Source organism: Lepisma saccharinum, chromosome 1 (assembly GCF_977018435.1).
Source record: "Lepisma saccharinum chromosome 1, izLepSacc3.1, whole genome shotgun sequence".
NCBI lineage: Eukaryota > Metazoa > Arthropoda > Insecta > Zygentoma > Lepismatidae > Lepisma > Lepisma saccharinum.
Genome location: NC_139229.1, coordinates 139,818,499 through 139,886,596, shown reverse-complemented (window position 1 = coordinate 139,886,596; position 68,098 = coordinate 139,818,499). Strand labels below are relative to the sequence as shown.

General features: G+C 37.6%; 2 protein-coding genes across 3 annotated transcripts in view; both read left to right on the top strand.

Annotated features, from left to right (window-relative positions):
• The first annotated feature begins 8,883 nt into the window (after positions 1 to 8,883).
• Positions 8,884 to 36,377, top strand: LOC145989136 (uncharacterized). Its single transcript, XM_083124429.1, has 3 exons — positions 8,884 to 9,074; positions 30,582 to 30,682; positions 35,686 to 36,377. Exons 2-3 carry the CDS (start codon positions 30,595 to 30,597, stop codon positions 36,135 to 36,137), a joined length of 540 nt encoding a protein of 179 aa, XP_082980555.1. The 5' UTR covers positions 8,884 to 9,074; positions 30,582 to 30,594; the 3' UTR covers positions 36,138 to 36,377.
• Positions 36,378 to 45,771: 9,394 nt separating this feature from the next.
• LOC145989122 (glycine receptor subunit alpha-2-like) overlaps positions 45,772 to 68,098 on the top strand; it is a 55,168-nt gene continuing 32,841 nt past the window's right edge. For both annotated transcript variants that reach the window (XM_083124423.1, XM_083124419.1), the window contains exons 1-2: positions 45,772 to 45,834; positions 67,412 to 67,509. In XM_083124423.1, the coding sequence (XP_082980549.1) occupies positions 45,824 to 45,834; positions 67,412 to 67,509 (109 nt within the window). In that variant the 5' untranslated portion in view covers positions 45,772 to 45,823. The remainder of the gene's footprint in view (positions 45,835 to 67,411; positions 67,510 to 68,098) is intronic.

Sequence of the window (68,098 nt, the reverse complement as noted above, 5' to 3'; positions counted from 1 at the left end):
ACTACGTGGAAGAGAGGCTGACATTTGTGTGTTGAGAAAGGTAAGAATGTAATAACTAAGGGAGAATTCACACCGAAGCGACAAGCGACACGTATCGCTAGAGTATTTCACCAGTCGAACGCAGGCTTGTGCGGCTTGTCATGTCGCTACGGTGAAACGTTGCTGCTGATTTGCTCGTTTCCAACGACACGTGTCGCCTGTCGCTTGTCGCTACGGTGTGAATTCTCCCTAAGGTATACTGTTTATCTGGCTTCTCATATAAAATCACGCAGTAACCAGTCACATATAGCTTCATCGTCTGCAACCTGCAGCACACAGTAATTGTGTGGGTTGCATACCTTCCAGGTTATTTTATCAGCAAGTGCAGAAAGTATTGGACTTTCAGATAAAATTTTAAGAACTAATAGCTCAGTCAAGTACTTAATGACTAATTAATTTACTTATCTCCCTGTTCGTCTGCCAGCATAAGGAGGGGGGAGAAACCTATCGCAGTCTCAGATATTTAAAGCCTTAATTTTTAAAGATAACATTTGGTTGGTTAAATATCTACCTGCAATTGTGGGAATGAAACATGTAATAGCTGTATGTTTTCCTATCCGTCATAAACAAACAATCGACGGTCGACTGTGGACTTCTATCGGCATATCCCACGAAAATCACAAATATTAAAAAATGACCTTTAATTTCATTCTTCTGTTAGCTCCAGTCATAAATAAGAACCAGACGACACTTATGGACTAGTCAGAATTACTGCAGCAACGGATCTTAGAGACCTACAAACTGCTATGGTAATGAGGTATTTCTTATCGTAATCGGTTTATTTGTCTGTCATTGGATATCATATAACCCATAATCAAATATAATTTATTTTTTATTTGTAAAATTACTGATCATGTCCCGCGTTGCTGGTAAATGCCTTTGTGGGCACAACTCAAATTCTTACTTAAGAGAGCGTTTCCGTTTGGAAGCAGGAGAATGTCAGGAAAACTAATTACACATTTCAGAAAGTCTATTCAAAGAAGTTACTTGCGTGAAATATAACTAAAGAGAAAAATGGTTCAGTGTCCTCTTTGTTCTATTTAGACATGCAAGTGAAGGTGAAGTATTACCTCCCATCTGCTTGTTAACAAATCAGTTGTACTGGAAGTACTCAACTCTTTTGTTTCTTCTCTGGTACAGTATGTAAAATATACACACCTACAAGGGCGTCCACAGAGGGGGACCGGAGTGGCGCTTGCCACCCTGAAATATCTGAGAAAACTTCCTATAATTCGAATGGTGAAATTGTAGTGCGAAAACATGGACTAGGGGTGCAGTTGAACACTGCACATTAAGTGGTCCCTCAGGGCCTCCCTGATGGCGCAGTGGTAACGTTGTTGCCTTGTAATCAAGTGGTCCCAGGTTCGATACCCGGTGGAGGCACATGGCACAGTGGTTCGGATCCCACTTTAAACTGTAGGTCCAGTTCCGATTAGCCTTTCTGTGCATCGAGTGGACTTAAAACAACAATTCAATCAATCAATCAAATTAAGTGGTCTCTGATATTTAAATAGTGGGCTCGTCTGAACTTGGCTACAAGGCAAGGTATTTCCAATTCAATTCTAATTTTATGATTTATAGAATGATAATAATAATAAAAGATATCGTTTTATGACTGAAGGACAAAATATGAAATCTTTCTCTGACGCCCAATACTCGAAGTGGAAATTCCTAGTTGGGGGATGCTTTGCTCAGTTTGGGGATAGGCTGGGAATGCTTTTATGGATTAACATGAAGAAAATACAGTGAGTGGACGGTTGCCTATTCAATTTATCCCGGTGGGTTATGTTTTACTAGAACTTCCTTAACTGTGGAGATAGCATCACTACTTTCCGCCCACTTTAAAGCACTGTTGTCCCCTGAGAAAAATTTCTGCGGGGGCTCTTGCGCACACTTATATATATATATATATATATATATATATATATATATATATATATATATATACATACATATACATATATATACATATACATATAGAGAGAGGGGGGGGGGATTGTTAAAAAATAGAACCCACATAACACTACAGAGAGTGTGACCAATAATGACGGCACAAGTACAGCTCCGTAAGATGAGAAGGATCGCAGCAAACTCACGAACTAAAATTAACAGTCATTTGTTTTCTCCTCTCGCAATCCTTCGCTCGTGCCTGTGAACCCTGTGTCGGCACCTTGATTACCACATGTGCTGTGTTTACTTATACATATTGTTACCCTGGATAAAGATGAAGGCAATGAGCTTTAGACAGGACAGCACATTTGGCAACGCAACTATTCAAGAGGCTGATTCATTCACTCTCCCGCCGCTCCCGTAGATATGAAAACTGGACGACAGCATCAAAGGGTTTTCCCCTTCGTGGTCCAGCTATATCTCTGTTATGTCCTAATATTTATGACATAAACAGAAATAATTATCTCAAGATTGGAACTTCATAATTAATATATTAAAACTTGTAACAAGGTGGATTACATGATTAAAACTTAAACATCCCTAAGACAGATTAACAAGATGTATAATCGTTGCTATGCACAGACTATATACATTGGCCATAACTGCTAGTTCACCATATACAATAATATATTTTATAATATATATCAATCTTCTCCCCTTCCAGAGAAAAACTTATGAGGGGTAAAACACTCTTGTCCTTTTTACTCTCTGAGATTTCCTTCTTCCCATCGAACTACGTCCTAGACCAAAACTATTCCCTTGCTTCGAAGATGAACTGGTTCCTGGATCAATATTAATTCCTCCCTTCGAAGATGAACTGGTTCCTGGACCAAGTCTGCTCGCTTCCTTCGAATATGAGCTACTCTCTTGCTTCGGAGACGATCTCTGAGCATTGTGTTCTTCACTGTCGCTTAGTTCCTCCCGATGCATTTCATTTTTAATTGGAGGATATAAATATGCATGATACGCACTATCGTCATATTCCTTGGGTATTTCTGACTGATTTGAATCTCCTCCTGTTTCATGAAGAATCTTTAAAAATGAATAGTGTACATTTCTGCATCTGCCACTTTCTACATCTCTTACTTTATAAACAGCAAAACTGCATCTTTCAATAATTTCTCCTTTCCGATATATCTTTCTTTCAGGGCAGTAATAATATACTTTACTTCCAATTGAAAATTTCTCACATTCATAATGAACATTTTTAGTGTCATCTTTAATGATTATATTACTTGCAGTGTTGTAACAAAACATTAATGAACTTGGAGATGTTCCAGTTGATGGCAATGAAGTGTTGTTATGCCAGTGTATTACTGTACGCAGTAGTGATTCTACTTCAGTATTTAATTTTCTAACATCCCCTTTTGGAAAATCTCCTATGAGGGTTAGATACCTTTTCACGGTATTGACTGTTCTTTCAGCCAACCCGTTTCCCGAAGGTTTATATGGGCAGGAATGCTTTAGTTCAATGCCCAACCTTTGGCAGAACATCTTAAATTGTTCACTTGCAAAGGGTTGTCCATTATCTGAGACTAACTCTTTTGGAGAACCAAGTATGTAAAATTGGCTTTTTAAATGTCTAATTGCTTCCTGAGCCGTTAAATTAGAACATTGCCAAACATTCAAAAATTTCGTGTGCGCATCAACACACAACAGGAATAAATAACCATTGAAATAGAAATGATCGACATGTACACGTTCCATGGGTTGTGATGTCGGTGTCCATGATGTAAATTGTTGTTTTGCTGGAGCTCTTGCATTCGTCTGACAAGCATCACATTTTGCAACAAAACTTTCAATGTCAGAAGTCATTTTAGGCCACCAAACTAAATCTCTGCAAATCAGTTTTAATCTCACTACGCCACTGTGAAGGCCATGAATTTGAGTCAGAAACTTGCATCGCAGTGTCTCTGGCAATACAATTCTATTTCCCCACATCAACAATCCATCTTCTGTTGACAGTTCCAGACGTTTCTTCCATAAAGCTACTGCTTCCTCATTGATTTGTGGATCAATTCCTCTTGGCCAGCCATTCTTAACGTAAATTGTTATTTTAGACAACAAACTATCGCTTTTTGTATGGTCCTTGATCTCAGATATGCGTAATGGTTGTAACTTTTGTTCTAGATCTGCATACGCTGTCAAAACCAAATCTGATTGCAATTCTTCAGGTAGTGGTAATCTTGACAAAGCATCTGCTATTGGAACCTTCTTAGAATACACTATTTCGTAATTCAGAGATGCCATGAATATTTTCCATCTCTGCCAACGTGCATTGTGTTGCATTGGCACTGGTGTATTCGAATCGAGCAATGATTTCGCAGTCGTTGAATCAGTGTATATTGTAAATTTTTGACCTGCCAGATATAAGTAAAAATGTTTCACAGACGAAACAATGGCTAATGCCTCTCTTTCTCCCTGACAGTAATTCTTCTGAGCAGGTGAAAGTGTAGCTGAAAAACACGCCACTGTTCGATGTTCACCATTTATCTTGTGCCCTAATCGTCCTCCAACACCGTAGCAAGAACTATCCGTTTCTAGGATTATTTCTTTTGAAGGATCGAAAGGAATTATAGCAGGTGTCTGAACAATCTTATCTTTAACAGCCTTAAATTCCGATACACATTGATTAGACCACAACCATTTTTCGCCTTTCCTCAGAAGTCGATATAGGTGTGGTATTGTAGATGACAAGTTGTGTAGAAAACGGCTTTGAAATGCAACCATCCCTAAAAAACTTTGTAGTTGAACCTTATCCTTTGGCTCTGGACTTTCTAAAATAGCACGCACATGCTTTTCAGTTGGTGTGATTCCATTTGCCGTGAAACGTCTTCCTAAGTAAATCACTTCTTGCACTAGGAATTCAGATTTACTTAAATTGACTTTAACATTATAATCTTTAAAGCGTTCCAGAACTTGTTTTGTTCTTAGGAAACATTCTTGTAGGCTATCTCCAGAAATGATAACATCATCAATAAATGCTGCAACTCTTTCCAATCCTTTTAAAATTGAATCAATTACCTGTTGGAAAAGCTGAGACGAAACATTTGTACCAAATGGTAAACGTTGCATTCTGTACAAGTGAGAATCATAATTTAAACATAATATGTTTTGTGAGTCTGGATGCAAACTAACTTGTAAAAATGCTGAACGTAAATCAAGCCTGGTGTAGTACTTTCCTATTTTAACTTTTTGTAAAATATCAGGAAAATCTGGTAGAGGATACACTAAACCATCGGTTTGAAAATTGACCGTTTTCGAGTAATCTACACAGATACGTATAGAATTATTTGATTTCTTAACTGGCACAATAGGACTAGCCCATTCTGAATGTTCTATAGGAGCTATAATATTCTGCTTACACATATTATCTATTTCTTGTTTTATTTGATCTCGTAATGAATACGCTATTCTGTACGCTTTCCTGAACACAGGCCTAGCATTCTTCTGTAAAGGTATTGACACCTTGAAATCTTTAATGGGTGTACTAATATCCTCATTAAACAATTCTGCAAAAGATGTCAGTAATTGTGAACGACAGTTTTCAATGCTCATTTGTTTTATATTACTTGAATTATGTACGTCGGCTTTACGTTTGTTCATAATCATGGCTTTGCTATTTTGCCCTTGCACATTTGATGTTCGTGAACATTCACCTATATCATCAATCCTTTGCTGATGTACCTTTGGAGTATCCATTATGCTTGAAAGCTGATTTTTCGAACAAGCATCTGGTAGCGAATCTTTTGATTCTAGACCTAAGCATGCATGTGTAGAATCTTCCTTTTGAACATAATCAGTTTCATGTAACTCATTTAGAAGTTTGCTGCGCCAATCACCAAATAATATGTTCATTCCAACTCTACCAATTAATATATTTGTATTAATCTTATCGCCAACAACAAAAGGCATCATGTACATTTTGCCATGATAGTAAAGTTTTAAGTTTAATTGGCCTAATAAACACAATCTTTCACCTGATATCGACGTATATGAATTTAATAACGGACTCAGTGTGAAGTTGCCAATAAGATTAGTTAACAAATCTTTTGAAATGAAATTAGCAAAACTACCAGAATCGACAATAGCTTCTAACGATTGGTCTTGTATTATAATATCAATGTACAAAGGTAAACGTTCATTTCTCAATGAAATCTGATCAGATGCGTGTTGCAAATTAGAAATAGATTCGTTTGCTTTTTTATTGTACATTTGTTGCGTGTTTGTAGTTAAAAAAGTATATGCACTATCTTCTTGCACAGAGAATAAGCTATGTTGAGAATTGCATTCTCCATAAACATTACCTTTGGTATCCAAATTACTGTTCCTCATTTCACAATTTCCTTTATACATACTAGATAAATTGACTGCAGGTTCCTTCCATTGTTTATTTCTTTCGAAACATGCAGCCAAAAAATGTCCTTTCTTCTTACAGAAACTGCAAATAGCATTGAATGCAGGACAGTTCTCTTTGAATGTACAACCTAACCTTGCACAACGCTTACATTTTATATCATTTGCCTGATTTTGCCGTGATACAAATTTTTGGCTAAATGCAGTATGGGGTTTAGTTTGTGGCATGTCTTTGTATGCATTATTTGTTCCGAATCTTGATTCTCTTGTAGCTTGTTGATTCTTTGAAAAATGAGCTTTAGCAAACGAATTGTTTGTACCGAATCTACGTGAGCCTTGTATTTGCTTATTTTCACCTACCAAAAATGCATTTTGATTGACTTTATTTTTATTTGTGCGTATTATCTCATGTTGGAGTACTACATCACAAACCTTTTCGAATGTGTTGGGCATGTCTGACAGTAATCTATCTTTTAGTATACTATCGGGTAGTCCAAACACGAGTTTTTCTCTAAGACGAGTGTCTAATTCATCTGTTGTAAACTCACAAGTTATTGCAGCAACTTTTAAACGATTTATGTACGATGTAGCTGTCTCACCTTGCTCTTGCTTTATTTGCATAAAAGCAAATCGTTGAATCCATTTATTAACTTGTGGTGCATATATTTTTCGTAATGTATCAAAAAGTTCCTCCAAGGTGCAATCTTGTGGATCCTTTGGACTTAATCTGTGTTCCAGCTCTTGATATGGTAAACTACCGATTACAGAAATAAGAGTGAACACTCGTTTCCTTTCTTGTATATCGTTAGCCTCAATAAAAGCCTTGAATCTTTTAATATACGAATTTATATCCTGGCTTGGGTTATAAGCCTCAAATGCAGGTATAAAACTTATGTGTTTTTCCATACTGGCTCACTTGGACTTAATTACTATAATTCTACTTACAGTAGTAATTATTTATCTTCATCCCATCCTCGTCGCCATTTTGTTATGTCCTAATATTTATGACATAAACAGAAATAGTTATCTCAAGATTGGAACTTCATAATTAATATATTAAAACTTGTAACAAGGTGGATTACATGATTAAAACTTAAACATCCCTAAGACAGATTAACAAGATGTATAATCGTTGCTATGCACAGACTATATACATTGGCCATAACTGCTAGTTCACCATATACAATAATATATTTTATAATATATATCAATCTCTCTAATAGTCGGAGCCAACGATAGATGTCTACCAGGTGCGATTGCCAACTAAAGCACACAAATGGACAGAGACCATCGAGAAGATGGACATTACATAAAGCTAGCAATTAGTATTTTTCTATCGCAGCAAAATTTCAATTGGTCGATGATATTGTAACACATCCTTGGCGTTTGATTATTTACTGGAGATGACATATCAGATGAAAACAGGCTAATTGAAACAATGTATATTTAATTCATGTCACGGAAAATTACTTGACTAATTCATATATGATAGTTTCCCAAATTTTGACAGGCTATATTCACTTTATATGTCTCTTACGACTATGAATTCAACCAATGTATATAGTTTTTTAGCTTTGGCTGTATCTCAATTACCAACTGTGACACGGATGGACGGACGGACATGATCTTTTCATAAATGTTCCTTATTCAACTTTTCCTAATAATTAGCCTAAAATTTGTCATCCACATTAACTTACGTATGTGTATGTATGTGTGTCTAAGGTTACCTATTATCAGGCAGTTGCATATTAGATTTGCTGTATTGTTTCAATCTTTATTGAAACAATTTCTCTTCTGGTTGTACACGTATGTGCGTTTATATGAGCCTAACCAGAGAAAAACAGAACTAACTAACGGAATTAAATCTAAAGTACAAAGCTTCTTAGCTATCTTTAATTAATTCGTTTTCCTGCTACTATGTGTAGATTAGGAGGATGAATGGTGATAAGGTGATAATGGCGAAGGGATAATCACATAGACACATGAACAGCACAGAACACAGGCCCACAGATGAGTCTAGATACCAGAGCTGCGTTAGCCTGCAAAATTCAGTCCAGGGTGTACTACATTTTATTTTATTTTTGTTATTTAGCGTCGCTTTTCTGCCATTTTTGGCTAATCACGACGATGAGGAGGGGTGATGTGATGAAACTGATGAAGGGACACTCACAAAGAACACCCATGTTCAGGCCTGGATTCGAACCTGGGATCCCTGGCGTCGTAGCGCTCTGTGCTAACAACTCTGCCACGAAGATCGGCAGGATGTACTATCTGTAATAGAGGTTGACATTGCGAAAAGGTCACCACTTACACTCTTAAATCTTAGATAGAAAGCAGGGTAATGTCAAGTGAGTTTTGCTTCATCCCATTTTACCCGAGTCTAAATAAACACTTAGGATCTAGATATCAATGCCCTTTTTAGGAGAAAAGAGGGACGAGTGTCCTCTGCTGCGCATGCGCAAAGCACCGGAGGCTGCTTGGCCTCTCTCAGCTATAAACCGGTCGGTTCCTGCGGACAGGCAGCTGTTTCCCTGCGACCTGGGAGAAAATAGGCGACGAACTGCGGAGTCTCTGATCAGAAGGTGCGTGCGCGAGTCGTAACGAGCCGCGGAGGAGAGGAAACGCATCTTTAATCTGCCGAACTTTCTCTGAAATTGAGTTAAAGACAGAACTACAGTTTTGACTTTTTGTCGGCGTAATCACACGCTCGGTTCTACGTTAGGTTGAAGGTAAGTCGAATGATTTAAAACTTTGAAAACTCCTTCCATCTCTCTCTCTCTCTCTCTCTCTCTCTCTCTCTCTCTCTCTCTCTCTCACACACACACACACACACACACACACACACACACACACACACACACACATACACATGGGCACATGTAAATACATATACACACTTAAATATCTACATATGCCTGCCTCAGAATCTTGGGCAAGGCAATGTAATTGTGTTTATCCCTTCATCTCTGTTATCGGTACAACATTCACGCTGGCTTTCGTGGTGCAGTAGTTAGAGTATTAGTAAATTTCGGAGAGACGTTTTGAATGTTCTCCTTTCTTTCTTCTCTTGGGCAGAAAATGTGGCGACAAATAACAAAATACAATACTTTGTAACATGCACGCTGTAATCAAAGGTTTCCATGTTCGTTTTAGGGTCAAGACCTATCTCGGTGGTACTGACCTTACTTTAAACTGTAGGTCTAATCCTAGTTAAGTTGTCTTCGTGTAAAACGAACTTTAAACACTTTAACATAGACAAACCTTTTCAATATTGCAACTAGACTAAACAGGTAGCAGTGAAAAATATTTATAACCATCTGTGAATGCATTTTTATTTCTCCACAAAAGTTTACTTGAATTTTTATTTCTGTACGTACATCATCATAGTGGAAAAGAAGGAAATGTTTTGTTGCTTCATTTATGAACAAATAGGTTTATTGTGGCTTGATCTACAATATGAAGTTGAATCTGAACTACTTAAAAGTGTCTTCCCTGGGAACTGAAACTGCGACCTGTTGATTTAAATTAGCATCGTTTCTACGATATTCTAAAACGACGTAATTATGGTTAAATAAGGTACAACTTGCAAACAGCCTAGAGGGTAACACTAACAGTGATGAATTAAATTATTTATGTCGATAAAGCTATATGTAATAGTTTAATGCTTTTGGGATTATGTCACAATCAGCCTATGTGCAGAACGTAGAACTTTAATACAGGCCAGGGTCTCTTCAATAGCGTAGTGTTTAAGGTGCTATTGGACATTTGACCTATCTCAGCAAGAACGTTTTCGATAATTTCTTTGTTTATGAAAAACTGCTACGATATTCTGGAAAGTTGCATGTGTAGTGAATTCCTTCTGGAGCATTCACGTGAATCTTCGTATGGTTTGCTTTCTCTGTTGTATAGATATGTGTGACAGTTTCGTTGCAACATAAGCAGTTCTTAGGAACGGGAGATATTTTCGAGAAAGAGAACAAAGGTCCTGTAGCACCTTAACCCCATGCAACTCCGGGAAGGGGAGGGGGGAGGGGTATTGCTTTCGATTTTTCGTGGAGAGGCATCACACCGGGTCGATCTCACTCCAGTCCCGATTATTCTGTATGCACGTAAAGTGCACTCAAAAACAAATTATGCAGAAGTTATCTTTAAGCACACAAGATTTGCAAACGAACTTCTTTTTTGCTGGAGAAAATTTGACGGAAACACATCTGCATCATTTACAGGGAAAGATGTAGAAACCGAAGGGGAGAGTAGATGGTGCAGCACTGTACGTACTGTGCACACTGTGTTCAGTGGTGTGTCCAGGAGTTTCGTAAGGGAGATGGGACCAAAGGGGAAGGGGGAATTATTTTTGTCATCTTTTCCTGCATCAGACATATTTTAAGGAAGAGATGAAGAAAAGTGTTTTATGTGATATCTTCAGTGAAGATATCACATAAAACACTTTTTGTCCCATGTATAATTCCTCAGATTAAAATTGGAGAAATGAACCCAGCCGGCAGCTTCAATATGTCAACATTGTTCAATAGATCTTTGCAAATGAAAAGTAAGAAGTTCTGCACTCAAGTTTATAGGAAGACAAGTAATCTGCAAATGGAGTTGCTTGAGAGCAAAGAAGCGAGAGTAGCTGTCGTTAGGACATTTTATATAAAAAAAAAGTTCGAAAGTTTTTCTGTGAAAGGTGTAAATGAATCGTTTCATTTGCTAAGTGATCTTCTAACCTCGGCATGTTTGTGATTCAAGTTAGGGAGAAACGTACTTCCTGTCATGCAACGACAACTGAAGTAACTTTTTGACACAATGGGAGTCTTATTTGGGGACCTAATTGCGAGTAACTCGATTTCGAGATCGATCATTTCTCTACGGAACTTAGAAATCTGCAATTTTCAAAATTATATTCTTAGAAAATAGACACGAATATATTATCACTGGTTTCCATTTACGGTGTGAATATAATGTATTGGTTATTATAAAAGCTTTATGAGTGACGCTTGAGGGGGAATAGGGGGCGACCGCCATACAATCAATAAGGGTTCCCTTAGGCGTACTCTGGCAAAAGAGTCCTTTAGTTAATAAGGTTTTTCTTTTCTGTTGAGCATCCGTCACATCGATTTTAAGGAAATCAAATGCGAAGTAACTCACCACGAGCGAAAGCTGAATTTAAGTGTGCCTAACCGAGCACGGCACTCGTAGTGGGTTTACTTCTCGTTCGATGTTCTTAAAATTACTTTCTCTGATGCTGGTCTGTGCTGCGCCGAGCCGTGCCGTGTCAACCTTCCTAACAGGTTTCATGCCTTATCGCCTGACTAGGCAAGACAGTCTCGGTTATAATTTTTTTGCCTCAAATTCGAACTCTTATACAGTATATATATGTAACTGCTCTTCCATTCTGCACTTCTCTGCTCACTTATTACCTGGCGACATTCCTAGCGGTGATGTAAAAGGAATAGCAAAAAAATATTATTTTTCTAATTAAGAGTAATTGCTAGAGCCGCTAATAGCCGAGCTTCGTGGTGCAGTAGTTAGCATGGCGCGCTACGATGACAGGGGTCTCAGGTTCAAATCCCGGGTAAGACATGGATTTGTATTTGTCCTTAATGAGAAAACTGACAATTGATTAAATGTGATAATTTTAAAAACGGAGAGAAAAAAGGAGAAAGATGGGTGGGGGTCTCTAAATAGATAAAAAGAGTGGTTAGTACATAGTGTGTTCTTTGTGAGTGCCCCTTCATCAATTTCATCATGTCATATAGTCATCTCATCACTCATCCTCATCTTCGCGGTTAGCCAAAAGTGGCAGAAAAGAGGGGTAAAATAAACTAAATCAATCATTCAATTGAGCAGCCTACATTTCAAATCTGTTTCGTCATTTCCGTCTGTTTAAATTTTAACAAGGGAAGAAAATTCCAGAAGATTTATGTCTAATGAATTTTATATAATTTGATGTTTATGTAAATTTTGTAATATTAACTGCAGTGCGTCATTTCACTAGTCGTTAATCTCGTCGCTGTAGTAGCCAGAGATAAAAGAAAACGAAAAAAGACAACACCATGTTATCGAAGGTAAAGCATACCGTTTCGTGAAAATTTCCATTTTAAGCCTTGGCTCGAACCCAGGAACTTCCGTGACGAGAGAAAACTTGCCTCGAGTTATGTAAAGTACTCACTAATATGGCCTCCCAAACTCATGATAAAATTTCATACAGAAACCTAAAATTGGCTACCATTTTCCAATAGCCGCAATACAGTCTGGATTTTAAGGGAAGTAGTTGCCTTAATAAGGTAGGCAAGTACAACATTTTGTAAATTCTGTTTTTTAAAATGTTCTTAAAATTTGACCTAAGTATACTGCGTGAATTACTTAATGTATCTTTTCTGCGAGTCCAATGGCCAGTTTATATCTCCTTCTATGTTAGTTAGTGCTATGATCATTAGATGTCGCAAGTGGATAAGAAATAAGATACTTCCAGTACGTACAGTCAGAAATAAGTTGTCACTGTTATTACGTATTGAAAAACATGTTGAAATTCATGTAATTCATATCCTATCCAGAAAACAACTTTGGATTGTGTTATGCTCTGGGTTTTTACCATTATCTTCTGTGTCTGCGCCTAAAGGAATATTAATTATAGGAATTTTAGGACGTGTTTTGATGATAAATAGTGAATTTTCTCGATTACATTATCAATATTTATTAAATGTAGGTCGGTCACGTTAAGCTTACCATATTGTTGCATGTGTATGAATGTTAGATATGAAAATTCTTACATCTGCATGTTTATTATCGTTAATTGATTTTATATGTGCTTAAAGTTTATACGTTGTTATATAACATAAAATGGGACTGCGTAAATCATTTTCAGTAATTTTACCCTTTTTCTCTTTACCTTGAATCATGTTTACACTACTTAAATCTATCGATTCCCAATTCTAGGTGTGTTATTATGTTATCAGTTAAATGCAAAACATAGTAATTAAGTATGAGAGAATGTGAACTGTCTCTATCTTTCATTTGTTTCATTTTCGTCATCATTAGTAGCTTTGAAAGTATGGTAGACTATATATCTTAAATAAATTAGTTCCATAAACTTTATGAAGTTGAGGTGTGCAAATAAACACATGAAAAGCAACTAAAATATTAACCTAATTGGGTAGATGCATCTTCCGAATGCTTTAATGTCCCGAACATTTCAATGCAACAGCGAAAAAATTATCACACTGAACACGTTTAATTTGCCGTCATGTTCACATCAGTTCTATTGTTCTGTATCATTCTAGCTATCAAGCCATAGATTCCTTTTATTTACGTGCTATCTTTCTCGTCCTTCACCACAAAGAAAGCACACATATTTCTTTCTTTACGTTATCTTTTTGTATGAGTCCAATATCTGTCAAGATCCCTGAAGCTATTGACGGTTGAAATCTTTCCCTGTAGCATTAAAAAAATTGATCGTGAAAAGATGATTCGTCAGAAAGAATCCACATCATTTGAACTGAGGTCAAAATAGAACGAATTTAATAAAATATTTTTCTTTCCTGAACCCTGAAAATGAAGAATCTATCATTCCAAAGAGGTTGGTTGAATTTTCTTTCTTGTCTAAAGCTTGAAAGAATATTTTCGTTAGATCGTTAGGTGCGGTTAAAAGGATGTACGGAAAGCATTTTCTGTAGATTCTCAATATATTACCGTGAGTGAGACTATAATTACTGTATCACACATAACTTAAAATCCAACGTCATAAACTATTATGGCAATGTAATATAGATTCTATTATTGAAGAGACACTACAAATGTTTTCTAGGACCTTCTATCCTCACATTAGCTATCCTACATGCAGCCTTCGGTATTCAGGGCCCCGGAAAATATGTTCCCTGCTCTCCATCCACTCTCGATTGTTCTTGATTCCAGTAGTGGAGTATTTATCAGTTGACTTGAACTGTAACACCAGCTTTGTACTTTTCCCTCGATATGCAGAAAATATTCGATCGTGCATGGTTGAACAGACATATGATCTGTAAGACGAGTTAAATGGTTCAGTGCCTATAAACGAATGATGCAATTGAGGCAAATAGTATGATAGATTCGCCCACATTTGCATAATTATCACACACTTTATATGTAGTAAACATTTTGTGCTGCTCTCTTCTATGGTAGAGGATAAACCGAGTACAGTGACTGCAATATATAATTCAATCCCCAGAGGGTAAGTGTGGGGGGGAAGGTGTGGGGGGTCCTCAGCCCAAGATGAAGTGATTTTTTTAAAAAAAAAATAGCACACATTTTCTCCACATATGGTTAAACTTGACAAGCGGCTAACAACTTGGATTGTTCTGCACATAGAAAAGCAGAAAATCAGTGAAATATATCACGATATTGTGTGAGTTATGTAGGTTTGCAGTTAATACCATGATATTATTGCACTTTCCCAGTGGTCGGAAGTAGCGCGCTACTTGTAGTGTCGCTACTGTAGTTAGCTACAAAATTTGTAGCGGTAGCTGTAGCGGCGCTACATTTTGGAAATTGTAGCTGTAGCGAAGCTACAAAATTCCTGTAGTTGTAGAGAAAGTTTCGCTACAGCTACATTTCTTCTCAGAATTTTGAGGAAAATTTGGATGTGGCAACAGCGTCAAAGAAAAATTCGACAAAACGCTTACTTTTGCAGGAGGTTCATAAAGATGGAAGTACGAATATCTAGATTATAAATATATTTATATCGCAGATTATAGATATCTGCGTAATTTATATCATTAGTATAGAATATATCTAATATTCAGATAACTAAACTGAACTGGCATATATGAATATATTCTGGCTAACAGCTACGTTTTTTGAGCTGCATCGCTATCTTGGGGAGAAACATGCCTCTCTTGCTGCACCCCTGGTGGAAAATGCCTCGTTTGCGGCAGCCCAGGAACAAATCCTGTGGATATCCCTGGTGTAAAAGACAGGTAAATGTACAAAAGCGAGCGATCAGTGGATGGACAATGACAAAGCAATAGTGCCAGCGTTGAATGGCTCAGTACGTTAACAGCATTAATCATTGTTAGTACATAGGATCTCACCAGCAAGAAATTATTGTTACAAGAATGATAGACATCCACTTTCTGGAATTACAATTATTTTCAATATAATATTTGTTCACAAATGTAAAAATTGCGATACGTTTAGAACACTCGGGTTTACACATAAGTTTCCTCAATATATTTTATGATATTGTAAAAAGTATGTACAAGTTATTGACTTTTCTGCAGAAACGATAATTTTCTTTAGTTAATATACAGTTTCCAAATGTATGTATTTCTTCTACTTTTACGTCGCTTTTCTGTAACTTTTACTAAACTAATGGTTTATATTGTTTTTCTGTTATCTAGTCACTTTCTGCAACTTCTGGCTAATTGTGGGAATGAGGAAGAATGATGAATGATGATAAGCAGTGTGGGGAATGGAGGAGCAGAAGGATCCATCCTCCCAACTAGGCGTCTTTGGTAGTTTTTGTTTTGAGTCCACTTTATGCACAGATAAGCTAATTGAGACCGGATCCGAATCACTAGTGCGTTGCCAGGTATCGAACCTGGGGCTCTTTGGTTACAAGGTGACAAACTTTCCACTGTGTCTTCAGGGAAGCATTCTCAACAGTATACTTACGTAAAGCATCACTCAACCTGTTGCTCATTTAGCTATACCAAAAAAGCATCCCCCATCTATCTGCAATGTTAGAGCAAACATCTAACGAATTACGGGAATTATGATAATAATTAACGATCTATTTTCCAGTAACTACAATTATCATACTAGGGGCTTCTTTTGAATATCCATGTGGTGGTTTCAAGTTTCTTTCTTATGCAGAAGTAGCGCAAAAGTAGCGAAGTAGCGAGTAGCGCACATGAGTAGCGTAGCGAGCTACTTTTTAGTAAATGTAGTTGTAGCTGTAGCGAAGCTACTTTTAAAATGTAGCGTTCTGATCACCGCACTTTCCTATTCGATATACTTAACGTGCAACTTAAACTTACGTGAGAAACAACTTGAATTATATTCCTTGCATCGTACGGGTTTAATCAGTGCAATTTTATAAATTCCCTACAAGGAGGGTGTGGAAGTTTGAACTTAACCATACTCAATACCATGACATTATTACAATAAAGAGTTTAACCCTCCCCCTTTCACCTTCTTCCAGGTACCTGGTATCCAACTTGGAAGGTGGCACACACATTTATTACGTTTTTAACATAGAAATATTTACAGGGAGGTAAGTGCAACAAATTCCATAGAGAGAAGGGAGAGGTTGGCCCAAGATGTATAATAGGATCAATTTTTCACCACTGTATAAATGATATTCGGCCTTCCCGATGACGCAGTGGTAACGTCAACATCTTGCAACCAAGTCGTCCCAGATTTGATGCCCGGTGGAGGCACGTAATATTTCGCATTCCACTTTAAACTGTAGGTCCAGTCCCGATTAGCCTTGCTGTGCATAAAGTGGACTTAAAACCAAGAAACTAAAATAATTGTGAGAAAATGATAAAGATCCGACAATCCTTCACCATTCTTGTACGTGCAATAGTTTTAAAAGATAAATCAGAATGGAATGTCTCTTCTCTACAGAATCTTTTATTTCTTGTTCTTTAAAAATAATTGGAATTCAATATAAAATACCCTTCTGTTTCAGCATGCATGTCCTGCCTTTTTTCTTTACAAACTCTCTTCAGTTGCTTTTTGGAAAACATTCGAGTCTCCCTGATATCTATACTCCACTGACCGAATCAACGAATATTGTTGTTATTCTCGTCGACTAGAAAATTGAAAACTTGAAGTTATGCATGAATTAATCAATCCAAATGTCAAAAAATTAAGAAATTGAAGGGCCCTGGCATTTTTCTCTAAACTACATGCATATTCCGCATAAACTTATCCGAGGTGAAAGTACACTTACAGCAACATTTTTTAAAAGAGATAAATCTGATTCGATAACAAAACCACCAGGATTAACGAAATAAAAAATATATAATGAATGTACAAGAAGATCCGTGAATGAGCAAGAAAATCATGAGTGGAATGCATGCCAGAAAAATTTACGAGTGAAAGAAAAATCAACAAGATTCTAACAAAAAAGAAGAAACTAACACGTACGTGATGAATGAAAACAGACATTCTTAGCATAAAGAATCCTTTCACTTTACCGCACTTTTACCATATCTCCATCTCCTCTGTACGTCTAGAATAACACGTTTTTTCGTTCTATTTATATCAAACGCATATACTCAGGTTTGTTTGTTAGTTTAAAAGATGAAATATACGAATCAGAAATTTAGTCCTGACAGAATTGAACAAGCACAAATTGGACAAATAGACTGCATCAGGAATTTTCAGATCACTTATAATAGAGAAAATTGCACTCAGAAATATATAGAGAATGAGAGACATAGAGACAGGGGGAGAGAAGTAAAGATAGGGAAAGATACCAAAGACAGAAGCAGAGTAGAGGGAGAGGAATAGAGAGAGAGAGAAAGAAAGGAAAGAAAAGAGTGAGATAGAATGATGTAAAGGAAGATAAAAAGAGGAAAATAAAGAAACGTTTATTCGACTTTTGTTAATTAGCATCGTTTTTCACCCACTTTCGGATAATCGAGACGATGAGTGATGATATGATAAAATTGATGAAAGGACACACATAGAACCACGCCAAGGCTGGGATTCGAACCCGGGACCTCTGGCGTGGTAGGACGCGCTCAATCACGGAGGTCGGCAAAAAAGAAAGACGAAGATAGAGAAGAGAAAGAGATAGAGGAACATAGGAGTAATGAGAAAGAGAAATAAATAAAAGAAGAGAGAGAGATAATGATGTAAAGTAAGAAAAACAGAGGAAGAAGGAAACATAGGAATAAAGAGAGAGAAAGAGAAAAAGAAAGGAAAGAAAAGAGATAGAGAAAATAATGTAAAGAAACAGAAAATCAGGGAAAGAAAGAAAGATAAGCGATAGAGAAACATGGAAATAAAGAGAGAGATATAAAGGAAGAGAAAGCTAGAGAGTAGTAGCCATTATCGTCCAACCAGAACTCACTTGAAAATATTTTGTTCACCCCTGAACTACAGCGCCTTGAATACGTAGTGTGGAAAACCCCACTGTTCTGGGCTCTCTGGCGGGTTCTACTCAGATATGATACCGCTGGAGGCGCTGGTGTCGGTCCCGCTGCATGGCATTCGTCTGCTTATAATGGAAGTAAATGGACTTTTCGCTGCAACGTCTGATTCCTTTACATGAAGCATTTCTATGAATGTGATAATTGCTATGATATTTGGTACAGTGGTTGCGAATATATTAATGAACATTCTAGACAGTCGAGCACGTCCTGTTCTCGTTAGTTTCATTAATAATACGGGAGAAAATATACGCGTGAAATGCTCTTTGTAACTAAATTTTTGCGTATGTATTAGGTTCACTATTATGATTATTATCATCATCATCATTTCTTTTAAAGATATACACACTGAAGCATTTGTATTTTTGATATTTACTGTCTATTTTCTTCCGCTTGAAACTAATCGCTGCGATGATGATAATGATGATTGCATGAAACGACAAGAGGAAACCCACAAAACTTCCTTAGTGCCATCGACATGAGTGTATGGAAACTTTCAGACCAATGGAACAAACGACACGGGATGTGACACATCCAGACTGTAAAACAGCATTCATTGCGCATGAAGGTCCAAACAGCAAACGACACGTCAGGGGCGATTCCTCCATGTAGGAAGTGAGGAACATCCTACAGTTCATTTATACTTATTTCCAGTTCTCTACTTTTTAGGAGTTTCATAATAATGCGCGTCATAAAATTATGAACGCAATGTACGTACAATTGACTAGGTTAGCTACTGTCAAGAGTTGACTGCTGTCGCTCGCTCCAGCCGCAGCCCAAAAACGATGGATACACATACACAGGCTTTGTTGCCCCACCTGAGGAACCTCACTTGAAGCACTGCAAACAGATGGGTGAGGAGTGGAAGGGACAGGGGGAGGTTGCGTTTTTAAAGACCCAGCGAGGAAGCACCAAGAGTTTCCTCAATCAGTGATGCTAACCCCAGCAAAATGGTACTAAACCTTGCACAGTTTGATCTTTATTGACACCTGGCACCCTGCTTTTGGCATATTGGTAAAATCTAGCACCATCGGCAAAGTAAGCATCTGGGAGAGGGGAATCTAATTGAAAGAAATATGTTTTCAGGAAATAAAAGGAAATTATGTCCACATCTTATTTCTACTTCACCAGCGGACATATTTCAAATAAAAGAATGGGTGCCTACACAACGACAAGCTTTTAACAACCATGTGACGATCCATCCTCTATCTTTTCTTTATCCTGCCCGATTTTGTTCGTGAGGAAAGTGTATGGCAGGAAATTGGTAGAAGGTTGGGGGAAAACAAACAATTTCCTGGAACTGTACACAATTTTGTGGGAAAATTAACAATATTACATAACTGTAGTGAATAATAAGTTATAGGGACGTGAAGTTTTCGTTTTAACAATAACACCGAAAAGTTGAGGAAATCAAAATGAAGTGTTAAAAATGTATTTGTATACGTTAAGGAGGAAAGTTTTCGGAGTTTCGGAATCGCGGAATAACGCGAACGGCGAATTATGCCATTTTTCAGAATAACACGGAATGTTGCACTTTAACGCGAAAAACGCCGCGAAATATGCAATGTAAACTGGGGATAACAATTCTTCTGTTCAAAAAGAACTACCTGAAGCACTATTAGATCTGTCATTTTTAGTCTAGCTGGTGATAGTTCGATTCAAAAGAGATTGTCACGCTTCATTTATTGCAGTTTGGTTCAGACATGACTGATAGTGTTTAACCTCGTCCAGAAATAGAATTCGCTGGGGATGTCCTCCAAGAAGGGATGTTTCATAGTTGTGTTGCAGGGGAGGGGTTAGGGGGCTGTATGTATGTGTGTGTGTGCACAAAACGGTATTTTGAGGTCGCAGATTTTTCGGCATTTTTAGGGAAATGTGTTGTATATGACTTTGTTCAAAAATTTGGATGATATAATTCAATAAACATTTCATATCTAGCGGCTGATGAGATTAAATAGTTTTCCAAATGGAAAAAAAATGGTCATTTCTCACAAAGGGAAGCCTTAAATATATATTTTCTTGTCTTTAAAACTAAAATTTGTCTCAATTTTCCAGAACTAAAGCAATGTGAAAATCTTAAGCATAGAAGGAATAGTAAAAATTCATGTAAAAATGACACCGATTTTAAATTAATAACACAGAAACCGCGAAAAATAACACCGAATTGCAGTAAAAAATAACTTCGAAATTTAGGGGAAAATAGAACGAAAACTTCACGTCTCTAAGAATTAACACATGTTCAAACTCACATAGTAGATGCATAATTTGACTTAAAACTACAGTTATCCGAAGAAATAATTAATAATAAATCCTAGCACAATTTAGAAGCATTTATAGCATAATTTCAGAGTTCGGGGAGCACTTTTTATTATCATCAATTCACACAACAACAGGGAGAGAGACAAAATCGAAATTCTTGCAAAGTCTAAAATATCGTCAATGTTATTTTCGTAGGTTTTTATAGATTTACATTAAAATATTTCATAGTTCCTTATCCTACCCTGTGCATAGCTCTGCAGCTAACATTCTAAATGCTATGGATAGTACAAGAGATACGTGTGACATTAATTGAACGCATTTTTCAAACCTTCCTCGGTTTACCATAACTTCTTCCGACACCCTAAAAAAGACACGAGTCTCCCACGGAGACACGTTCATATGTCGTATTCGCGTGCTACTTCTTACTTCGGTCGGAAAGCTCCTTAAAAGAAGGGTGTAGAGACCGAAGCGACGAGTCACAGGGGGAGTTCCCAACTAAGTGACAAGCGACATGGTGCCTTCAGGCTATTAGCGAGCGTTTGCTGCTGATTGTGCAAACAACAGATCTAGGCGACACGATAAGCTACACGTGTCGCTTTGTCGCTTGCGTGTCGCTCAAACTGGGTTATTTCCTCAATAGCTTGTATCGTGTTGCCGTGGTTTGTTGTTCGCGCATGCGCGATGCAATGATTGCCTTGCTTTAGGGAGATTGCGCACCAAAGCGACAAGCGGCACCCGACACTTATCGCTTGATTTCACCAACCGAACACTGGCCTATGCTGCCCGGCATGCCGCTACGATGTGAAATGTTGCTCTTGATTGGCTCGTTTCCAAGTGACATGTGTCGCGTGTCGCTTCGGTATGAAAGTTGCCTTGGACAGAAGGACCCGTGTCGCTTTGGTGTGAAATCCCAGTATCGCTTGTCGCGTGTTGCTTTGGTCTAAAATCTCCTTGAGGAAACGGTGCAGTCAGATCTTGTGTTCCTACGGTTCGAAAGGCTGCATTAATTGCGGACTGCTCGCTTCCAAGCGACACTTGTGGTTTGTCGCCTCGGTATGAAATATCTCTCAGGATACTATTTATATTCTAAGAACATAGAAAAATAAACTCTAGTACACAATCCAACACCTGACGTCCGGAATTACATTGCGATGTTTCTTCTTGTGTTACGCATGCTATTTATTTATTAATTTTATTTTACTTTTCTTTCCAAATTAATGCCATTTCGTGAATGCAAGTCACTCCACAAATATAACTGTTTCCATCAATTCACGTACCGCATTTCAAGACAAACAAATCTACACAATATATTCCAAAAAACTAACTAAGCCGCATTACTTTCATAAGAAAATTAGCAGCGTTACTGATCGCACTGCCATCTATGTTGTCATCCGTCTCGGGAACCAGTTTCTTGGGTCGTTTTCGACACTACGTGTTCAAGGCTCTGTACCTGAACCAACCCTAAACAAAAATTTCTGGCGACGCCAATCGTTTTAATAAGGCATGTTGAACAGAATATACAGTATGTACCAATTAGAAAGGGTCGTTGTCTAGAATGTAATATGGAATTGAAATAAATGCAAACAGATGTGATATTGTTCGACATCAAATACAGAGGATCAGAAAGTCGAGGAGGAGCGTAAATTGGAGGGCTTGAGTATGTGAAGCTGGCTAAGATTCGCCAAGTGCTGGGGTGTCACCGGAAAGAAAGGAAGATATTTGCATCTTTGCACAGGAATTAAGTGGTACGTCACTGTCACAACAAATTGTCCCTTTACCATCTCTAGATATATCATCGAACTTTATCTTTCCCATCACGTTCCAGAAATAACTTAAACAGATCAGTTAGGAATGTTAGGAGAGAAGATAAATTGCGTCTTCGGCTTCCTTTTTAACATTCTGCTCGCTTCCTTTATGCGACCTCTTAGAATGATGTGAAAGAAAACAGGATCGTGTTTCAGGGTTGAGAAAATTGTGTGGAGCGTTGTTCACAGACCGACATTAGTGCTGCATATCGATATTGCGTAGGTGGCCGGAAATCAATATTGAGTAGGAAGCATAGTTTTTCTTTTCTTTCTTGTCTTCTTTTCTTACATTGGGCCTATATATATAGTTCCCGGAAGCATCAATTCCCCCTGTATGTTTTTACAGGACCAGTGTTTGGTTAAATTGAAGACCTCTACCACTGGATTGTGGATATTTTTTTTTACAAAAGTAGTCTATTTTTTTTAGTTTTTGTTCCTCCCTCCCCCTCCTCCCCCTCTCTCTCTCTCAACACACACACACACACACACACACACACACACACACGTACGCTCTGCTCACTGCAATATGCGAAGGCATTTAGAAAATAGTGGTGGTAGGCGGCCTCATATTCACGATGTCGGCCATTTATGGAGATGATGTGATCAGCACCATTCTCCAGTCACCTTTACCCCCTCCTACCAGGGTTGGCCTCATTAGATATTGGGTGAACCCTATAGAGCCGCTTCAAGCATGGACATTGCTGGAAAAATTCCCACGTGAATTCTCTCATCCCAGGGATCGAACCCGGCTCTGCAGTGTGGCAGTAGACATCTTAACGACTGGACCATCGCGTCTCTCCCCTCCTCTCTCTCTCTCTCTCTCTCTCTCTGTGCGTGTGTGTGTGTGTGTATGCGTGTAATATGTATAGAGCTATGTGTCAATTATTCTCCTCTCTATCACTGTTTTTTATCTTCACCCTCCCTGCCTCTGTACTTTTGTGTTTTTTCTCCCTCTATTTCTTCTGTATATATATATATATATATATATATATATATGTGTGTGTGTGTGTGTGTGTGTGTGTGTGTGTGTGTGTGGGTGTGTGTGGGTGTGTGTGTGTGTGTGTGTGTGTGTGTGTGTGTGTGTGTGTGTGTGTGTGTGTGTGTGTGTGTGTGTGTGCATATACATATATCCATCTATCTGTCTATCTACAGTTTTAAGTCCATGTTTCTTATCACTGTATTTCTTTCCTATATCTGTCTTGCAATTTTCTGAATGGTAGTGACAATGGTTCTACATTAGAATGCAATGTTAATTGGGCACATGCCACAACGACGAATGGCGAGGATTTATCTACAACTTTACATTGTAAACTTACCTCGGAGGTGTTCATAAGATTTTAAAAAATGAGCAGGAAAGTTTCGAAAATAATCAAATTCTACAACCCAATTTTGATTCTAATTGTACAATATTATCAACTCTCGTCCTAGGGGACTAAAAGAGACGTTTCAAATGCCATAATCCACGCTTCTGGATTCGCCAAGAGATCCCATTGCCCCCTTTGAAAAAAGGGGGTATTTCCTTCTGGCGATGCTTTTGAAACGCCACCATCTCCCCAGAGCGTTCGAATGCGTCGCACTTCGTTTACTAACTTCAATAAAAGAAAAACCCTCCAAGTCTCGGTCCGAATTCGGAGAAGCAATAGTTAATTTTTCGCTTCGGTGCCCGGAAGTAGGAAATCCCATAATGGCAAAGAAAAGCAGCTCTTGGTCACAGTTCATAGCCGAGTCGCGGCACGAGCGAAATAAAAGTACACATCACACGCCCACGTGGACGATATCCGTTGACAGAATAAGGAAAAAACGATAAAAGTGAAGACTCTCGCATTATATGAAAGGCGCAATAACGCGTAGATGAGAAAACGTTTCTAATGGAGTGTTTATTGCACCAGACGACCATGGTAAAATGTCCGTATACACGAACCTCACCTTCTCATCTCGTGCAAGGGGAAAAGAACAACTCTATGAAACTTGTTATTCTCATCCAGTGGAGAAAATAAAATTAAAAAATGGTTTATCGCCGAATAACAGATGGCTATCTAAACTTAAATGTAAACCAAAGTTGAATTAATTTTTATGATGCTTCTAACACGTTCCAAGCGTTAGAACACAAAATAATTCGTCTACATAACTAATTACGTATTAAATATAAGCATGTATAGAGTATGTGGTTCATGATGTACATTAAACGCCTTATTTAATGTGAATGCTCTAACATTGGCGCAGTGCTCCAAATAGAAATTCCTAGGTAGGGTAGGGTGATGCTTGTTCCAGTTTGAGGATAAATGGGAAGGGGGTCGGTTGCTTGTATGGTTGAATATGGAAACAACGACTGGTTGATATTGCCGGCCCCCCTGTGGCGGAGTGGTTAGCACATCGCGCTACGACACCAGGGGTCCCAGGTTCGAACCCAGCCTAGGCATGGACGTTTGTGAGTGTCCATTCATCAATTTCATCATATCATCACTCATCCACATCAGCCAAAAGTGGCACAAAAAGCGAAGTAAAATAAAGCAAATCAATCAAACGGACTGGCTGATATTGGTAATACCTCCGCGTTCTCCCACTTCGAGGACTGCATTTTCTTTATAATTATACCACCATATTAATAATACTTATTACTCTAACTAACTGTAATGCCCGTCTAGAATTGCTATATTTTTCTTTATTAACACGTGCTGAACGGAATAAAAACCAGCTTTTATTCACTGACCACAATAATAAAGATGAGAGAAAAAATGAAAATGCAATTTTGCTCGATACAAGTTACCTACGCATTTATGAACATACAAGATCAGTTTCTTTCATGACTGGTCGGATATAGTTTTTACACTCTGCAGTCCTTTCTTTTCCCATTATTATTTTCCAATAACACTGTACTTTGATACTAGGAACATCCCTCCCTCCGAAAACTGCTTCAGATTTCCAAACGCAGCATTATTTCAAATCAATTCTGGTTTAAAACACACATTAATTATATTGTGCTGGCATCACATTTAATATGGGTCACAAGCTGCTTTTGGTTTGGCTAATTAAAGCCGAGGTTCACACTATCGGGGAAAAGCTATTGATCGACCAATGAGAGATTTTTATCGTAAACATATTAAATAATTCCAGGATATAGACAACGGTGAGATGTAATAAAGAGGTCCCTGGGTTCGATACCCGAAGAAGGTACGTTATGGTTCGGATCCATCTTTAAACTGTAGGTCCGGATTGATAAGCCTAACTTTGAATAAAGTGGACTTAAAACAAAAAAATATAAAATCTCATAAACTATGGACAGGAGACTGAAAAATGAGAACCCACAATAAACTTCACGAAAGTTGATTGATTGATTGATTTGGTTCATTTTACTTCTCTTTAGCCACTTTTGGCTAATCGAGATTTGTTTAAGTTCTTAAAATTCTGCAGAATATGGAACCTTCGCAACAAAGGAGAAATTGAGATTTCATTCTCCATCTTGAAGCCTTTTAAGAAACAAAACAAATTATTAATTTATACAAAATCGGAAATTACGTTACATCTAGAATAAATATACAAATACGTCGTCTGTAATAAAATCGCATGATATAATGTAACTCGGGGGTTCCAAAACCTTTTCGTTTCACGGCGCCCTTAGTGTTACAAGATTTTTCCGCGGCAGCAAAGTCAGAATATAGGCCTATCTAACACTTGCAACACTCTATTAGCGTGGTTAGGTTGCTCGCCTTAAGTTAAAAATAATAAACATATATTTTATATTTCGAAACATTTTATATGTAAAAGGTAATAATCTAAATAAGCACATATTTGGAATTGAATGTCAGTGAAAATATTAGAACATTTGTTGCCCCCTGTAAGTCACCTACGGCGCCCCATGGCGCCGCAGCGCACACTTTGGGAATTAACTACTGATGTAACTGAAATGTGAAAGAAAAAAAGGCCAAAGATTTGTTGCACTCGGTATTCATTTCCTGGATTGGGCCGGGGGAGACTTTTCACGTTAATGCTCTTAATACATGTGTAAATTTGCGCATCCGCTCTTGCATGTTCCGTTTTCAAGGTTGAAAAAATCCATTTCCAACCTCAAATGTCAACATTCTGGATGTCAGTGCGTTCAACATTTACTCCCACGTGCAGGGAAATAGAAATTTAGTGAGGTTCTGTGAGAGCGGGTGGCAGGCACATTTGCGAGTTTTATTAATTAGCAAAGTGTCAACACGAAATTGTAATCTTTCAGATCATGACAGCTTGTTAATTTAAAAAGGGAGTCTAATCTACGCACATACGTGAATGTGCGTTTTCACACAGATCAGTAAATATTTCAAATATATTAGAGACGCAACGGTATGGTTTTCAAGACTAGCATCAAACTTAGAAACCATCTTTAAATTTGAAAGGATAAATTATCTTGTTACTCTCTTACTGAATGGATTATTTGTGCGTATCATCGTCTGGCTTGACTTGACGCACTGACTACACGTCGTTCAAAGGGCTTGTACCTCAAATGGATGTTACACCACGGAGTTTACTTTAATAATTGCTTAGTTCACGAACTAATGCTATTTGATATATTGTGGTTTTGGAATTTCTTTAAAAATATATCCTCCACACTAAAGTTTGAGTATAGTTTTATGTTCATTTTTATGCACAGATAGGCTAATTGGGACTGGGCCTACAGTTTAAGGTGGAATCCAAACCACTATATGCCTCCACCGGGTCCTCCACACTAAAGATCTTATGTTAACCCATAATACGGAATAGCGATCCTCGACTACACTACGTCACCGAGGTCAAGAACCAGTTCCCCTCTGATCCAGTGTTGCTTATTGGCTTCAGATGTGATGATCTCATATGTGACCATGCTATTTTGTACTTACTGGAAACAAGACCAAGATTCGGTAGTCTATACTGATCCACTGTGCTCCCCCACAAAGTTCTTAATCAAATCAAATTCACAGGAGACAGAGGAAATAGGAATGAAACTGAACTTTAAATAACAATTTAACGGCAGTTGCTTAATTGGAGTATATATTAAGAAAGTTACAATTGGAATATCTGGTATATCTCCGCTAGTGTGGTAACACTGTCGCCTGGTATTCAATCGGAGACAGGTTCGATCACCGGTAGAGGATCACCCCACAGTGGTTCACATCCCACTTTAAACCTTAGGTCCAGTCCCGATTAGCTTATCTGAGAAAAAAGTGAACATAAAACAAACTTTTGTAACTTGCCTTTAAAAATTAAACAAGAACAATATTTCATACTGAAGAATCTAAAGTAAGTCCGGCGTTTCTAAAATGTTCAACTTCCAGATGATCGTTAAAATCTTTTAAATATATTCTTCATATATTTATAATGTTTGCGAAGAGGCCTTTTCTATTGGCATGTGGTTCATAATCAGTTTAGCAGTAAATATGAACATATTAATTATTTGTATCAAATACGGATGTTTATGAGGATTCATGCTGAGAGCATCAAAATTTGGAATAACAATTCTAAAGCCTTCTTCCAGATTCACATTCTGGCATGAAGGTCAAATTTTGCAGCTGACAAAGTGTAACCCATTGTGTCTTCTGATTAGAATAAGCTTTCAATTTTCCACTTTCACGTCGCCTTTATTAAATCATCTAGTAACGGAAACAACAGAATTAAAGTTTATTGACTTCTTGAAAATTCCATCACCGTCATAAAATCTATTATTTCAATTATTATGTTAAATACTCCCTCTGTCCCATAATTATTGTCCGGTACATTTTTGTTTGTTGTGTCATAATAATTGTCCGATATTCAAACTGTGACATTGGTGTATACAGAAGAACATGAAACACGGGAATGAGTCATACAACTTTATTACTCAAGGATCAATACAAATTGTGCTTTGCATCTGCCTCTTCGTCTGTCATTCCTGTACTACCATTTTGGCATGCCGGACTATAATTATGGGATAGAGGGAGTAGTTAGTTGTTTCACAAGCAAGGACTTTCTGCACGCTGTATGCACATTGTACGATATAATGAAATTTTGAACATAAACAGACACATTTAGCAAGTTACATCTAGAAAACAAAAGGGAAGCTGATGAATGTGCTTTCTATGTGAAGCAAGTACTTCCATTTTGACTGTGGACTGTGGAACACGCTTCAGTTCCTTTCACAGATGTCAGTGCTGCAGAAGCTTGAAAACCAATGCAGAAACCTCAGCATTCCGTGCCTGGACTTCATCTTCTTTTGAACCGAGAGAAGAAACGTCTCTTCTGCTGAATAAATGACAACAAACGAATCTCGGCCCCATTAGCTTTCCAAAGGCACTTCGGCTCAGAGGCAGATAATGCTATTCGGCCCGTCCACTTTTCATTCTTCGACAAGAGCTTGTGTCCACGATAGAGCGCCCACGAAATGGATGCAGTGGCCATTAAAATGCGGGTCCCTTGCACACATCGCGGTTCTCTCCCTTCTTCGGCCGATTTCACAAGCATTTCGGCGAAAAGAGTCCCTTTGACAAATCGCCTACACCATGGGCGATTTCCCAATGCTGAAGCGCAAGAGAAAAAAGTGCTTGTAAAGCAGAGGAATGTAAACAGAGAGATAAAAGAAGGCATTGTTTCCATAAGGGTCAATATCAAGCTTTTTCTAGGAGAAAAAGTCAAACGTAAGTTGAAGTCGCAGTTAACGCGATGATGTTGCTGATCACGATATTAACAACAATAGTAATGAATAAGTTAGAAACTAAGGAACACAAATATACTTGAAATTGACATTGGGTACGTAAAATGAATTTGTTTTTCATAGACTTAATACAACCTTTGTCATAAAAGTTCTAGGACTGGCACTGTAAGAAATAAAATATTCAACTAAGTAACTCATGGTCCTTTTACCTTCTGGGTAAAGTAGTCCCTTCTGCAATTGATACACTGCTGCCAACGTTTCTGGAAGTTTTGGAAGCAACCATGAAAGGTTTATACTGGTGTGCTTTTGGGCCCATCCGTCGAGGCCTACTGGATAACTGGAATGTCCTTATGCCGCCTTCATTTCACCGTTTCGTTCAGTCCAAGAAACAAGAAGAAATCGCAGGTGACATATGAAGAAAATATGGAGTGGAATGGCCGTCATTTGGTGTTTAGCAAGAAATTCCTTGACCGTCAGAGTAGAGAGAGGGAGGGAGGGAGGGAGAGAGAGAGAGAGAGAGAGAGAGAGAGAGAGTATGGGTGCGTGTTTGTGTGTGTGTGTGTGTGTGTGTGTGTGTGTGTGTGTGTAATCTTGCATTTGTTATGCAATAAGAACCATTGTACAGATAGCTAGAAGCCAGGTTGGCGGATGTGCCATCTAAACACATGGCTTCCTGAGAAGGACTGATCACCGTGGAACTGCTGGAGAAGGTTTCATGCTTCAGTGGTTGTTTCCTATAACTTAACACAAAACTTAATGTTTACTAGTTGTTAAATTTATACGTGTATCTTTGCGACGACCTACGACAAATGCATCCGCCGCTGAGACAAACAGCATGTTGCTATGTGCCACTTTGCTACCGAGCACAATTTTGGGGGACAGTTTCAATGGCCATGTATTTGTTGCAGAGCACATAACCCATAGCTTATGAGAATCTACCGGAATCTTCGTTTATCTGTGCCAAAACACTGCAAGTATTTTCTGTGTCATTGTCCGCATAGTGTGAGCTTGTTCATTTGTTGTTTCATCTATAGGTACTTGTACTTTGAAAGAAAGTGCACAGCACACATATTATAGCCATTTATATGAATCGGTAATAATAGACGAGACTTTATACAATTTAGAGTAAATTTTTAAACATGTGAAACGTATCATAACGTCTTACTTAACTGTTTCAATTTTGCAACATATTTTGAACATACGTATACCCAGCACATATAAAATATTTTCAACATTTCAGCATCTTATTAGGTGCACTAAAACATATTTCTTACAACGTTCTGATATCCATGTATCTTATGCCATATGAAAAAAGTATGTTCTCTCCATATAATTCTAATAACCTTGATTCTCTCTAAAGGTAATCAACTTTCATTTGTTTTTCAGGCCCAGCTACAGGATGCGACTGCAGGGAGCCTCCTTTTGGAACTACCTCGCTGTAGTTGCAGGGGCACAGGCTGTGATTTCAACGGCAGGAAGCACAGCAGGTGATTACAATTGAATAATTAACATATTGCTAAATTCAAACCATGCAAAGTTCCTGAATATTCGGGTCTTTATAGTCAGCCATCAAAAAATTTCAATTTTCCATCGTGACTGAAAGTTTATTTTCTCTTAATCCGAATTTGACAAACACCCTGTCTCCAAAGTCATCGTTTATTTCAATACAAACATATGCATCATTATTTTTTCGTGGATACGAGAATAACACCTTTCTTGACCCCCGATTAAACTTCCATTCGACTTCGGATCCATCAAATCCAAGCGTTACGAATGTAACGCTAATATCCCAATTAAGCTAAGTAATCGCATCAGGGCAACAGCAGACCTCATCAGTCTAAATTTCGCACCACCACTCAATGATGGAGTATGTTTTGACATGGGCGGAGGTCATGTAGAGACATTAGAAATTTTACTTACATTAGATTGCAAGAGACACCTTTATCTTCATGTGAATGTAGTATATATATATATATATATCGAATTACACAATAAATTATTTTTTCGATTATGACCTTTCTAAATTGAATTAGGTGTCACCTTTAGGAACACCCAAGCACGAGATATTTTAATAGTCAATAGGCGTTTATACGTCGTCTCCTGAAAATATGACCAATAGATAATTTGTATATGTATTGATTATTAACGTAGCCTAATACATGTATCTATATGTTTAAAAAACAATTTTATTAATGTACTTCACAAAACAAAACAAAACAAAATAATTTTCCTATCACTTCTCAAGAAATTAGGTGTTGATTTATTTGATTCTATTTTGTTTTCCAAACTGCAAAATAACACATATGATTTGGTGATATTTTCTTCATTACACAACATAATTGTGAAACAAGTAATGGTAATAATGCTATAACCTTACAAAAATCAGCAAATCATAGCATAGCCTACATTTGCGCAATAGCTATAGTATTGTTTAATGAGAGACATGGGGATAATTTGGTTATAATTGTTCGATATAGTGTAACTTTTATGATGACCCTCATCATTATATTAGAGTGGTTTTAATGAGAATTTCAATTGTTACTGTTGACTAAAGTTGCATATTTCGAGTTCATTCTATTTTCGGACCGTGAATAACTTTTTTGTTGGATAGCATTTGCTTTCAATGCCTGGTGATGACACAAATGTACTGAATGGGTTCCTTTCCACGACATTTTAAAGTTAATTAAATTATCTTCTGAACAGTGAGTAGGTTGAACAGACACAATTAGATTCTTCAAAGAATGTGTGCTAGAATATTGTTAACTTTACAAACTGATATACTTCGTGAACACGTTCGTCTTTGCAAATAAGATCTTCAGAATAAACAATGTCTGAAATCTTCCTTAAAGTAAGTGTACATTAGTGAAAATCGAAGGATGTGCTCTACTTCGAAATCGATCAAAAGCTGAATAATTTCTCACTAACTAGACATATTGTTATCGTGTAGACAGTCAACTGTTCCGAGGTGTAGATTGATATTCATTCTGGTGACATTGTGCCTGCAGCTGCTGTATCCCTGCATCCCAACAGCAAATGAAAATTTAATTACCACAAAAAACGTGACGTAAAGCGTGACGCTTGCTCTCCTTTTTAATACTGCATGGTCTGATTGAATGATACCAACGACAATGACCGGACGGAAAACCTGTATTTTTTGCCTTGGTGTGGAAAGGAAAAATACTGCAGTGCATTTACCTGTTAAGGAAAACAGCACATTTGAGAGGCAACAAATCACATTCACGAAAGTAAAATTGCCAGTGGCAAGAACTTGTAAAAGAAAATAATAATAATAATAAACTTATCCAATTTTACTTATGAACTAAGACTACTAAGGATCCCGGGTTCGAATTTCGTCCTGAGCATGGGTGTTCTTTGTGAGTGTCCCGTCATCAATATTTTTATCACAGCATGACTCATCCTCATCTTGACGAATAGTCAAAAGTGACAGAAGAGCGAAGGAAAATAAACCAAATCAATCAGTTAATGAACTAAGAATACAAGAAAAGTATTCTGTATTGTTAGTTTGATATTTTGTTAAATCAGCATATTGATATTCGTTTGTATAACGGGAAAATGTCCAATTCATTATAAGTACTTACAGTGGCGTACATTTAGAATGGGTTTTAGCTCTTAAGATCCTGAAATGTACTTGAATAGAAAAATATAGTTATTATAACTTGTTGATTTAAACTTTATATAGTGCACCTATTAAAAAATGTAGAAATGAAATCGTTTGTACTCCATTAATTACTTTAACAATGCTACGAATAGGCCTGAACATTTTCCTTAACCAAAGATAACCCAAATAACCCAGTGTTTCCAAAAGCATTTGCAAGTAAGCAGCTTACTTAATTATTTTCAGTGACTGAAGTTCCGCTCCAGGTCATGTTAAATATCACTATTCTTACGTCAGCAGCAAATTCAGTCGCTCGACGATCGAAATGTATGTTTTGTGTACAAGTATGGCACGGTCTATACACAGGCTTTTGAAGGAAATTTCTAGGACAAGAAATGGACCATTTGAAGTCAATGAGGAGTTCATGAGAATCGTTTTACATTCACTAGTGCACATAGGCGCCGATTTGTGGGGCGGGGAGGGGGGGTAAGGCACTTTGTGCCCCCTACGACTCACGCAGAAGAACACATTTTACATATATTTACACATATAAAGTATTGTTTATGCCAACCTTGTCCCCCAAAAAATGTGCCTTGCCCACCAAAATTTATCTTAAGTTGGCGCCTCTACCACTGCACTCTCTTTAATTGTGCCAACGAATATCATTGTTACATAATCCTAATATATAATATTTCACTCGACAGATACATTTCATGCTATTACATTTTATTTTAGCTGTTCAATATCTAGTAGTCTATTTTGGTTAACATAACTAACTAACTAACTAACTCTCTAGCCTTCTTAAACCCGAATGTTCATGGCTGCAGCAACACAGGCCTTCCATCTGTTCCTATCTTGAGCAAGATCTATATACTCTTTTCCATCCCTACCGATTTCCTTTAGGTCCATCTCAACGTCTTTGCCTTCCTACAGGTCTCTTACCATCAGGTTTCCCAACAAGAATCCTGTAAACTCTTCTTTCTTCTCCCATTCGTGCCACATGGCCTGCCCACCTAAGTCTTCTTGATTTAATTATTCTAGTAATATCTGGACATGAATGCAAATTATGTACTTAGTTCTAAATTATGTAACCTTCTCCACTCACCTGTCTCCTCATCCCTTTTAGGTCCAAAGATTTTCCTAAGGATCTTATTTTCAAATACTCTCAATTTATGTTCCTCTTTCAATGTAAGGGACCAAGTTTCACACCCATATAATACTACAGGCAAAATTACTGTTTTGTATATTTTAACTTTTAGTTTCTTAGATATTAAACGAGAAGACAAAAGTTTATGAAGAGAGAAGTAACATGCATTTCCTGAATTAAGCCTACTTTTTATTTCCTCTTTAATATAATTTTCATTTGTTAATATTACTCCTAATATTTGAATTTTGGTTAACTTGATATTACTAAATATCTTATAGGGCCACCGTAATGTGGTAGCCGAGCAAATAAGGTTTTCTCCAATTTTTCCATTATTTTTCATGTCAGTTATCCTTTCTATTTATTCAAATTCCGCATCACCGCTATCTTTGAATTGCTATGCCAACACGTTTCACGATATGAAACTTCATAAGCCACCTTTAGATGTTAGTGGTTGAGACAATATTGTTTAAAATGTGCAAATCTCAAATGCGTATAATTGTCAGTAGGTCTATAGGCTTCCCGACATCAGTATGTCTATTTTGTGATTATAAACACATAAACCTACTCAAATGGTGATGTTAGATGAAGAGTGGAAATATTTAATCATTCTTACTTCTCAATATAGTTTCTATGAGAAAAATTTAAGTTCTCCAGAGCAATCGTTATTAGCTATTATTTGTTGAAAAATTACTTCAATATTTTCAGAAGAGGAAATATAAAGTATCGTTAAAAATATCGTATGTAAAGATACATAAGCTTAAAAATAAGTTGCAATGTTTTGGAATAGCTCTTACAATTAACTATTACTTCAGCCTTAAGCGAGATTCATGGGTGATCATTGTTCGTAATGTGAGTTTTGTTTCAAGTCGTGAAACAAAACGATCACAAATCAGAGAATGGCACCACAAATACAAAATCATTCCGTGCAAGCGCACAGAATGTAAGGAGTATGTGAGTATCTGCAATGTAGGCTGATAATTATATAATTGTCCAGCTGGAGGCCTGTAAACCCAAGTAGTTTTTACACTGTCTGATATTTATTTTCACAATATTTGTCTATCTTTACATTCGTGGTATCATATCTTGTGTAAATTGTAAGAATTAAGTTATGTTCATGGATCACAGCCCTGCATTTTTGGGGGAAAAAATCGGATGATTTCAAATCAATAGGTGATTCTGGAAGTATTTTGAATCCTGATCACGGAAATCACATCCATATTTTCCCATCAAGTCAGGATTTTTCATAATTTCACAATCAAAATTATCATATTTGCCATTACATTACATCTATTACCTAACGCATCAAAATAAATTTATGCAAGGGAAATTTAGGTTGTTTCCAAATCAATAAGTGATTCTGAAAATATTTTGATAGCTGATCATGCACGCACATGATATCCATTTTCCCCATCACGTCAAGATTTTTCACAATTTCACAATCAAAATTCTCATATTCGCCATTCCGCAATAAAATAAATACGTAAGCAAGAAAGAGGATTGAAATGTTGCGATGTAAAATAAATTGGTAAAGAAAGGCAACATTTCGTGCTCTATTATTCGTGTTATAATTTAGAAGGTAGTTCCGATGGATTTGAGAACCCGTCCACCAAAAAATAAACTTATTTACACGCCCTTATGTTCACAGATCCTACTGTTCCTTAGTGTTGCGAGTAAGAGTTTGTTTGTGATGTAGGTTCCCCATCTAAGAGGTTATTGTATCTTTCCAGATATCCAAGGCCAGTCTAACGAGATGTCCCCAATCGGTGTAGAGTCACTATCCATGAGCCCCCAGAGTATGAAGGGCTTGGATGACCTTTCATCTTATTTGACCCAGTTGCTAAAGGAACCTTGGAATGACAACGACAATCCGTTGGTTTATGTAGAGAGTCCTTCTGAAATCGAAAGCGGAGAGGACGACGATCTAACAGTACGTACCAGTCCATGGAAGAGGTCACGGTACAATAGGCGATACTACAACTGGAAACGGCAAAACCGCTCCCGCAACTACGACACCTACCAGTACATGTGCACTCCGTCTAGAAGAGAAGTCTTCCAGCTCCTGGTGGCACTGCACGAAGCAAGATCTGGCAACCTTGGCCGCACCATCAACTTTTGCAATAGGAAGCGACCTGCCGGCGCCATTTTGACCAACATACGGTTCCTAGGCCGACGGAAATGAACTACTGGAATACTCAGTATGTTTTATGTCTCTTGGTTAATAAACTCATTTCCCTGCATTAAGAGTTAAATATCCCAAAACCCGTTTCTTTGAAATAATAAATTGTGTGTTCTTGTGTTGCTTCGAAGCTATTGCTAATTTCAGCATGCCTCTGTGATTCTCCTGGCCTACCAATACTATTGATATTTTGTGTTACTAAGTACAAAAATTGTTAATAATATTAATGTTAAAGAATAAATGTCTTACCCAATACTATTACTATAACAATATTCATACTAAATTGTTATTATCTGTACTACCTGTTATGTTGTACAAATTTGTTTCGCTATTCAGTCCAAAACCAATTTTTTGGACATGCGAAGGTTTGATATTAGGGCTTATAGTACAGCAACTTTGCTTGAATTATTGTAGTGCAAAGGGTCCTAGGTTCGATTCGGTGGAAGTACACAGTAGTTCGGATTGCACTTCAAATTGCGGGCCCAGTTCTGATTAACCTATCTGTGCATAAATTAAATTATTGTAATGGATGTAATGTATAGAATGTATGTAGATGCAATGAGATGCATACATGATAACAAGCAAATTGTCCATCTCTAATTTTACTCACTTTTCTCTTGTGTCCTATGTATTTTTAAGGAATGGAATTGTTTTGATGTTGGTGCAGATGCCCCCTTTGTGTTTTGTTTGAATTCTGTAACGCCGACATTCGTGACGCAGTGGTTAGCACAGTGCGCTACGATGTCACGGGTTCCTGATCTGAATCCCGGCCTTGGCATGGATGTTCTTTGTGTGTCCCTTCATCATATTATCACTCATCCTTATCTTCGCGATTAGCCAAAAGTAGAAAAAAAGCGAAGTAAAATTAACCAAATTAAAATCAATCAAATCAAATTCTGTAACCTCGCATTGCATAAAACCAAAGATCTTGTAAGTAAACACTAGATCAATAGGTGGTGCTGATCTGATCAAATGAATGCTGGAATTACCCGATGAACGACTAGCCTAGAGATGAACAATTCTTACAATGCTCACTGGCTTTTAGGTTCAATTCTTGAACTTCGCATTGAGCAGAACAGTCAATGAACGTAGTGATGGACAATTTACTTCATTACATGTGTGAATCCCACTCTACAACTTTGCTCAGAACATAATTACATTTAATTCCTGTTTGTAAGGTAGATAGAACACCTGTAACTTTACCGTAGTCGTAAGTTGCTGTGACCGGGGATAAACTTGCAAGCAAGTTGCTGGACTAATTAAAATGACAATATCCCTATCATGTGTGTGAAAACGAATAACTAATGGAAATTGCAATTTGTTTAAACAATTGAAAGTTATAGAGTAAAATTTAACATGTCATGTCGAGCCATTGATGACCAAACAAGGTTTATACGATTCAACCATAAGTTGCAGAATCGCGTTCACTGCGGATATTCATTCACTTACGTGAAAATTTTTAAAAAATCCTGAAAGAAAATGATTTCAAGAAGGAAAAGTCATGTTCCTTAGACTTGCATATAATTTAGAGAAGGAATAAACATGGAAACATATAGTGATGCTTGTTTCTTGTTCAGGATACAAAACCAGAACACCTGGCATGGACTCTGAGCCTGTCGCAGCAATGGCTTCCTCTAAATATTTTGTACCAAAGCATGAACACCGATATTCTAAATGGGACATGATTTAAATTCTCTCCTATAATATACACGAGAATATTTAACACACACGCACAGACACGGGTATGTATGTATCTCGGATATATAGTCGAGGTCGTCGACATGGTAGTTTTCCCGGGATGTATCATTTCAGGTGAAATTTTTCAACCAACGTCCCTGCATGGAATGGCTCTGGGGGATTCATCCAGCTTCAAATAAATGGGTTCAACTCTGAGAGCTAAAGGCGACCAGAGCTTCGTGCTGATCACGTCAACTCCACAAAGGCCGAGACTGTGAATGTGTGGGCCCTACCTCCACATCTACGTTGTAATGTGCCGTGTGTGCGTAAACAGTTCACATTCAATACAGTCGGAAGTTTCCAAACTCACAAAGCACTTAAAGTCAATATGCAAAGACGTCGATTGGAAATTGCATATATCGACAGTTCTCTTCTTTTGTTTGTTTCTTGCTGTTAAATATTTCCAAGGATAATTCAAGGTAAGTTAATTATATATGGGGTATTAATTGCATAACACTCTGAAACTTATGATGCTATTATTCTCCAGAAAATTCAAGAACTTGTGATTGTTGAATATCACAGAAGGTTTCACCTCTATAAATTTAAACTTCCTGTTTTCTTCAACAAATGCGCTGGTAACTTGGAACAAAATGTACTGGAGAACGTAAGAAATGCAAAGTGAGTAAATATTAGATCAGATTTTAATATCGAGCTGGAAAGGAAAGTTCTAAAAGCTTCTTATGAGTTACCAGTTTGAGTCCAATACGCTCTCGTCGAAAGGTTGTCGATTTAATGGAGCAGCAGAAAGAGAATTTTAAACGCTTTTCCTCGCACACCCGTAAACTACCTCTCTGGACTCATACTGTCTTTGTTGCCGATAGCTACGACCAACTAGTTCAATTCTCACAAGCAATTATACTAATGGTCAGGAGAAATTCAAACTGGCGGAATGCTGTCTCTAGAGACTAAAGAGAAAATCCACTCCTCTTGTAATAACTGAAATGAAAGTTTAAATAAAACAACTCCAGGGTTTTGCAGTTAAATTGACAGAACGAATAATAACAGACAATATTTAACTAAACCTCCTGCGTAATCAGGCGCGGGTCGTGGATTGTTTTCCTGGGGTTCACCGTTGTAATATGAAACCAGTGGCGTGCCTACTATTTTCGAAAGGGCGGGGTACGTATATATTTTTTACTATAGCCAGCCATCTTTTTTACATATTTTAATGTCTCTGACGTTCTTTTTTTAGAAATGCGAGGCCAAAAGGTTATGTCCCCCACCATTCCTCTTTGGGCACGCTACTGTATGAAACATATTCAGTTTCCGCAAATAAGACTTTCTCCGCCAAACAAGTAAGTTCTTATGTGGGAGTATGATGTTTTATAGTAGGGATATACGAATAAATTAAGCGCTGAAACGACAATAAATTGTGCCATTATGGAAATTTCGGGGTTGTATGGTAATAGAATGAGAATCTGTTACGAAGGTGTTGGGGATGTGTTTATGAATCACTTGTCTAAATTATTTCGTACAGCCCAAATTATAATGAAAACCATATAAATTGTAAACTATAACTACAATTTTAAAAAAGACTCGTCAGAAGTGGTCTTACTGTTCTTAAAGAGTAATCGCACATGATATGTGCGCACTAGAAATCGAACCTGAAACCCCTTGATTTTAAACGCGACAGCCTTGTTCAAATTTGGGATGGGTCGATAAGCTAATCCTTTATCTCTAATTTCCTTTCAACGCACAAGGATGTTTGTTTACGTTAATATATTCATTTCGAGCGGTCATTTCTTCCTGCACAGATAGCAACACCTACACTCCATCAAATGACATTACCTAAGCACAGTCAACCTCTCGCTTCACTCAAAGCATCATTTAATATTTTGTAACAACTATCCGAGCACTTCAAAAACTAGAAAAATTGAGACCTGACAGGGTCGTGGCTTCTAACCGCCCCATTATGTTACTTTCGCGTACCTGAAATGTTTCCACCTTAAGAGAAAACGTCTGGATGTATGCACAAATTATTTTGCTTTTACTTTAATTCATCTCCTGTAATTCTAGCTTTCATTCATTGCTACTCATCCATCTCTGCTACAAGCTTGCAGTTCGTGTAAGATATTTGGCACAAAAGTGATACAAAGATAAGATTGCTTGAAGGCCACAGAACAACACTGCAAGGGAAAAAGCAGCTCTTTGGCTGTGAGGACTGCGTTCTGCAAGAGCACGAACTGCGCATGTCCGTTTTCCTGAGACGGGAGTTCGGCAGTATCCGTTTCCATGTATTTTGCCCTATTCCCACCTCGAGCATTTGTCTGCCGCCCGATGCTTTCACCATGGCAGGAGTTATCCTGAAGGGGTTCAACTGAGGAACTGTACCAGCGCGGCTGGCTCGCGGATTCGCTTGGGCAGCAAAATAATTTGTCGTGTTGCGCCTCAAAGACATTACTTATTACGTAGGAATTTTTGCGAAAAATTGCGAAAAGATAAAGATATTGTTTATTGTCCACTCTTGAAGTAAATACCGCACATTACTGGGGGTTCACTGTTCCTGTGCGCTGGCCCACCGCGCCTGTGCGTAATACATTCTACGGGCCTTCCCTTTAGATATTGTTTTAGACGCTGTTGCCTTGTAATCAAAAGATTTCCAGGTTGATCTTCAGTGGAGCTACGTTCATTGCACAGTGACTCCGATCCCAGTTCCAACTGTAAGTCCAGTCCAAATTAGCCTGTCTAAGCATAAAGTGAACTTCGTGCGAAGTCATTACTGCACACTTGATTAATCCAAGATCAGTAAACTTTGTCTGAGAATTTGAGAATAAAGCAATAAATAAATTCAATTCTGCTATATAATTGACCATTTTCCGCTGGAGGTACATTGCGCAGTGGTTAGAAACCTACTTCAAACTGTAGGTCCAGTCTCGATTTGCCTATATGAGCATAAAGTAGACTTAATACAAACGTATAATTGACCATATTAAATTGTACATCTGCAAAACGACTATGACAATACTGCTTCCTAATGCAATATTTTGGATTGAAAAGGTTTTGAAAACTGCAGTTAGGAAGACAAATCGGACGATAGTAAAGAGAAGCCTACAACAAAACCAGATCTCAAAAAAGAAGCGAAAAAAACTGTAGCGATAAAAAAAGGCAACATCATGAGGATAGAAACTAGGGTTTTGCCATAAAGGATGCTGATTGCCACCGTATACGAGTCTCATTAGAGTTCAGTTCTGTGGTAAAACGTTTCGTTGTCATTAGTTACAACTTCGTTTTTATTTTTGAGATCTGGCATCGCGTCAATACTTACGAATACTTTAGCCGTATATGTTTCCTCAACAGTATTTTCTCATAACCTCAGCTCTCTAAATGGGAACTTTCGTATCTGTTCAGAAACGAGATCAAAAAAATAATGAGGATAAATGCTACAAGGCATGAGGATATTATCTAGAACCATAAATGTAGAAATTTTTCTCGTTTGAAAGGTTATTGGATAATAAAGTCAATGAGAAGACGGGAAAAGTCCGAAGTTCATTCACTCTAATAGAAAATATGCTTTGTTTTCTAAGAAGCTGTCTGCAAAGAGTAAAATTAGAATATTTAACAATAATACAATGTGATTATTTCTGATGAGAGATTCAGAATTGCAAATACAAGCATTCGTCAATGAATGTTTGCCGAATGGAATTTAAAGTTATGAACTGATGTAGAAGAACAAAAAGTTAGTGCGCATCACAAATCAGGGGAGAAAGATGAAGTGGGAAGACAATAAACTAAGCGACTGGGGAAACTTCAAGAAGCTATCATGAGGTAAGTCCTAGAAAATGGAATACAACTTGTAAAATGGGGAGTCTTGTTTGAATGGCTCCTCTTTTGTATGTACTTGTCTGTTTATGTGAGTCCAAAATCTGGACTATCTCACAATACTGTAGTGTTCGAATTGAAAAACGAAAGTGGGATAAGGGGTGAACGGCGCTATCCTGAAATAAGTGGGGGGGGGGTGGCTACAGATTTCTGAGTCAGATTCTAAGGGTCTAACTAATGCCTGCTAAAAGTATTTACTTAATAAGATTACCGTGGTATAATTTTACCAGTGACATATTTTACAGTCAGACACAAAGATAAATCGCTGAGATGTTGCATTTTGATCCATCATATTCAAAAGTACTTTTAGCCACGAATCTTTTATGTCAAGCAAAATACAATAATTATATTGTTTTCTTTTCGTACGCCATTATTGGGTGGAATAATATCGCAGACGTACTACGAGGGTCACTATTTATATTTTGAGCCTAACAATGAAAAAACAGGAATTTGGCATTGAAAACTGCTTTATTGTTTTTCAAAGTATTCTCCTTTATGGTCAATACACTTTTGCATTCGTTCGAACCATTTGTCAAAGCAGTTTTTTCCAATCTTCTTGAGACACCTCCATAATATGGTTTTTGAACGCATCAACGGCGTCTTCCGCCGACGAAAATCGTTGTCCACGCAAATTATTCTTGACATTCGGGAACAAGAAGAAGTCATTGGGTGCCAAATCAAAACTGTACGGCGGATGACCCATCAATTCGATTTTTTGACTGTTCATAAAGTCGGTTGTTAGACGAGATGTGTGACAGCTGGCATTGTCTTGATGAAGAATGATCCGACGGCGTTTGTTTGTTTTCCGTATTTGACCGAAGACCTCTGGCAACAGAGTTGACCGTTCTACGTTCCTCTAAAGGCACAGTTGCCACATGACCAGTTTTCCCGAAAAAACAGGCGACCATTTGTTTCGATGTGCTTCGAGCGCGAACAACTTTTGTTGGATTGGGTTCATCTTGAAACACCCATACAGTCGACTGCTGTTTACGTTCCGGCTCATTTTGCATATATCCATGATTCGTCACCTGTTATAATCTTATATACGTCTTTTGAAGCACCACGATTGTATTTATTGAGCATTTGTTTGCACCAATTGACGCGAGCGTCTTTTTGAGTTTTTGTCAAATTGTGTGGGATCCAACGAGAACATACCTTTCTCACAGCTAAATGATCATGTAATATTTTATATATGCTGGTTGAACTAATGCCTATGGTTGCCTCAATCTCACAGTATGTCACATGACGATCTTGCAGTATTAGGTTTTGCACAGCATCAATGTTTTCTTGAACAACAACTGATTTTGGACGACCTTCGCGAATCTCGTCGGTGAGCGAATGGCGGCCACGATTAAATTCGTTATACCAGCGTTTCACAGTGGCAAAGGATGGGGCTTCATCGCCAAATGTGGAAGTAAGTTGATCGATGCACTCTTGTCTTGATAATCCACGGCGAAAATCGTAAAAAATCATCGCACGAAAATGTTCACGAGTTAATTCCATTTTATTGTTGTGGCGCAATCTCCAAGGCAACATAAACAACACAAATGAAGCTATTGACAAAACATTTGAAGTACGTTATGGTCAATAATGCCAGACGATTCCGTGCAAACGTCAAATCGCGCCTAACTTCAATCAGTGTTGCCAAGGCTCAAAATATAAATAGTGACCCTCGTATTTACATGAACAGTACAAATTATACCATAAACTACATTCATTATCAACTCGCTGGATATACGTATAAATACTAAAGGTAACATTATGTCTATGGAAAGACTTTTAGTACTTTTTTTCTAAAATGAGAAAATGAAACCTAGCAAGAAATTACAATAAGATACATATGTTTTATGAGCAGCTATAACCTTGTTTAAATCCAAAGATATGGCAAGCTCTTTCTCACAAGACAGAATAAGACAGACCACTCAACCTCCCGTTACCAATTCGATTACGAAGGTAACACTTGATCTGCCACAAGCAGCCGTTGATGGGGGTATGCACATTTCAATAACACAAAGCTTATAAAGATCGTAAAAGGAAGCTCCTGAATGATCTTTATTTTGAGTTCTTTTCTGCCTCATAGTGTGCCAAAACTTTAAACAAACTGTCCAAATCACAACAGTAAGTAATGAGCGGAGCGGTGAAAGATTGTAGCTTTTCGTGCTTCAGAATAGCGAAACTAACTTAATAAAGTAGGCATCAAATAAACAACACCACCCTTGAATAGAAAGTGTCTTAATTATGTCATTTTCTCTGCCATGACGAAATATCTTAAGTTTTCTTGTTCCACAACTGAAATTCAGAACTTAGGGTTAAAAATGGGGAGGATGCGAGAAATACCGTCCACTTAGGAGGTGCAACTTTCAAGGAACAAAACATATTTTCACCACAAATTCACCTCCACTAAGAGGCAATACTTTCACATAAAAGCAATGAATATAGTTCCAACTCTTGTACTGGTCATTTTAATTAGAGAAAATAACTGCTGAAGATTATAATTTTATTTCAGAGTAATTATACATAAATACTAATCAGAATTGGATAAATTGTTTTAGATGTGCTTTAAATATTGATTTTGCCGCACAGAATCAAATTTTGCCACTATGACGGCACTGCAGAAATTATTTTTTAACATCACATATGATAAGTAATTAACATGTAGGACTAGGACTGCGAGCAATAAAGTTGCCCAAGCGTGCACCATATGTTAGTTGATTCAATTTTATTAAGGTTCACTATATGAGAGCTACAGCATCTATTGGAATCCGAACCAACTAATGGAATGTTAACTCCATCGGGGATCGAACCCGGGACCCATTGATATCAAGGCGGCAGTTTTATCGTTAGACTATCGGTGCTGGGAGCCCAATTTTAATCTTTCCAATTCTTAGCATTTAAGAATTAGGTAGTATGTGTACTCCTTAATTCTTTAACGTCGTATTTCTCCCTCCCGAATATTTGCAACGAAAAGGATAGATATAATAATCAAACAAATGAGAGAACATCATGTCATTGAAGGTACTCGAATGAGGAACTAACAAGCATAAAAGAAACATAACACTTCTCTAGATTTTGAATGTCGTCCTACTTATAAAAAATAATTTCATTTGTCACACCTGTTAGACTTATTCCGAAATATAGTGATGCGATTTATAAAGGCTAATAATTGTACACATTTAGCTGTATGCCAACAATTAAAGAACAATCTCACAGTCACTGAATACGTCCACCTACCAGGCTGGCAGCAGATTTCGTAGAAAGATGATTGACCAATTACTTAGTATCAAATGATCAGTTGCCACGGTTATCCAGGTATATATGCAGCTGCACCCCCTCTTTATTTTAGAACACATCGTAATAAAATAACCTTGCAATCTAACCGAACTAGAAAATGCACTTGATCATCGTACTTGCCCCAATGGAAGTTTAAAAATGGAAAATGAAAACTTCTACTTTTTAAGTTTTCGGTCGAAATGCGTCTACCATACTACAAAAATCTAGGGGGGCTACAGGGGGAGCTGAGAGCAGTTTTTGGGGTTTCAGCCCCCCTAGCCCCCCTCCCCCCGTAGCGCCGTCCCTGGCTCTCTTCCTGGTTCATGATTTGGAATTTTTCAAGTGAAGTGTGACATCGTGTTCAATTATTTCTAATTTTAAAAATTGAAATCAACAATCATACCATAATATAATTATTAATATTTGCACATAAGTACATGTGGGGGCACACGCACCCTCACATAGGCTATTTGCGTGGGCAAAATAAATGGTAAGTTTCTTCTGCACGTAAGAAAAATATGTAGAGACTTGCAACCCTTCCTAGTTATGCAGGTGCAATGTTTAAATTCGCAAGGTTGTCTAACTCACAACCACACTGCGTATGCTTCATCATTGTGACATGCGTGCTGTCAAGTCACCAGGCGCGCAACACAATCGGTCTGCTGACACTGACGCGAGCCACATGTGCTGAAACATTTGGCGCCTCGCGAGGGGAAAATCCCAGGAAATTATTGTTTGCGAGGTGGAATTTTCTGAGAGAGAGGAAGAGAGAGAGCAGAATCATGGCCTGGTTCATTTGTGTTTTGTTCGTTGTCGCCTGTGTCTTTACACTCTACCGAAGGAATGTTGCAGTTGCAGACAAAATGCATGTCCGGTAGGTACTGATACTCTTTGTCTCATGCGCGTAAACTACGAAGACCTAATGAATACTATTTGATACGACATTGATATTTTATATTCCATCTTCTAAAATGGAGATAAAATACTTTTACTTGAGTAACTTCTCTACTGAATTATCTTAGCACACAGAGAAATATGAATAGTTTCCCTGTAACTTTTAATGTAAGAGATAAAGAGGCGTTAACAACATGGACTTTCCAATGATTTATTTCAGGGAGGGACAAGCAAGCAAGGTTTATTTTTCCAGAGGAGGAGGCAAACGAGGCATATTTTCCCCCATAATAGCGTTGTCCCCTCAAAGAACCACTCCTTCAGTTTAAAGTTATCAAGTTCCTTCAACGCCCTCAAATTATTGTGACTGAAATGAAATTATACGTGTGGCATATATACATTTTAGATAAAACATTCATTTTTCATTCATTTCACCTTGCCTCCCTTCCGGACGTTAGATCTCAGAAAGCACATTGATTTCCTGAAACTTACTAGCTTCAAATTCTAGAGAACTTCAACACCATTATGATAATATTACTTTTCACTCAACTCCTTGTTTCTTATACATATATGTTTCCTTGCATTTTCACTTCTGAACTTTTAGTACGAATTTAGAATTTAATGAGAGAGCAAAAAAACTTACCATTATAACCATAGAAGTGCGGTGATATTTGGAGTTAGGCAAGCGAGTGAATATGATCCCATTTTACACAAATATGTAATAATAATAATAATAATAATAATAATAATAATTAAAGCTTCTATTATGATATTACAATACAAAACAGGTGTAAAAATTGACTGGAAAGGTCTGGAACGGCGTTCCAGTTCGTGAATGTCTGGAACTTTCCTGTTCCGTCTCGTCACTGTCGTAATCTGAGACAAAAATAGAGAACAGCATGTTAACGGAAGTAAACGGTTCTGTTTCGTGAAAATTCCCATTTCGAGCCCTGATACAAAATATTTTAAAGCGTTAAGAACCCTTGTGATTGTCTAGTTGTTATTCCTGTTGGCTTTTGTAATAGCCTAATTGGTCTCTTTAAGGTTAAATATTTCATTTTAAATTGTAGGCACCGGCCGATTTAAATATACACATTAAATGTTGTAATCCTAGTGGAAGGTTCAATTCCCTGTCCCCCCCTTCTCAACCTAATCCCAAGGCTCGAATAACATTCCCCAACTAGGAATTTCCAATTCGAGCACGAAAACTATTAAGAATTTAGCTACGGATTGTTCTATCACTTCGGAAACTTTATCTCAAGAAGATATTTAACTTATTCGCGACAATTTTTAGGTTTATGGCTAGTTCACATGGAAAATTGCCGTCGTCTGCCTGAGCTTCAATTACGGACGAATACAAATGCATTTTTTCATTATAGAAATTTGATCTTTTTTTCCCTCTGCGAACAGTGATGTTTCATATATTTTCTCAACTGTATTTGTGTCATACGCTGAAGCATAATATTTGAAAATAATAGAAACAAAAATGTAACCAACATTAAGTTCAGGAGCACGCTTTTACTACTGATATCCCCTACCATTACGGTGTTCAGTACTCTAAGCACCTGTCACTGGAACTAAACAACCCGTACGTGTATGGCTTTATTTCTTACCCAATAAAGAATAGGAAAATCTCATAACACTTCCATGGCACAATGTAAAATATAATGGATTCGTGAGTTTATGAAACACTTCCGTCGTCCATTTCGTGCACAAGAAAGATATAAGCTTATAAATGAACTGTAGATTAGAGTTTACAACACTTGTAGACACCCACAGTAGGGAGGACAAAAGCGATTTTTTCGTCATTTTTTGGCTGGACAGAGCCCTCCAATTTGTCATAAGTATATGCAACCTTAAACATCTGATGGGGTCACCTACAAGATTAAAACTACCTACAATATAATTTACAAGTCCCTATCGCTATTCACTTTCGTGCTTGTAAGGAAGTATCATCAGAGTGTTACTGCGTTTATTCTCTCAAAAATACATAGAAAACTGCAATTTCAATCACTACAAAATTTGAAGTATTTTGTTAAACTTTAGAAATGGATTCGATAACATTAATACAGTGGAACCTTGATAACTCGAACTTGAGGGGAAAAAGAAAAAAATCTAGGTATCAAAGATTTCGACTTACCAAGGTTCGAGTGATTGAGGGCCAAAATCGCCGACTTCGAGTTATAGAGGTCTAAAGCACATTAACAATGATCGTTACATACACGGTGCTGTGGGAGAGTTCAAGTCCCGACACGATTGTTGATCACCTGACATTGTACGTACGCACCCTACACTTCGACTTATTGAGGTCCGTGCTAATAAAACTTCGAGTTATAGAGGTGATTAGAATTTAACTTCGACTCGTAGAGGTTTTTCATACTCTACTTTCGAGGTATTGAACTCGAACGGCATCCCACAAAGTGTACAAAAATTCGTCTTATCAAGGTTTTATTCGAGTTTTTGAGGTAAAATTAGCATTGAGTGTTATGGACAATTCAAGGGGATTACAAAAAGTTCGACTTATCAAGGAATTCAAGATGCTGAGGTTCGAGTTATCAAGGTTCCACTGTACATGTATATTGGAAGTTATATATATATATATATATATATATATATATATATATATATATATATATATATACAATTATAGAACACATAAGTCTGATTAAAAGAGATTACTCCCTAATATAGGAATCAGTATTGAATTCCTTAATCAGTTCGTCTCCATTCACAGCTAATGCAAATTGCTCTTGCTCAATAAAAGTGAGTCTAATTATAACTAATGGATAATGTAGTACACATTATGATGATCATATAACTCCTGATCACACATTCATCTATTGCCAATAATGTTTATTTTACTTCAAACATGTATTCTTTAAGAATATAGGCTTGTAGGAAATGTATATTCCCTTTTTCAATATTTGTAACATATTTATTAAATTATTATTTTTGAGTATAAATGTATTATTATGCACATTTTAAATTTTTCATTCGTTTTATTTGAAGCGGTACGGAATTCGTTGTATTCCGATATTAATGGAATGATTTCGTAATTGGAAAACATCCCCCCTCCCTTTCTACTCTTCTCAGTACATTCAATAGATGTGGATGTGAGGAATGCAACTGAAAGTATGTTTCAAATTACAGAAAGCATCTCCGCTTGTGTATTTTTCCAATATAACACTGCACGATGATCGATGAACTCTATGAACTATTAATTTCATTTGCGTGTTTTGTCTTCATATAATTTCAATCTCAACCACGTTTCTACAGAAAATCTATATCTATATGATTATATTGAGGGTAGCAAGGTTTGTTCCCAATAGTGTAGTGGCATATTTGTAATCAAATGGTCTCTGCTTACCGGTGGAGGGAAGCACAGTGCACAGTGGTTCGGATAAACTGTAGGTAGGTATAATTTTGTAATAGAAAGTCAATGGCAGTTCAGCAACAATAAACTGAAATAGGGCCATGTCGAGGGAAAAACTTCAAGAGGGCTACTGTCGCATACAGAGGCTGATTTTGCATCCGACAGACATATTTTTAACGAACTTAGTCGCAGTGCTTAAATAATTTTCTTGCGTTCTGAAACGTACCGTGTGATTATGTTGCACCATGTGGTTGCATAAAGAACTCACCTTCGTGGAGGAGTGGTTAGTACGGCGGCCCTAGTTCAAATCCTGGGTAAACCTTTAGGCGCTTAATTCATCAATTCACCATTCATCCTTGCGTGCGACTAACATTGAGAGATGTAAAAAACAGGAACAATAAACAAATTTCAACTACAAAAAGATGAAAGCTGTTCTTCATTTTGTCTACATACTGATATTTCTCACCAAATTTCTCTACAAACTAGGATAAAAAGAACATTAACGAGAGTAAGGATTGAAAATTGAGGACATGGAGGTTCTGCTTCACTCCTGGAGTGCTTCTCAAACCCGATACGTCAAGACATTTTCTCCATATCTTTCAGAACTGAACGTGAGACCTAGTGGACTTGTGGAGCTATTTTTAAAGTTTCTTTAAAACACAGTACAGGCAGTTCTTTGCTTAACAGAGCTGTATTATGTCTGTAATAAATTTAAATCATCTTCCATTTGGCGGCATTGGTCCTTTATCCTTCATGTTATTTTCCCGAATTGGTTGCAAACAAATTTTGGATTTGTGAAACCGATCATGATTCTCCGAAACTAAATTAAATAAGTTGATCCTGGCAGGCACTCTGGTTAATGGCGAGTTCTTGAATTGGGAGAAAAGGGTTGTGCTAATAAGGGACAGGATAGTAAAACACTGTGTGAAAACAGAAAATGTATTTAAATATCAAGAAAGTGAATTAAAAAGTTACTAAATTTGAAAAATCTGTTATATTTGTCTTGGACTATGCACCGTACGAAAAGCTCTCATTCTGTGCTTAACACCCACCCCCCTTCCATTGTATCCTAATAAATTTATGTATAAAAACGGAATATTTGTATGGAATCTAACATAAAAATATACTCTACAATTTTCCAATTTCTATTTTTTTTCTTTATTGTTATGGATTTCGAGAAGTTAAACTCCAATGACTCTATCGACACGCCTTTGACCTAAACTACAAATTGTCAAGAAGTTGAACTCCAATGACTCTATCGACACGCCTTTGACCTAAACTACAAATTGTCATTCTCATTACTTACAAAGCAATAAGTGGCTCTGTGCAATATTATTTACTACTGATGTAAAAATTAAGGCAGGAATGCGTTCAAAATTTTGTAAGTACCTACAAGTGAAGTTGCAAAATAACAATAGTAATTAATACTTTCAACATCGGTTTGCATCGTTGCCTGTCGAACTTATCATTAGGTCTAATTAGTCAAGCCATTACAGCAACAAATGTCATGCAAATCTACTTAACTTCCATGAAAGTGATAATAGCGTAGTTAAAATATGTTGCTTATCGCACTGTAAGCCCCGTGACAGGTTAACTTTGCAGCAGGTTTTACGTATCAATCCACGCGAGAACGGCACTCAGAATCTTGCGTGCCAGTCTTGCCTCAACCGGCGAGCTGTTCATATCACAGACAGTGAGAAAATCGGTAGTATTGCAGAGGGACTATAGGTGAATTTCATGTGACGTCAGGATTCGCACCGCCGCCATCTTCGCGGCCAAGTTGTTTGTCGTCTGCACGGAAATACCCACCACGTAACGTTCGTTACACCTGCGCCAAATGCGTAAAATGTCGGTAAAATAATGACAATGTTGTCCCATGTGGAAATAGCGGATCTTTGCATATGTTCAAACTCTTTGCGCAGTCGACAGGTATGGATATGGAGAAAAAGCGAAGTTTTGTTATGTAGATCCAGGTGAACTTGACGATAAGGAAATGAAAATGAGCCTAAACCATTGGCCAACTGTAGTTCACGTGTGTTTATTTACTTGACCTAGCTACCCGGAATCAATTCGTTTTCGTATTTTTTAGTGGTTCGGATTCTGCTTGAAATATGTACATCCAGTGCAGATTAACTGTAAATTCCAAGGCTCTGTCATTATCGTCTATGTTTCCTATTTACATATGTTCAAGTACTGTAATTTAAAAAGTTGAGTTGCTCGAAAACAGAAATTTCACTCCTTGCTTTAACAATTTAGGATATGCCGGCCTCCGTCGCGGAGTGGTTAACACAGCGCGCTACGATGCCAGAGGTCGCGGGTTCGAATTCCGGCCTGGGCATGGGTGTTCTTTGTGAGTGTCCCTTAATCAATTTCAACATATCATCACTCAGACTCGTCTTCACGATCAGCCAAAACTGGCAGAAAAGCGAAGTAAAATAAACCAAATCAATCAATCAATTTGGGATTCTTTGATAAGTATGTTTAGTATGTTTTAACCAAGCAGTGAATTTTTTTCTGACAGTATACAAAGCCTGCTACCGGCGCCTTTTCTCATGGATCGGATAACAATTAATAACAGTTTGTGTTAACGAACGAAATATAAATAATCAAGTACAAACGTACAATTATCAAGATGCATTTTAACTTTGAATGTTACCATTTTCGTCGTCAAACATGCCGGAAGTATCAGTACCTTTCTACCAAAAAACAAACACTTCTCGCAAGTGTGATTAAACCCACCAGTTCGATACATTTATACTAAAAGTCACAGAGAAAGGTGATATATGAACTTACCTGAGAGGAAATGTTCACTCCACACTATGTAATGTTTGCTTTGTCCGTTAATGTTTGCACGATTTATTCTCGCCAACCAGACGCGGCGACGCCTTCTTATCAACAACAAGTCCCGTGCCGTGAAGCGCACCTTCTGTTCTTACTAGGAAAATTCGAGGATAAACAAGAGTTTTTGTTAGACAACCGAATACTGCACAATGCATACCATTGTAAACAAGGTTCAAATCTCCCGCCCGCCCGCTTGAATGCCGTATGTTTACAAGAAATGGCCTCAATCATGGCTGCTCGATCCCACAATGCAACAGTTTGTGACGTAGGTGAAACACACCTATATTCGTGCGCCACCCAGTATTTACTGTTGTCGTCACCCTAAAATCCGATTCCTGTGTACAGTGAGAGAAAGTAGTTCTTGAGCCACGAGACCTACGATATCGTAACATCTTAACGCCTGTTGTCTATGCAACCCAAATAACAACATTGTCGCTTAGTTTTGCCTGGCGGACCTGGATTCTCGGGAACAATTGAGTATTGACAGCACCGTGAGTCACACCCCCAGGCCCAGCCACAACAAACAACAGCTGACTGCCGTGAGACCACCAGAAAACGTTTTAGGAATTGGTTTCTTAACAACAGCTACTCGTAAGGAAATTTTCTCTTAACTGATATTAGAGTCATTGTCAAGAAAGTTCACTGAAATGCTGGTTTTCATCAAATCATCATCGCGCAACACACATGCTGTCAACCCAGAAGTCCTTGAAAAATATTGGAGTAAAAAACAACTACTTGACAAATGAGAAGACGAATCGATATTCATTAGTCCCAACTTAGAATTTTGTGTAAGGCATGGATCATCATGTCCTATCATCCATTTCATAGCTTCATTAATCATCCTCATCGCCTTTGTTGACGCAAGTGCTAGACTAGCAATATAAAATAAACAAAATTAAGATATTAATAAATAACATTCCCAGCGATTTCACGCAGCGACTCAGTTGCATGTAGACAAAGTTTCATTAATCGGGAACCAAGGGCCCCCCTCGTTCTGCTTCACTGTCATTTTCCCTCAACTTTGCCTGCCGCGATTAACCTGAAGTTGATTAATGCAACATTAATTTTTAAAAAAACAACGAAACAATCCACAAAGTGTAACAAAGCAGCGCATATTATGAATACGTAAATTATGTGATATTATGCTAATTTAGAATTTAGTAATAAAATGGGAATTTTTGGGGCTTCAGTTAACTGGATGCACATTCATTACGTAATCGCGATATCATTAAATTGTACGAAGCGTGTCTACACCTAAGTAAAGTGTCAGCCCCGTCAGAGGCGTGCGCAGACCCTCTGATTAGTGGGGGGGGCAAGAGCCTTGATGATAGTTCAGGCGGGAAAGAAAAACGTAATTTCATCTCACTTGTTTGAATTTTATTGCATTGATGGGTGTGTTTATATATACAGCCCTTCCCCCGCCCGCCACACATATACATACATACATACATACATATATATACAACACACACACACACACATATATATACATATGCATATATACCAACAGTAAAAATCATATAAATTGTCTCTCAAATGTGCGCGTTCCTTTTAGCAGCAGTACTTCTCTCCTCGGTAATTTAAAATGCATTCGCTCGCAATAAATTTTCAGATCCAAATTTTTGCAAAATGAAAACAATATCGATCTAATCGCCATATTATTCTCTTTACCTTTTTTTCATTTAGATCATTTGGCGTCCAGGGTTAACTCCCGCCGACCCCTAGCTACGGCTCTGAACTTGACAAGACTGCAAGAAAAGCAGACATTGCGAGCGAAGCGAACAAGAAAATTTTACAAAATGTATTTATATTTGTATAAAATTTGAAATCAAGGGGGCAATTGCAGCTCTATCCTCGCCCCTTCCCCCCGCAGGTGCTCTTGGCGGTCTGGAAGAAATAATGCAAGAAAGACGTAAAATCTAATTCCATCTTTAATATCCTTTGTCCTTCTACTCTTAGATTCTGCTAGTTTTGCTTTCCTTTACTTCCATGTTTGCCCCCTTAAAAATGATTTCCGTTCAAGGTTGAGGGAGGGGGCTGTGGTTGCGCCACTGCACCCCGTTCCCCCGTAGTTGCTTTGAACTTTCATCACCTTGAAAATACTGAATTTTTTTTAAGAGTATAATATCGTGTAATAACGGCGATAAGATTCATCTATCCTAAATTTATAGGTGAAAATATAATAATATAGGGGCATAGTTGTCTGGAAGGAGGGCAAGGATTGCCACATCTTCCCCTTAGAAAACGAATGTCAACCAAAGAGTACGTTTTCACATGTATAATTTGATTTCAGTCATAATAATTTACATTAATTATGGTAACGAGGATGCAGGAATGCGAGAATTTTAAATTCAAGAGGTGTCTTTTGAGGGAGCAACACTATTATCGGGGTAATATGTCACATGGAAAAATACCTTGCTTGTTTCTTCGTGGAAAAAAAATCTGCGGACGTCCATGATTAGGGGGCATTTGCCTCCCTGTGCGCACGCCTATGGTCCCCGTGATGGAATATGTAGTGCAAAGCCAGCGCTTTAAGATCAAATTTGTTTTGTTTTTGTTATTATTAGTAATTACCTCAGTTTTCTTCCTCTGAAGTTAAATTATTCATCACGACGATTTACGATTACATTAAAGACATGAATGAACATACACAATGAACCCATTTTGGTCGAAACTCGAACTCGGAACCTTGTTCGGCAAAAAATACAAATATCCATAAGGCATGAGTGTTTCATTGGAGATGTTCCTCTACTTCCGTCATTTTATCACTAATATATTTCTTTAATATACAATAATAAATCACAACTACCTAAAAATAAATATTATTTTGCATTTTCACATGCATATGTTTTTTTTACGGTTAGTGTGAACTGCCACCTGTTTATTTAGATTGTTCTTAATGTTTCGTGTGTAGTTAAAGATAGGAAAAATGGTTGTGGAACGATTAGGGACATAAGAATTCCATCCGTGACGGAGTGTTAGCAGTGTGCTACGATGTCTGATGTGCTGTGTTCGAATCCCGTCGTGGGTATGGGTGTTCTTTGTGAGTGGCCCTTCATCAATCGTCGTCGCGATTAGCAAAAGGTGAAAGAAAAACGACGCTAAATAAGAAAATAAAAAGAGGTTAAAAGAATCATTCTTATTTCCGGACGTGTCCTAGATTTTATAGTTGTGTCTGGCCTCCGGAAGGAATTTGAAAGAAATCTCAAATGTCTTATACGTATTTTGGGCATCACGTAACTTCAAATTAGATGGAGAAACAGAAAATCTGAGGGGAGTTTGAGATAACATGGTTCCTTGGAGAAGTATGTTTAAATCAAAGAGTGTGCAAGGTTGCTACTGGATGTTCAGAAAAAATAATTACAATCCCAGCTCCGAAATTACTTCCCGATTTTCTAGATCCGGAAAAGTCCGGTTATATGTATAAAAATGCTTACTTTGTGAAGGTTTATCGATACTATAAGTGTTGGTAATTTGTCCGAAGTAACAAGTTTCATTCCAGAAATTACATAAGCAGTCCTTATTGGAGAAATAAGGCACACGATTCTGTTTTTTCCCAGTGTATATTAGTTTTTTACATTTCAATAAACAAGAACTTCCAGACTTTGTTTATGAAATTGTGAACTTTTTTCTTCCCGAATTCATGAATTGTTTTCTCTTCCTGGCCCCGCCTCGACGAAAAACGTTCTGTCTTCCATACACAAGTTGAAAGCACATAAGGCCGTGCTATTAATTAGCAGTTGAGGAATTTTGAACTCAACCGTTCACTTCAACATTAATTTTTCAGCTGAAGATGTGTCACATTCTCGTTATATGCTACAATGTCCTAGTAACCTATTATATTTACTGCAAATACGTTCGTGTCCAACATTTTGAGACAATTTGTCCTACTTTCCGCTGAAGATTGATCTGATAGCCCTATGTGAGATGAGAACTGTTTTTACTCAATGTCTGATATAATTTATTGCAGCATTCCTTCAACTTCTATTACCTTGTTATTACCTCCAATGCTTGCACAATTTTTCCTTCGTGCTCGACCTTTGGGTTCAGAAATGTTTACAACACCCCCATCTCCCGCGTGTAAATAGCAGGCAACAACACTCTGGATGACCATAATGTATACAACTTGTTTACTACATATTTTACGAAAAGGACCTCCTCCATGGCGCAGTGGTATCGTCATTGCCTTGTCCCGGGGGTCCCGGGTTCGATACCCGGTGGAGGCACAAGTGGTTCGGATTCCACTTTAAACTGTAGGTTCAGTCCCGATTAGCCTTAATGCGCATAAAGTGGACTTAAAACACCAAATCAATCAATCAATCAATATTTTACGAAAATATTAGAACGTTAGCTTCATATAACTGTGGATTGGAAAGAACGAAATAAAATACCTGTTTTATACGCACACTGGAACGAGCGGAGGCCTGCTGTGAGTCACTCTGGCAGTGAAGGTCACTGTTTGAAGGAGTTGGTTCTTGCTTGTTACAAGCAGGCGCCTTATCTCTGCTCAAGGAAACACGGAAATCTTCGTTATTTTTTTTTTTTCGCCAGACTAATGGTGAACATTTACAGGAACGTATGGAGTAGTATCGTATTCTATTGGAATTAGATTTCGTGACGTTTAATAGATATCATAACAATATGTAAATCTCTTTTGTGACCTACACTGAATTTATGTTAAAGTTTCATTGACATGTGAAGGCAGAAATTTAGAGATCCTTCTTCCTTACGATTTCTAAACAATCGAAGACGAAGAGTGTGGTGAACGTGAAACTACTTTGCAACAACGATATGTATTATACAAATGGTCTCTAATCAAAAACCCTATTACATCACAAGAAGTAATTTTTAAGACAATTGTACCACGTATCCAACGTAACCAATATTCAGATTGATTCCAAGCTTCTGTTTGGGTTCTTTTGTGTCGCATTTTTACCTCTTGCGATAATCACGACGATGAAGATGATGGGTACTGATACGAATGCAATGCTACATCTAAGCCTCAACAGGTTTCGAACCTTGATTCTCTGGCTTTGTAGAGAGTTACGGTGATTTTTATTTTTAATTTCATTTGGTATTTTAAGTCCAGCTTTATGCACAGTAAGGCTAATCGAGACTATATCTATAGTTTAAAGCGGGATCCGAACCACTATGTTTGTCCACCGGGTATCGAACCGGGGACTCCTTGATTACAAGGCGACGCCGGAACCACTGCGCCATCGGAAAGGCTAAGAGAGAGAGAGAGAGAGAGTTACAGTGACTACGGTAATGAAGAATTGAAAGTAGCAGAACGACTAAGCTATTATTTTGTCAATATTGGGATTGTTCATGAATATTATGAATGTCAATACAAATTGAAAAAAAAAATACGAAATTTCCATTGTGGCTTTCCAAATCGTTAATTTTTCTCTTTCCACACATTACTTTGCTACTAAAGTGTAAATCACCAACCCTGAGACCTTCTGTAAACAAACGGTCTCACCGATTCGATGTATCACTCCGCGTCAGCTGATTCATGACTGCAATCATCTGCTGTTACACTCATAGTTCGCCGCACCTATTCATTTTATATAAGAGCCTCTGAATGTGAGAACCCGCTCTCAAAACATCAGACGAATATGCAGCCGCATACATTGTTACTCTCCCGGTCATTCTCTCTTTCATAACCCTTAAAACTGCAGACACTGACACACCACTGCACTGGGATACGAATTTAACCACTTCATTTACTGGTTTCTCAGGATACCACTGACAGAACGTTACATAAATATTGAGTAGAATCTGTTTCTCACCCCTTTTCAAAGGCTGTCCTTGCTGGTGTTTTGAAAACAAGCTCGGAGAACACAGAGACTTTCCCGCACGCATAGAACTCGCCATGTTATTTTTCTAAGGATAAGTCAGGCAATATTACTAAGTTGCACTACTTCCTTGCTGTTCACATGATTATTTTTAGAAAATAACCAATGTTATAAAATATCATTATGTACACAAATCTCTAAGCTCATTGAAAGTTACAATGCATATTACTACAAAATGTTCACACTTATCTTGCCTTAACATGTCACCAAGTTATTTTACGAAGTGCACTATATTTGGCGGAACAAAAATCGTTATTAGGATGCTTGTCAAAGTTTCCAACCGCAATAAATTTACGAACTTTTTGTCTTGTTTTGATCATCATCATCAATATATTTATTGGACTTACAGCAATGCATATGGCTGTTTATGCCCATTATATATTTTATTTACATAAGATACAATTTACATAAAATCTACAAACAAATTTCAAATACACTCCTATCTATATCATCCTTAGAAATATACATTACCATGTTATATCATTTTGTCTAAAAAAATGCAAGTTAAATATATTCAATTCACATGCAAGAAAGAAGCCAAATTTATGGGAAATGATTACTAGTGCAAAGAGTTAACCATAAAGGTGAAGCAATAAGTAAAAAAAGAAAGAGCACTGGGTTTAAAGTGAGACGTCATTTGCGGGAGCGTATCCCATACTACAAATTGGCCATTGTTTTACCTTACGTAATGAATTCTGTAACAACGCTGGATTTTCGTGTGGATTATTTTACTTCTATGAGTTTGCAATGCTTTCTGCATGCAGGTGGTTTTGTTTACAGAAGGTCTCAGGGTTTGTGATTTGAACTTTAGATATCAGCATGCTAAGATGTAGAAAGTGCTACATTTTCAGTCTGTGGAATTGAGATTTCTTTCTGAGTGGGAGAAAGATCACCTCACATGTTTGGATTATACCCCCCCCCCACACACACACACAGACGCACACAAAAGATATCGGCTGTTGTTTTTATAACGAAATATAACATGTATGAATTGTGTCAAGAAAAATTGGAGCCTATTCACTTCCCTACGGAACTTGGAAGAAACCCCACGTAGAGATTGGGAAGTTCTGTTCCGACAAAATCGGGGTGTATAGTAAATTAAAAAGCAAAGTTCTACCTTGTGCTTTACACCAAGCCATGAAGGCGTATAGGGAGTGTGGAATTAAGGCCCCAAGCTTTCTTCATCAGACGTAAGATGGGGATGATGTGATCAGCACCACGCCCCTGGCCGCCTAACCCCCCTCCCTTCCCCACAGTTTTCTCCAGGCACCCACTTTATACGACGCTGGATGGGCACCGGAGCAGCTTGAACAGGTGGACAAAATCCAGATTCTCCCCTGTCGGTGATCGAACCCAGATCTCTCGCATGGTAATAAAACGCCCTAATGACTGAGCTACAGCGGCACACATAGTATAGTAGCCTATGTAATTAAGGCAATAATTGTTTTAACGTTTCGTTCAATGTTTTTAGGCGAATCATTTTCGGACATATAACGTGTAGCTCTTGTCGGTTCTGCGACCTGGCTTGAAAAAAGGCGATTATCTAACAACATTCCACCTGACAAGTCACGTGACTTTCTTACATTTCCTGTGCCTGTTGGCTTTTGCATGAAAGACGATTTGCTGTTGAGACAGACAGAATCACCCGATCACCTAATGGTGCAATGTGTGTTGCCTACCCTTCCGGCATTATTTACTGCCATTAAAGTCTTATGGGGAAGAACTTTTTTCCATCACTGTACATTTAATGTAATTTTAGGCATAAGTCATACCTCGGACGTGGAAATGGAACTCATATATACTCCAAGTAAAGGCAAGTAGAATCTAAACAAAATTCATGGCTCCTCTTAATCTAAAACTTTCACTACACACACAGATGTAAATTGTATGCACATGGATTTAACAATATTGCATATGAAACAGTGCTGATCCAACATTAGAATGAATTTCTATAGACTCACGAAAATATCCTATTCTGCAATATTTGTCATAGTTCAGTTGGTACATGAGGGCAGCTGGCTCCTTTCGCACGCCTAGGTTCATCGGAGAAGCCCGGTATATCAGTACCAATGGACAGAAGGACCTCCCTTGTACAATATACCAGGAAGAATACCAGATTCGATTCTCCAAGCTGGTATTTCAAATTTAGTGGTGAAACAAAACACACGAAAGGGACATTTCAAAGGGTGAATAGTACAAACGACTATTACATTGAACTAGAAACCTCAAGTCGTAACTAAACACATGATTCGAATAAAAATAACTGGTCTCATGAACCTAGTGATACCAGCTATTTTACGAACTTAAGGAAAGTGTAAATCGCATTGTTTTGTTTATGTAAACTTTCCACATGCTGTACAGAGAAAGGCATGTCCTTCTGGTATAAATAACTTCATTGCAGATATTCATATTCATTTTAATCATCTTTTAAGAATATTTAACGCACACATGTCTTGTATATGTCGCTTCATACCACTCTCTGTTCATTTTCCGAACTAGTGCAGCTTGAAGTCACACGCGTTGTCTGTAAGTAGCAAACGACTTTCATTAAATAAATTACCACCTTCCCGGGCCGTGCGTTTCGTGCCAGATCGAACTTCACGCATCGCACGAAAATCCACTTACGGAACGCCATAACGATTAACGAACTAATCACAAGCTTCACGCCAGGACTTACGGAACGGCCAATGGCCTTACCAAGTACTAAAATGAAGTAATGAAAATATTAGCATTTGTTGAATAATCGATGGTTATTAATTTCCTCTGAACTTTTTAGAAGGCAAGGATTATATTGGGATCATACGGGTTTGATTGCCATTACAAAGAAGATTTATGTGCACTACTACTCAAAATAATTTATGCATAAAATATAAATCAGAAACTTACTTTTCTCCAACTACATGTAACATCATTTTTGTTATTCGATAAATATTAAATTATTTATCTATTTGACATAATTTCATTGCCAGGTCACTTGTTTTTATGTAAATTATTCCGATCTTAACTACAGATAAGCTACGTAATGAATAAAACTATTCTTATAGTCATTTTACCTAATCGTGTAATAATAATATAATATTAATTTATATATTGTAATTAGTATTAATTTAATTTTATATAATAATTTAAACATTATTATTAAATATCATTATTCCTGAGACACACTTGGTTCGGACCCCCCCCCGTAACATATTTCTAAATACGTGCCTGATATATATATATATACAGGGTGGGCCAAAAGTCGCAATACATAGGACAAATAAATATGTTGTGATAAGAAACAATGTATTCATATAATATCCTCTACGTGGTTACCATTGGTTTGCAATACGTTTCTTCCACTCTTGATGAACACTCATTAGAAAAGAACACTTTAAAAAATAAATAAATAGAAAAACTGAAAAACAAAATGTTATTTTCCTATGTATTGCGACTTTTGGTCCACCCTGTGTGTGTGTGTGTGTGTGTGTGTGTGTGTGTGTGTGTGTGTGTGTGTGTGTGTGTGTGTATGTGTGTGTGTGTGTGTGTGTGTGGGTGTGTATTCTTCGCATTTGGCTGTTTTTTACTTTTCGGACGCTCTTTATAGCTCACATTTTTAGATTGCGATTTTCAAATCAGCACTGTTGGAGAAGGACAGGAAACTTATAATTCGGTAGAAAACGATAATTTACCGGTTGACTGAAGGGCAGGTGTTGGCGACTAGTCGATCGAGACTGAGATGGCTGTTTGATATTCGATACCTGACTTTCAAGACTAGTCGGTATGGTATCTGACTGCCACGCGGGATACCCGGGTTCGATTAAAGTCGGAATTTTTCCGGCCTTGTCCCCACTTAAAAACGGATCCGGTTTTCACCCAGCCTCAAATCAGTGGTTACCTGGATGAAACCGTGGGAGGTAAAGGCGGTCGCAGCGTGATGCTGATAACATCACCTCCAAAGCGGCCGAGATCGAGAATATGTGGGGCTCTATCCCCCACATCCACTAAATGTGCCTCCTCGGCACGGTGCTACATGCACGGGGAACTTTTCCTTGACTTCCAAGACGAGACCAAAGTTGAGACGTGCTCTCTAAAGACTGAAAACACTGAGACTTACTGTTCGACACTCTCGTCTCGTTGGATAGTTGGTCAATCAGAATGTGTGGCCTTTGAAATATTAACCTAAACCAAAGTCGCACGAGATCTCAGAACTCGAAAGGATTGGTACAAGTTTGTTACATCTTAATATTCAAAAGTCTAATGAGAAAACTCTTGAAAATAGAGACAGGACCGAGAACAAGACAAACTTTGTAAAATCGAGACGAGACGGAGACTTACTGTTCGATAATGTCTTCCCGTTGGAGACTTTGGTAAACTGTAATGTAGGCTATGTGGTTTGAACAATACCCAAAACCATAAATACATTATTATTTGATTTATCACATAAAAATAGGAGTAAAGTTAATTCATTTCATTCCTCAGACGACCTAGGGCACCCGAAGGATTTTTCTGCGGAGGGAGGAGAGGCAGAGTAAGATTCCATGTCTTGACTTTTAGTCGTTAAGAAAATATATATTACGTATATTAATATTGTTATTTTACAAATCATAAAATTGTAATTGAATTCATAATACTTTATTGTTGACAAGTTCATATTTGAGTCCATTATTATTATAAAAGAATCGAGGTCTTATTATAAAAGAAAAACATACAGAGAGCACTTTCTCTGCTCTCCTTCATGGTATCCCTGATGCATGATTTTACGCGCCGAAAGATACTGCATTGTCAAAGTCAGTTTCCTACTTCCGTAAATGATTTCTGCACTTTCTGGATACCGAAAATGAAAGTCTAGAAATGTCAGTACAAACTCAAAATTTAAATTTCATGAACTTGTTCCAGATATGTCAGGGCAAGTTCTCTGGCTTCCTTCCTAACTCTCAGATTGCAAGAAAGTTGACCGAGGACTTGTTTGGGTGTTCCTCGCTCCCATCAACAGTCATAAATTATATTGGCGGCTAAGTGGACGAGAGAGGCAGCTGTGGACTTGGCGTGCTCTCCGAGCGGCCCGCCTCTTGTGCAGTGTTCCCTTGTGCAGTGTTTCCAGCGAGTGTAAACCTCGGCGAGTCTCTAATTGTCCCCCTTCGCCTTAAACTCGTGTGACTTCCGTAACGCCCATTACATGCTTCGTCAGTTTTACACAGTAGTAGTCTACTCTGCAATTGTAAGCTTATATCTGGATTTCTAATGGTTGCGTGGACGGAAATAGGAATAGAGTGACAAGCGAATTCAATTATTTGCATCGTGAAGATGTATAAATATCACAAGGTCGTAGAGCAGACCTACATGACATAGTAAAAAGATCTTGTAAATAAAGATCCTAGGCGGCGTTGATTGTACTTACTACTCTGAATGTGATATGTAGTGTAGAAACGTACCGTGCGAATCTTTCCATGACGTAAATTTGTTTACATATATATATTTAAATACTATCGGTACCAGACATACCTGTAACATATGTCTGAGTTATCGCTGAAACAGTTTTCAGTCTTTCGGCACTCGGCAACCAAAATTAAGGATGGTAGAGTGGCATGCTTAAGTATTACTAAGCAAATTGTCCATCGCCACGTTTATTATCTTTGTTTTACTCATTGAAAGCTTCGAGAATTGAAACAAAACGCCAAACAAGCTGCTGACAATATCTGCACCAGCATGCGTAAAAACTCATTCCTTGAAAATAAGCAGGAAGCAAGAGAAAACAATGAAAATAGTCATGAACAATTTGATGAGCAATATTTATGCATGCCACTGTACAATCAGCAGCTTGTTAACGTTCCCACCACTGCGGGGTGTGAGTGGCTCGACACTGTATCTTAACAGACACACGCAGTTGTAGGAACTAAGTTAATTACCCACAGCTCCTGTAGTCAGCAACATGAGGACTCCATCAGTCCACACTGGAACCATCTCAGATGGGTAGAAGGAAAACTCGAACCAAAGGATATGAGTTTTATCTAGTCTTTATTCAAGTAAGTTCATTTACGTACATGCGGAAACTATGAGCGCGAGACTGAGAAATAGGGTTCTTTAGGATTTAGAAACGCGATAACTGTTTTAATTTCTTAGATATCCGACTGAGATCGTTCAAAGGAACTTTGCTTAGTTAAAGATAATTTCCTGCGGGGTGTGAGCGTCAACACTAGGCCTGTAACAGACCCACGCAGGAGCGGATATCAAGAATCCACTAAATTTTACCATGAAATGTCTGCGTATTTATACCCGATTTCTGTACTCTCGAACCCCTGACTAGTAGGTTATAAAGACAAAATATGTCTTCACTTACATTATAATGTGCAGTATTTACGTAAGTTGCGTTTGATAAATAATTCAAAAGGTATTGATACATCTTTTCCTGTTAACAAATACTTATACATTGATAACAAATATTTATACATTGACAACAAATACTTATACATTGATAAATATAAAATTTAAAACTTCCGCCATTAATTTATTACATAAAGGTTAGTACATCAACATCTTCTGAATTTTCATAGGCGTTCCTTCGATTACGTCATAATATTTCATTTATCGGAACAATCAACTCTACTCTTTTTTGTCATAACATATCCTTTAATTTACAACCTTTGAGTTTTCACCTTATACATTTTCTATTCCTTTCTTTATAAATGTTGTAATAAATTTATCAAAATAAGCAAGGCGTAACAAGCTGATGTAGAATACGCAAAAAAAAGCTGTGTGAGCAAAAAAAATAAATAAAGAAGATGATAGAGTAGTAGGGAAATTGTCCATTGCTACTTTTTTCTTCTATAACATTCAATGTTCTATTAAGGAATTAAATAAGTCTTACACGAGAGGAGAGCTTTTTTACCGCTGGCTGTACGTGATTTGCTTGGTGCCAGGGGACGAAAGTGATTAGTAGGCGAAAATTGATGATCATCACGAACTATTCCATTTCAGATTTTATGTTTAAAAAAACAACCTTCAATGTGTAATTGCTCCATTTAACTGAGTGAGGATTGAAACTGTTTTTAGAGTTCTCGAATAGCAACAAACGCACGTGGGAGTGCGTGTGCGAGAGAGAGAAAGAATGCACACGGAAATTTCGAGACTTTCATTGCCTTCCATTACAGACCGATTTTGTTGTGTGCAATACGATTTCGCCTCGGGACTCAGGTTCCAAAATAAATGCCAGAGTACCACAAACCGTTTCGTGATTAAATTACCCACAAAACATTCTACAGTTGTTTTCTGTTGCAGAGTTTCTGGTTAATTGTACTGTGTACGTACAAGGGAAAATTGCACGTTCGAATCAATAAGAACGTTTTTTCTGTCTTTAAATATGTATTGTCGTTATTCAAATGTGTCCACAATATGGCCAGTGGCAAAATATAACCAATATTCAAAAAATGCTTAGAATCAGGAACAACGTGTGATTGCGGTGGACTCAGAGCAGTATTTGGAATGTTACTTTTTAAAAGTAGCAGAGTTACAACTAAAGTTACTTTAAAAGAAAATGAACTCAGTTTTCTTTTTTTTTTAATATAATTCAATTACATTTACCATTACCTTAAAAGCGACTGTAAGTTACTTTACAGTTAATTTATTCTAGGTAATATGTAACTAGCAAAACGTCTTCCATGCAAGAGATTGTTCCTTTTTAATAAAGATATTCTAAAATTAAAATAATTTTTCGTTAAATTATAGCAAACCTTATTTGTTTAAGGTAAGTATATAGAGGCAAGAAAATTAAACGTAAACCCTTTTAATAAGCCACATGAAATCATTACACCACGCAAAACATTTGCTCGTAACAATAATGTATATATGAATATTAAAATCGTATTTCGATCTTTCTTGAAGAAACCATAATTTTGTTCATTACTGTTGAAACGTAAGGTAACTGTTAATTCCGTTAATTGTTACCAGAAATAAGTAACTGAGCTGCAGTTGCGGTAGTCGAAAAAGTACCTATTACTTTCAAACACGGACTCAGATTTCCGTATTGGTTAAATGTTGTCGCTTTTGTACCTCTTGGGTTAATTCCGGCGATGAGGATGAATTAATGGAATAGATGATGGAAGAAACACACATCCATGCGTTACCCAATAGTCGAACCAAGAACAACTGACTTCGTAGCGCTGTTTCATGCTCACCACTTAGCACGCCTCTTCAGTGGCCCAACATGTTGAGTTGTCTACTCACAATCTCGCCAACGAGGGTTCCTGGTTCGAGTTCTAGCCTGACAATTTCGTTTCATCATCATTCATCCCTATTGTCGTGATTAGCCTATAGAGGCAGGCAGAATAGCGATATAAAATAAGGCAGTGGCTGGCGGCCGGCGGCTACTCTCATGGGTAGTGCCAATGTGATCAAGAAATAAAAAAAACTTCCGCAATGGCCCCCCCCCCGCCCCCTCCTTGTGGTTGCGCCACTGGCCAAGATGTTTAACTTTTAATTTATCTTCGTTTGGTAACGTGGAAAACAGTGTGTGTAATAAGTAATAACACACTAATCCGATTCATCTTCACTCACTAACCTATCTTTTATACACTACAAGACACTTCCCTAAAAACACAATTACAAAAAGGAAGGGAAAATCAAATCTTCTCACATTCTGCTCATTCACACGTATTCCAACTGGACGTCGAAAATATCCTTTACATTTGTTGTAAAATAAATTGTCGAATTGTCAAAGAAAACTCGCATCACCAAAGGATTTTTTACTTTGAAAAAAATATAAAAGTCTGGATGGCCCTTTAAACGCATCTAACGTATATCTAAATGTTCATATAACTTTGGATCAATACTACGTTCATTTTTCCAAAAGTAGGCAGAAAAGTAGATAATACATTTCCCACGAATTACTTCCCACCGGGTCTTGCAAATCAGTGATATTTAGCGGCTTATCTCTAAAGGTGGCAACTATGTCCCTCGCCGTGCCAAGCAAAAACGGGCTCGGCTGGTGTCTTATGATATGACCAGCATGGCTTCTGCCCTTTGAGCCGCCGCTGAAATAAGGATATAAATACGAAAGGACAAAAAAGGGACAAAAAAATGGGAGTGAGTCTCAGTGGATTTCCTTAAAGGCACAATATCAACATTTCTCTGTGGTGACTAGAGAGGAACAACGTGGAAAACTCAGGCAAGATAGCTTTGCATGATACAGACAATTTATTGTATTCTCTTGTTGCCTTAATGTAAGTCTTAAGTATAAACATCGAGACGAAATAGAATGAGAAAGACACAACTCGAGACGACACCGAGGCAAGAACTCGTAACTCTCGACGAGATCGAGAACGAGACTTTGGCAAGTCTCAGTACCATCCCCAATTAAAAACATCTAATATAGAAAGACAGTAACAGAAAGTTTCGGAACTATAGAAAATAGCTACCGGAACCTACAATATAGCAGAATGCAGTACTGAATCTCACGATTGAATATAGGGAAAAAGGGCAGTTCAAAACTTACATGGCATCTTTCATTACAGATTCGCGTCAAATGCTCAGAATCCATCGATTCAGAATAGTCTCTTATCAACCGTGATTCCTCCTGGCTATAATAGACTTCAGCATCCACACAACCAAGGTAAGTAGCTTTATTCTGTTCCTTTGTTGACAGTCTTCGATTTTACTCGTATTATTGCTATTACTTTACATGTTTTAATTTGAACCACTGTCTCAAAAAGTCCCACATTTCTACCTGTCATATCGCATTCCTCCATCAAAACTACAGTTCACGATTTTTACTCTTACTACACGTATATAATAGTAACAACATCTCAAAATACTTAATTTTATTATGTAGTCGATATTCACAATCTAACATTCATCTTAAGTTTATCCTTGGACACAACACTGCTTATGCTGAACGATTGAATTAAACTCGTGTTCGCTTACTGAAATAAACAGGATTGTTGAAAAGTGCAGCGATAAAATCTTCGAGTTTCCATCCGCGCTCTTCGATATCGAGAAGTATCAGTATAGAATAAAATCGATTTTAGATCGACGTGCGATAATAAAATGCCACACAAAAAGCTGCCCGCTCAAAAATCCATGATATAAAAATTATCCCCTAAGGAAGATTTTCACGACAAATGGACTGAATTCAAAATGGCTAATACATATCCAGAAGATGGCTAATTTTTTCCTTCTATCGACACCGCTTCTCACACACA

Bases quoted from the DNA above. Each gene is read 5' to 3' on its own strand.
- LOC145989136 (XM_083124429.1), top strand. From the start codon at position 30,595: ATGCGACTGCAGGGAGCCTCCTTTTGGAACTACCTCGCTGTAGTTGCA. The intron at 30,683-35,685 runs GTGATTACAATT...GTATCTTTCCAG, and splicing joins AACGGCAGGAAGCACAGCAG to ATATCCAAGGCCAGTCTAAC.